The sequence below is a fragment of the Arachis stenosperma genome, chromosome 6 (assembly GCF_014773155.1).
Source record: "Arachis stenosperma cultivar V10309 chromosome 6, arast.V10309.gnm1.PFL2, whole genome shotgun sequence".
Classification (NCBI taxonomy): Eukaryota; Viridiplantae; Streptophyta; class Magnoliopsida; order Fabales; family Fabaceae; genus Arachis; species Arachis stenosperma.
Window position 1 is genome coordinate 110,670,179 of NC_080382.1, and position 72,089 is coordinate 110,742,267.

Sequence of the window (72,089 nt, forward strand, 5' to 3'; positions counted from 1 at the left end):
ATATGACTTTCCAGATGCATACAGTGTGCTTATAAGTCGTACGGCTAGACCGCATACAGTGCGACTTTAAGTCGTACGGCTAGGCCGCATACAGTGTGACTTTCCAAATCAATAAGCGTACATCTGGAAAACAGTTCTCGGTGTGTGGGCGTCCCCACTATACATTTGGCACTAAAGCCCAAACAATGTCACATCTGCTCTCCTGTGGCAGACATTCTCTTAAAGTTTTTCTTTATCTTTACTCTCTGCTCTCCTGTGGCAGAGGTCCTTCTAATTAATATATTCCTTTAATATTTGTTCTCAACTCTCCTATGACAGAGATTCCTTGAAGTTAATATATTTTTTAAATCCTTGTTCTCTGCTCTCTTGTGGCAGAGATTCATTTTCTTAAAAAAAAAGAGCTCAAAACGATACTTTAACAAAATATCTCTTTACAAAATTGGATTTAAAAACATTATGTTTTTCTTAATAAACCGAGTTTAAAAAAATAGAATACACCTTTTCTCAACTAAATAAATCTTAAATAATTTAATTTTCCAAAACCAAATCTTTTAAAATAACTTTTCAAATAAAACCTCATATTTTATAAAATTTCAGCATCATCTCCACTAAAACTCGGACTTTGCCACACTTTTCGAGTCCCAACCGAACCATTCTCAACCTCTTTTTAAACATTTCCAAAATTAGAAATCATTTTCAAATCTCAGTTTGATACCAACAAATCAAATCGAAATCAATCTCACCAGTTAATCACTCACAACAACGAAACCAGTCATAATCACGGCCATAACCCAAACTCAATTCATCAATTAATCAAACGAGACATTTATGAATTATTTGTATTTATTCACTAAACTTCAATGGCATTCGTAAATTAGAACAGCTAATTTTAAAATAAATCCTCTACTTTTGTATGAAATCAAAATCATCGAAGGTTTCGGAGAAGCTTTCTGACTGAGCTGTTGAAGGAGAAAGCGTCAGAAATCGTCTGTACTTCCTAGAACTCTAGTTAGCTGAACTCAAGGGAAAGAGGAGCTACATCACCATCAACTTCTACCGGATCAAAGTAATACCAACGTATAGAGAAAAAAGATACGAACATTTTTACCGGATTAAATTTTTTATTGGAGTTACGGATTTAAAGAAATCGGAGCCAAAAGCTCATGGAAGGTCACGGTTCTTCGAGAGACACTCTCGGCCTCTCTCACTTCATTCCCTTTCCCAGTTTTGATTTCGGTGGTGATATTGAATATAATGAAAGCAGGCATGATGATGGTTAATGAATAAGATTATGTGTCATGATAATATATATATGTATATAAGCATTGCAAGCCACGTTGCCAATTCTTTCTTTTCTTTTGGCTTAATGACTTTGGCCAAGTAAATGAATCCAAGTTAAAAAAAATATGATTATATATATGTATAAGGCATATGAGCCATGTTTCAAATTTTCTTTCTTTACTCCCTTAAAGGCTTCGGCCAAATTTCTTTCTTTTTTTTTTAACTTTAATAATAATAATAATAATAATAATAATAATAATAATAATAATAATAATAATAATAATAATAATAATAATAGTAGTAGTAGTAGTTTAATATTAAGAATAATAAAAATTATGTCTCAATATAATATATTTGCTCATAAATAGTTAATTATTTAATTTTCAAAAATTAGGGATTTTACACGAGACCATGTGGAGATATTTTTAAAAATTTTTTCAGCAGTCGGTTAGACCGATTTGCACCGATTCTTATCGGTTCACACCGATTTTATTTCTTAAACGGTCTAAGAAATAAACTGAACCGGACTAGGGTCCAGTTCTAGTTCAGTTCATTAATTAAGTTATTTTAATGGTAATTAATATCTAATAATGGTTTATAATAAAAGAAGCATTCTTTTGCAACAATGAACCTATAATAGTAGTTAGGGGTGTTCATAGATTATATCATATCCATATAAATCCACATTATTTGTCCGTATCTGATCTGTAATTTGAGGATATGATCTGATCTGTAAGATGATCGAATTGCATCGAATCAGATCCACACTCTAATCAGATAGAAGTAAATATATTTAAAAAAGTAAACAAAAAAAGTATTGACTTTTTTTATAAAAATAAAATTTTTTAATATTTTTTATTTTATGAATATATTTGATATCTGATCCAAACATAAAAAGTGCGAATATCGAATTTGATCTAATGAGTTTAGTGCGGATTTGATCGAAATTTCAACCATATCCCATCTGTAAACACCCCTAGCAATAATAACTAAAAAATTATAATGATTATATTTTTAACTAAGAGAAAGTGCAAAAAAAAAGTACTAAATATAAGAATATTTAATCAAATATTAAAAAAAATTTTATATATCACACAAATATAAACGTTTTTTTCTATGATCTTAAGAAAGGTTTTGTAAGTCCCTAACCTTGTTATCGATTTTTGTAGTGTTAGCCCTCATATTATCAATTTGATTCATATATAATTCGGATGATAAATTATTTGGTGACGTGCTTCCTTTTCTACTGTGATATACTTGTTATTATTATTATTATTATTATTATTATGTACATTAAAAAATAACAGGCCAAATTATTGCCATAACATAATAGAAGTATGGAAGTTTATCATTTTTCTCTAATGGAGGAAACAAAATTCTTTTCAATAGTTTATTTATCGTTTAGTAAAATAAAAATAAATTTTAGTACGAGTTTAATTTTTTTATTCATCATAAAATATTTATAGAATTACTCGTAGATAAATTTTGGAAAAAGAAAAAACCATGATTTTTAATTTTATTTTTAAATAAACTTTATTTTTAATTTTAAAATAAATTTTATTTTTATTTTTTAATAATATTAATTTTTTACCGTATATAATTATTCAATTATTTTTTAATCATATATAAATAAATTATTCTTAATAAGACTTTTTTGTGTTATTCAATTATCTTTTTTAAAAAATAATTAATTATTAAAATAATTAAACTTTTCACAACAAAAATAATAAAAAATTATGAACGAAAAAAATTAACCATCATGATAATTTTTTGTATTTTTATTTATATTTTAATTATAAACATAAATATAATTTAATTATATTATTTATGAAATGTGACTATAGATGTAGATAAAATTTAGTTATATTACTTATATATAGTTTCATTGTATTGTATTGCTTATAAAGTTAGATTGTAAATATGACAATAGAATTGTTCTTGTATTTTTATATGTGTGACTAATTAGTGGTGTTAAAACATTACTTTTAATTATAAATAAGGTTTATAATTAAAAAAAATCAAAGACTCAATTAAAAAAATACGAAAAAAATAATGTTAAAATATTCTAACTCTTTAAAATAAAAATATTCAAAATTCAATTAAAAATTATTTAAAATTTAATTTATATTCAATGTGTTTTGTATTAAATATATTTAATAACTTATTATATCATATTGGTTGAAATTAGTTTTTATAATGTTAATTTTTTAATAACACTTTATTAAAAAAAATTATTTTTTCAGAATTTTTTTAAAAACTAATTAATATTATATATATTTTGTTACATTACATCTTGTTAAAAATTTATTTATTTTTAATGCTTATATTAAAAATAAAAACTTTAATCTATAATATAATAATAATATAGTAATTGTTTTATATATTATACGAATAAAAATTAATTATTTTTTTATTTATAAAAATTTTAAGAGCTAGTTATATATATATATATTTTGATGAATGTGATATATTTTTTTATGTAAATAATTTTTTAAAAAATATCTAATAGTTAATCTATTATTTTTTTGTTTTAGTCTAAATTAAATGTTTTTCATTGTTTTTGGAAAGAAAATCTTTTGAGAAATTTAATAATATGTGATGAAAAATACCGAATAAATTATACAAAAACTAATTAAAACACAACATAAAAATATTTTTTAAAAAAATATTTTAAACGTGTTTATCTAAATGGCCTCTAACATAATTTTTTTGGTTTGTCACTGTCCTCGTGTCTCTGGCATTCCTACTCACTACAGTATCACCTAAAGCTCTAACGTCCCTGCTCGAGTCCGTATCTGGAGTATCTTCTTTCAGTGCGACTAGAGTCAGATTGAAAATTTTTTTACTATAGTGGCTACGCGGTACTTTAAAAAAAGTATTGCCAAAAATTAAAGTAATACTTTTTATTATTTAATAGTGTTTTTTAATTTAAAAAATAAAAAAAATTATTATCAAAATATAAAAATGTGACTTTAATTTTAACAATATTTGTATAGTCCCTATAATTACCAAAATATCTTTATACTATAATCCACCATTTATATATATTTTATAGATATAATTTAAAAATATTTTTTGACTAAATTGCCATGTCTATAAGTTATATAAAAAATTTTCTATGAATAAATAAAAGTAATATTGTACTCCAAAAAATAATAAATATTATTTTTATCTATAAAAATTCAGAATAAGGAAAAAATTATCCACAAATAAATTTAATGATTAGATATGTTTGTCACACAAATATTTTTTTTTGACAAGTACAAAACTAGTTTGCTTTCTTCATGAATTAATTTTTTTGACAAGTAAAATTATAGTTTACTTGATATTTTTTTAAGATTTAGCTTGATAAGTTTCATATAAAATACGATTTACAAATCAATAGAGATAATTTAAGTTATTTTCCAATTCTATGTATGTTATTTGAAAAAATCCAATGAAATCACCTAAATACATATATCAAGATGAAGATGCCCATGTATGCTCTAGACTATTTGCAAATTCCTTCTCTCTGCCAAAAAGTACTGTCTTGTGGTTTGCATTTGGAATTATGTTAATTTCAGCATTTGGAGCCTTCTTCTTTAAGTTAATGCAGCATTCTATTGGTACAACCTCATCCTTGTTACCTTGTATTATATTAATAATAACCCCAGCTTCGGTCGATATTCTGAGATAAGTGTCCATAAATTTCGCCCCACCACATATCACATTGTGCATGGAACTCCAAGCTGAGTGATGAGTGTGCCTAGGCAAGTCTATGATCAAGAAATGAAGCTCCCTGAGAACAGAAAAAACACATGCTTAGTTATCATCATTATTGTTGATAATTAGCAAGTAATAGAGACTAGAAATATGTAATGTCTTCTATACATTTTAATTTAGAGTAAATTACAATGATTCACCTAAGGTTAGGTGGTATTCCAAATAAGGTTAGGTGATATACATTGACGTTCCTAAAGATAATGAAAAGGTCAAATGTTATGCTTATGCCATTTTATGAAATACATGAATGTTGAATGTCCTATTATTTAAGTTGTGTTTTTATATATTCTGTTTTCAGATAAAAAAAATATAAAGATAAAAGATACAAATAAATATTTTCTGTCTTCAGATTTAAGAAGTATAAAAAATGTGTTTCTAACATAGAAATATTTTGTGTCTTTATCTTTGTCTTCAAAACCAAAAAGTTTTTTATTTCAGGTTTAGAAATATTATCCTAAAAAATTCTTAAATATAAAATGAGATTAGTATATAATATAAAAAATATGAATAATGTCATCTAATTTTATAGAAAATCAATATAATTATGTTATAATTTACTAATGTCTTGTCAATAAACACAAATATATATAAACAAAAAATTCAAATCAAATTATTCTAATTCACTTTATTATAGAGAGGTATAGATACAAAAATATTATGACGTGCACACAAAAAATCAGTTACTAAATTAATTATTATGTATTTGTATATAAATACATGTTGTGTTTAATTCATTTTTAATGTATATGAAACATATGGATAATAATGGAAAGAAACGTTTGGTACCTCTTGAGAGTAATGAATTTGAGAATGGACTCCCATATCCTGTGGTTTCTGCAGTAGAGAAAGCAAATGCATCTACCCAAGTGCTCATACCATGACATAAATGAAGAACCAAATGCTAATGGAGGCCACAATTTCTTTCCAGCCATATTTGCCAGCGCTTTTAAACAAGCATCGTTGCCTTCAGAAGGAGAGTATGGCTGCTACCAGAGAACCATAAGGAGAGTAATGGAGAAAAGTAAGAATACATTACTAGGCAATAAGTCATAACAGTAAAAGTATGTAACTCTTATTATAACTAGATAATGCAATGACATTAATTATAAATAAATATGCTTAAATGACATTGACCTCAATTTTTTTGTTTTATTATTATATTAGAAGATACAAAAATGGTATATGCACGCTAAAAATCAATCCGTATATATTTGTATATATTTGTATAGAAATATATATAGTTTAACTTATTTTTAATATGTATTTTATATTTTAAAATATATTATATATAGATGACTATTTTGGTGACTAATTTTTTGTGCATGTAGCATATATTACAGTCACATCTTTTCTTTATTAAAATATACTAACTGGATATTTTTGTATTTTGTAAAATGTGTAAATTAAGGAGTATTTATGTAATGGTGTCTAGATTTTATACAAAGAATTCAAAAATAAAATGATGAATCCCACCATTTTTTATCTCTACTTTTAGGTAATTTAAGAAAAAAAAAATTATAGGCACCAAAGAATCTCTTTTATGTAATATTGTCTAAAAGAAGAAAAAATCAAGGTAATTTACACAACCAAAAAAGGAAAAAAAAGTACTAATCAGTTATGAGCCTTTAATATTAGTATATTACACAAACACCTTTTCTATTTGTAAAAAGCATATACTATTGTTAACACACTTGCGTTTTCTAAAATATGACATTGACATGATACTAATACACAAATTAAGGTGTATTTGTTTAATATTTTTGAAGATTAGTATCCTGTTTGGGTGTAAGGCACTTACAGGTGCAACAAGAGTGATTGATTTTACACAAGTGGGGTACTTTGCAGCAATTGCCAATGCAATTATGCATCCCATGGAATGTGCAACCAAATGGAAAGTGTCTAACTTCAATGGCTGAATCACTGATTTCTCAATCATTTCCACATGTTCCTTCAATGTGTACATGCAATCCCTTGGCTTTGGACTCTTTCCAAATCCCAAAAGGTCTATGGCAATCAATCTGTAATCTTGATTCACTTTCTCAGAAAAACATGGAAACACTGTCTCTGTCCAGAATGAGCAAGAACAGATAAATCCATGCAAGAATATCACATTCTCTGAAGGCCTTCTTCCCCTGCAATTCTCACCATCTGTCAAAAAGTCATAGAATCATCTTTCAATATACAATTTGTGTCTAGATGCATTGAGTGTAACAAATGGATGGAACAGCAAAGATTCATTAGTAGGATTATGATACCGTTTAAAGGTTCCTTCACAACAAAATGAAGCCTATAGTCACCATCATCATTCATCCATGAAAGGCAAGACTCACATCCACAATCAGACCAGCTTTTTTTCATTAACCTTCCACCGATTTTCTCACATTCTTCATTGGAATCTTCCTTTTTACACCTAATTTTCAAGAACCTCGTCATTTCTCTAAAAATGTTCTTCCTCTCGTTTAGGCTCTCTGACAAGCCATAATCTTCATCTTCCTTCACATTCTTTTCTTTCCGGCAGCAACAAGGGGAAGCCTCCCCTTCAATGTACTCATCAAGGAATCTAAAGATAACGCAGAAAATGGCGTCAAGAAGATCGAAGACGAGGAACACAACAAAACATATGATTGAGTTGAGAACCTGAGCAGCATTGCTCAACCATTTTTGTAAAGAAACTGCAGCAGGAGACATGGTGATGCCAAAGCTAAAAGCCTAAAACCATATCCTTATCTTTCTTTTCTATTGATGCAATCAGCAACAAGTCCTTATGAAAAATGTCACCTGATTCTGTTTCTGAGGGAGAACTAGTTACACTACTTGACAAAGAAATTTAACAGCTATATACATTTACTTCACTTATATCATAAAAAAATGTAAAATTTAATAAATCTTTCATATTAGGCTAAGAATAGAGTATCTAGACAGAGTGGAGTGCTTGAGAAGGTGGCTGGCATCTTCTGGAGATTGGACTAATAGTTCAGATTTGGTGCTTGCTAGAATATATAAAATCGTGATAGAGGTTTGGCCACGTCTTCAAGAATATTTAGCCACATTCAGGGTCCCCTATCATGTCTTTGACAGTTTGACCTGTAAAATTTCACCGGAGTTATTATTATTATTATTATTATTATTATTAAGTTTAATTACTCATTTAGTTTCTATAGTTTTATTAAATTTTCAATTAGATCTCTATATTTTTTTTCTTTTCAATTAAGTCCTTATACTCTATTAGATTTTGTAACTAAGTCTCTACCGTGACAAAAACATTGAAATTAACAAAGTATTCTATTAAACTATACAAAATATTCAATCAATTATTAAGTATATTCGTTTTGTTTAATCGTTAATTCGAACATTTTGTTATGACAGAGACTTAATTATAAAATAGCAGTGACTCAACCGAAAAAAAATGTATAAAGCCTTAATTGAAAATTCAGTAAAACTATTAAAGATCGACATAATAATTAAACCTTATTATTAGGTGCATTTGTTTTTTTCATTTGATTTCACATCCAACGATTGCCAATTGTCATCTCATTAGCAAAATATGCACACATACTAATAAGAACGCGAGATGTGATACGATACGAGATACGAGATATGCTGACACACGAATTTTAAAATTTTATAAGACATGAAGACACGTATATATATAAAATATAAAGTATTTCTTAGATAAATCATAATGATATTTTAATATTTTATTAATATTAAAACATAAATTAATTTTTTGTCTTATTTTAATTATATAAAATATTTAAAAATATTTTATTTTAATAAATAATAATATATATTATTTCTAAATTTATGTCAAGAATACATTTAAGAATAAAGTTAGATACATGATGGTATATAAGTATCTTAAAACATGTTAAGAAATAATATTTTTTTATTTTTTATTAAAATACGGTTGAATACAATATCGAACAAGTGTTGATAAGTATTATGTTTAAAATGTGTCTGATGCGTAGATACAACAATTGGGCGAAATGTTTGTACTTGATAGACAAAATTCTATATACAAGTGTGTCTCCAATTTTTTTGTTATTATTTTATTTTATTTTTACAACTTTGTCTATGTTATGTACAAATATGGATAAAGGAGGAAGCTTACATTATGCTCTCGAAAACTAATATAAAATTTTGTCAAATCTTTATGAAGTTGCAACCTGCAAGGGTAAATAAGTTGGGAAGAATTTTAAATGTATCTAGAACACCAATATTTCAATTATTTTAATCTTTGATCACAATTATAAAAAAAAATATATAATATATATTAATTAAAATTAATTATTAAAATTATTGAAATACCGATATTTTTTGTATACTTGAAATTTTTCCAATAAGTTAATCTATGCTAAAACAGTAGAAATGTAAAATATCGTCTTAAGTTGTTTAAATATGTAGAAAAAAGTCTGACAGAATATTTATTTAAGAAGGTGGATCAAATAAAAATAGACAAATAACAAAGAATAGAAAAAATTCTAGACAGATCATATATAAGGTAGTTAAGAGAAATTTATCTGTGAACAAGCCATTTTATAAACTCCAATTTCAATCCTATTTCTACATTCCATATAGTAAAACAGCCTGAAAATATTGGTTTTACTGCATCACTAATTTCTGAAATTTGACAGACTAAGATGGTAAGTAACTCAAACACATGCATAGATAATTCATCAAAAATTTCTTACAATAATACAAAGTAATAGTTACTAGTAAGGTTAAAACACCATTATATTTCTTTCTGCACTCGCGAATAAATGGGATACAAATATTTGCCGATAAAATTTTAATCTCATTCAAAAAATAAAATAAGAACAACTGGAAAACTAATTAGTGCTCTTCAGCTACCTTCATTTTCCTTTTTAAGAGGATCTGAACTCACAACAGGAAGGTTTCTTCGGTACTGCTGAGATGTCAACCTCCTTTCCAACGGCGTTTTCCTCTTGCTCACAACGAATCTATTCACGCCTTTACGCATAGGCATTATCGAAGGAAAATCTTCATCTGGAATCTGACTGAGCTCAGAGATATCCTTGATCTGTGCAACACGACGGAACCACCTCTCTGCCTTTGCCTCCTCTGACATGTCCAAAGGATCTGGTTCCTTGACAGCTGACCCCTCCAAACTCTTTCCTGTCCACTGTGTTCTGTTATTCTGGTTTTCCAAACTGCCTGTCAAATTTGGCTCTTGATTGCTATTCTTGTTCCCGAAATTCTCTTGATTGAAACTGGAATTTCCACTAGTTAATGCCCCAGAAATGGAACCAATATCATTTTTAGTCGAGTGCTGTCCGGAAGGTTCCAGACTACTGTTCTTCATGTTTTCATCTTGTCTTCTAATCTCTCTGACATTTTCTTTTCTTTCCCGGCCAAGTGTAGCATTATCTAACATCTCTGGAACCCCAGACATTGTTTCAGCATTGGTCATACCTGGGGAATAGTTTGCACCTCGTAACTCAGCTCTAGCTCTAGCATCATCTGGCATCTTTGGAGGATTCTCTGCCGCCTCAGATATTGAAGATGATTCAGCATTCGAAGAAATATCTACTGAATCTACTCCATTTTCCGGTTGCTTCTCCTTTTTGGCAAAGTAATCTGGAGGGAAGGGAACAAAGGGGACAAAGTTGGTATTGTTGCCAGATTGTTCCATGGCCAATTGTCTCTTGTATGCAGGTGAAGTCAAAGATCGATCCTTTTTCTTGCTAACAACAAATCGGTTTTCTCCTGTGCGCATAGGCATTACTTCAGGGAAGTTCTCATCAGATACCCTGCTTGATGAATCTGAAATATCATGCAACTCAGCAACCTTTCTAAACCACCGCTCAGATTTTTCAGCTTGCCCTTTCTCCTTATCTATGATGCCATTTTGGTTTGTAGAATTATTATAAAGTTGTGAATTGTTACCTGTACTAGTACCTGCATACTGAGCATCAGTTTCGCTCTTTTCTGTTGTCATGTTCTCAATTTTTTGGGCAGCCAGATCTGAAGACAATCGAGGATCATTTATCCTGGTTGATTCCACAGATTTAAAATCCTCAACCCCGGGAATGCCATTATTGTCCAAGTTTCTCCTGTATCGAGCGTCAGCCAATCTCCTCTCCAACGGAGTTTTCCTTGTGCTCACAACAAATCTATTTACTCCTTTCCTTAATGGCATTATCTCGGGAAAATCTTCATCCCCAATCAAGCTGTTAATATCCGCACTGCTATCTAGTTGAGAAACCTTACTAAACCAACGCCGTGCTTTCTCTTCATTAGCAGCTAGTCTGCTATCAATCTCTGAAGTATTAGTATTGTCTCCATTTCCATACCCCATATTTGACAGGGTATTGGCAGGACCCAAAGATATCTGTCCCGGTCGCTTGCAATCACACCTTAAGCAAGTCATATTCCTCCCATAATTATAGAAATCGCACCTTGAAAAACAAAATTTCATTAATTGGTTGTGTACATCAAAATTAGAGGGAACAAAAAATAGACGGGTACACATACTGAGGACATTCCCATTCTCCTCCTGTCAATTGTCTTTTTGGCCTTGCTTCCTCACACTCGCGGCATTTAACATTTCTTGCGAAATTCATGAAATTACACCTGCTCAATATTTGAAAGGGAGTGCACTGATTTATCAGAATACTCTTCACAATACTTGAGGAAACAAAATTAACCAATTGTAATTCAAAGTGAAAAGATAAACGATAATGTCCTGCCTACCTTGGGCAAATCCAATCACCCCTTTTCATTTCAATGTTTCGACCAGGAGGCATTGTCTGTCCATATCCACTAGATATTTGATTTTGCATCGAATCAGAAGAGTTGGGCCCAGGTGCACTGTAACTCAGCTTGTAAAGTTCACCAAACAGATTTCTCACTGATGATTCAACAATATCTCTGTTAGATAGATTATTGCTTTCAGATGTAACCAATGGGTTACTTGCATAACTAAGCATAAACTTCATTAGATCAACCGTTGTTGCTCTGTCAGTGTCCAATACCTATAAAGGGCATAACATGTGCAACTAGATCAATGGCTGCTAACTGCTTTAACACACATGACAATGTGAATTAACTGTTCTCACATCACATATTTTCGAATATCGGAATGAAATGGAAAAGATGCAACTATGCAGAACAGAAGTTTAGGATTTTGGGAAATCTCCATTTTTTCACTTTTCTTAGGAGTTAGAACACCAAAAGAGAAATGTACTTGAGCAATCCTTATATGTCAACTTCCAACCACTCAAAAGCAAACTTCTTTCGATTGCTTTCTAGTTTCTAGTTATACACACCAATATTAGTTCGAAAGAGGTGTTGAGAGTGATTGATTAACTGGTTAAGCATGACTATTATATCCCAAAGAAAACTAGAATGCAGCAGCATTTAGGACAAAGCACATCTTATCATCCATTCAAGAAGGAAAACAAATTTAGCATGAAACTTTTTTGGTTTTTCTAGACAAACTTATGAAATAATCTCAAGGCATGAAATGAAAAAGCACCCCCAAAAACCCAGAAAAAAAATTGTCAATTTTTCTTATGAAGAAGTGGGAACTTAACAAGAGAAAGGTAAGCATATATTAGGTTGCTAAAGCAACAAGAGTATCTAATTAACCCAACATTGAGAATAATGGATTGATATATAACTATTTCAATGTCACAAACTAGTCAACTTCGATATCCCTATCCATTCAAGAAAAGAAACAACGACAAAAAAAAAAAATAATAATAACTGGGCACTTACGGCGGCATCATTGGTTGACACGAAAGCTTTCATCTTTGCGATGGATTCCTTTGCATCTCGGAACAGAAAGGGGACACCATTTTCAGCCACAACCCCGATGTCTCTCTTCGAAAGCAACCTACATAAATGCAAGCATACAGCCATTCAATTCAATTCATCACTTGTCAATAATTGGAGTAGATAGTTGGATTGGGAACGGAAGAAAAAACGAACCGCAAGAGGTTGGGTCTATCGGCGGCGAAGGCGTAGCAAGCGGCAGCCTCGGCAACGAATTGGCGCGACAACTCAGGGGGCGGCGCGAAGGTTCCGAGGTCAGGGGGCGTGCGGTGGAGGTACCCGGCGGAGGTGAGGTGGGAGAGGAAGCGGGACCACTCGGGCCATGGGTGTGAAACTGAGGAAGGAAAGGTGTCGGAAGAAGGAGAGAAAGCTGCTACGGTTTGAAAGCGTTGCTGCTGCTGGTGCTGCTGTTGTGGTTGTGGATGGTGATGGTGCTGGGAGGGTTTGAGTTTCAGAGGAGAGGGTGCAAAAGTTGAAAAGGGAGTGGAGAGGCGGCGGAAGTTTGCGGAGAGGAGGAGGAGGTGGCGGCGGTGGCGGAGGAGAGGGGAGGGAGCTGTGGTGAGGAGAGAGAGGAACCGTGGGGCGGCCCCAACCATGTTTTTTGCGAGTGTGTATCCTTGCTTTTCTTCACCCCAATGCAAATAAATAAGTCAGTCACTGCACTTAACTCGGGCACTGAGCTCAATTCTTTTAGTCCCACTCAGTCATTGGCTATTTGGCTTTCTTTTTTAAATAATTTTTTTTTATTTACCTATTTAAATCGGAATATAGAAAATGTTATGGTGCGTTAGTTTGTATTTTTATTTTTTAAAAGAAAAAATAAAAACAAAAGATGAAAGAAAATTTTTATTATTTTTTTTTATAAAATTCAAAAAATAAAATATACAAAAAATAAAAAAAAATATAAATACAAATCAAATACGTACTTATCCATTTATATCTTTATTCTTTAGTTTCATTTTCACCATTAAAGACAACAAAAATTATATTTATATTACTTTTAGTATTAGCAAAATTAAAAAAGATTTAATTTTTCAATTTTGCGTATTACTAACAAAAATAAATCAATTTTTTTTTCACATTCACTCAATCACTGCAAACAAAAATGGTTAAAAAGAAGAGAGAATCTTTTTTTTATTTTTTTATTCTAAATTTATTTTCACACTTTTTTTGGTAATTTTTACTGTAGTAATTGAGAAAATATGAAAAAAAATTAATCTATTTGACTATCAATATATATAAAAATAAAAAATTAGATCTTTTTTATTATTAATGTCACAGTTATAAAAAAACTATATGATTTTTATAGTATTTGACTGCAAAAATAAAATTAAATGCACAAATTGATAAATTTATGTATCACAATTTAAATTGATAAATAAATAATTTTTTATTAAAATAAAATTTTTTTAATTTCATTTGTGTCAGTATATTCTTTTTATTTAATAATAACATTAAATTTTAAAGTGTTTGAATATAATTGAAAAAAAATTATTCGCTAAAAAAAATCACCAAATCTTTGTTTTTAAAAGGAATAAAAAACAAAAAGAGTTTAAAATATTTCAAAACATATAAATAAATAAAGAATATATGTGAAGTGATATTAGAAAAAATAAGAGTGGTATTATCATTTTTCATTAAGGTTAAAAATTTTATATTCCGTATAAATATGTATAAATATGGAGTATAATACTTTATCATTCAATTATTGTTTTATGATTAGATTTAAATTTCTAATATAATTCTTAACATTATTTTTAAAAAGTATTGTTTCTATTAGGATTTAATAATGAAAGATCTAAAACTTCTCATGATTTACTATTTTATATCCATATCATACCGCGAAGAGTTTCCAAGTAGAAAGGCCCCATAAAAGTCCAAAAAACGTCTTAATCGACTTAGGTATAAACTGTTCTGGTTGCTCAGTCTACACAAATCAAGTCTTATCTTAAAGCAACTGATTTGTATCTCATCCAATTTAGAGAACACATTAAAAGTTTTCTACCAACAAGCGAATCTTGCGTACCAAGTGACCTAATCTTCTCATATAGGTAATTATCGCACGATTTATTATAAAAGACATCTCTTTACTCAATCATCAACTTTTGATTCACCTATAAATACTTAGATAAGTCTTAAAACTAAGTTCCTCACACTTGGTCATACCGTTAGCCTTTGATTCACCTATAAATATCTATAGATAAGGTCTAAAACTAAGTTACATACACCATACTCATACATCTACCGACTATAGACCCTTAACTGTCGGTTAGTGCAAAAAAAAAAAAGAGCTACAAGTACTTTCCGCTCCATGCATAAGGTTATACTTTAGAAAAGTTATCTGGTGTACCAGTCAAAAATAGCAAAACACGTTATTCTTGGTACAAATAAGTAGGTTGGGTTAAATTTGTCATGTAGCGATAAAGAAAATGGCAAAAAAAACCTTATACATCTATCTAACGGAGATTTTCAATGGATGTGCTGTGGTTGTTCCCGCTCCCTTTGACTCTTCTTTAACAACCTTCACCTCTTGACAAACTTTTTCGATTTCCATCTCTTATTCACCGACTTCTTCCAAATCATCTTCATTGCTCAAAATATGTTTCGGAGGTTGTGCACGACCCTCCTCAACTTCAATTTCAAATACAATGGAAGAAGACTCAACAAGACCACCAATGTCACTAATTGGTGTGAAAGTGTCCTCAATAATGAAGCTTTTTCCTTGCTCAACTTCTCCTAACTCTTCGACCACTCCTTTCAATTTATTGATCTCAACCTCCTTCACTTGTTACAAATCATGCTTCAACTCCTTTTCTTTTTCTTGAGATTCCAAGCTTTCTTCCACTCCATATTCTTCAATCGAAGTTGATTCTTCGCATTCAACTGTGGACGTGCTAGGATTGTTGCAAGAGTGTATTAAAGTCAAACAGATTAAAGCTTCGGCTAAGGTAGTCATGATATTTTTTGTCTCTTTCGGTATTCTTCTTGTCCTTAAAAAAATACTTGGAGTGCTTCTTCTGTTGAGAGTTGTGGAGAAAACGAGGGTTCATCATTTGGGAGGGGATTTACATATATGGAAGGTGGTTCATGATGGTGAAAATATTGAGGTGGTGTGTATGGAGGTAATGATTCAAGAGATTCATGAGAGTATTAATGTTGGATGATGGTGGTTCTAAGTATGATTCATATGGTTGTTCTTGAAGCACATAAGGTTAGTGATGTGGTGGTGGATATGGATTAGGATCATATGAAGGTGTTTGGTGGTAAGATAGAGCTTGTGAGTATGGTGGTTGAGGACAATGTTGAGGAGGTGGTTGATAAGCGTATAGTGCTTGAGGTTTATAACCATAACGAGGGCCACCATATCCATTGGATTGGTATGTACTATCGGGTGGATTGTTACCATAGTAGACCGGAGGAGGATGTTGCCATGAACGTTGTCCATGAGAACGTGGTTCCTCTCGTGATTGATTTTCCGATCCATAATGCGAACCATCATTGAAGTTTTCATTTCCTACAACATAGTTACAACCAAATGCAAAGTCAAAAGGGTAAGAATTCATAGAGAAAAGAGAAAATAAAAATAGAAGCTATCACGAAACAAAGAAAAACACACTCCTAACTACTAACAAAAACAAGTAAACAAACAAAAAGTAAGCTATTCACAATATTAACATATTCACAATAACCAATAACAAGCACACTTTGTAAATCTCCGTCAACGGCGCCAAAAATTTGACCACGGGTTGGTTCAGACTTTCTCTAAAAAAGATCTCGTCGCAAGTATAATTCCAAACCAACAAATAACTCGTGTCAGAGTTTAAAAGATTGTAATAATATAAATCAATAAAAACCGAGAGTTTTAAATCCTGGATTCTCTCTCAAAGGAATTGCAGTAAGATGTGTGTATTGGTTATGAGAATAAAGGATTTTTAAAAGCAATTAATAAGAAATTAAATTGAAAGAAAACAAAGAACAAACAAAAAATCTAATTACTAAAAGGTATCTGGCAAGGATTGAGAGTCAAGAAATTCCTATCCAAGTCATTAACTACAAATATGGTAATTAAGAAGAGTTAATCCAATTTCGTCATTCCCAAACATAAAAAAAAGTCAAATAGGCATACTTGATCTTAATCCACAAGTCCTTGCCAACTCACTAATTAGACTTAGTGAAAGACTAGTGTTAGTGGAAATAAAATCAACTAGCAACCCTAAAATACTAATCAATATTGGACATCAATGACTCAAGGTCACCTAAGTCTTCAATTTCAAGTCAAGAATACAAAAATCTACTCTAAAATTAAGGAAGGCATTTTATCAAACACTTGAAATACATAAAAGGAAAAGCATGATAAATTATACGAAAGGGTTAAGTACGATTTTGGACACTAAGGTAGGGGCAGAAAAAATTTATTTCGTCCCCAACCTTTTTTTCACTACAAAATGGTCCCGAAGATTTAACTAAGTTTTAAAATCGTCTTTTTTACTAAATTTTTTATTTTTATTCCAAAAATACCCTTAACTAAAAAAAATAAAAAAGAAAAAAAGAAAAGAAAAGAAACACGGGTTAAGGAAAGGGGGGAGGGTATCAGCTGGAGGGGGGTTGGATTTTAGTTCAGGGAGAAGAGAGGCAAGGGAAGGGAAGGGAAGGGCCACCACCACTGCTCCTTGTTGTTCAATCCCCGCCGCTGGATCTCACCGTGAGGGTGGACGTCGCTGCTCCTCACTCTCGCCGACATTATCGCCTCGACCTCGCTGCCATCGTCGCCTCGCCATCGCCCTCGTCTCACTACACCTCCTCCTCGCCGTCGCACCTCGTCTCGCCACACTTCTTCTTCACCGTCGCACCTTGTCTCGTCGTTTGTTTTGGTAATTATATTTATGAATTTTTGGTTTTTGTAATTGAAGATGAATTTGGAAATTTTTTTATTATTGTAATTGCATATGATTTCTGTTAATGAATGAGGAAGAATTTTAGTTTTAATTTTTTTTTATGATTCTGAGTTTTGATTGTTCTGATTTTCTGAGTTCTAATTTTATGAGTTCTGGGTGGGGGTGGGGGTGGTGGGTTTTGAGTTTTGTTGTTCTTATTATGATTCCATTATCATTGTTGTTGTTGTTCTTCTTTTTCTTCTTCTTATATTTCTTCTTATGATTCCATTATTGTTCTTCTGATGATGATGATGACCATGATGATAATGGTGGTGGTAGTGGGTTTTGGTTCAGCTTGGGTTTCTGTTCTGTTTCTGGTTGATTTTGGTTGATTTTGGAGAAGTTCTGATGATGATGATGATGACCATGATGATAATGGTGGTGGTGGTGGTAGGTTCTGGTTTAGCTTGGACTTCTGTTCTGTTTCTGGTTGACGTTGGTTGATTTTGGGGAAGAAGGGGGAAGGGTATTTTCGTTTGAAGGATGATTTTAAAACTTAGTTAAACCTTTGGGACCATTTTGTAGCGAAAAAAGGTTAGGGACGAAATAAATTTTCAGCCCTTACGTTAGGGACCAAAATCATACTTAACCCTTACAAGAAATAATAAAATCTATAACAACCAAAACAAGAAAGCACTAATAACAACTAAAAGGAAAATCAATAAATATAAAAACATCAAATTACATTAAAGAAAAATTAAAATCAACAAATGTTCATAAACTAAAATTAACAAAATAAAGAAATTAACAAGTGAAACTAAACAAACTAAGATGCTAGAAGTCTAGAACATGAAAATATAAAGGAAACTACACTAAAACAATAATTAAAACCTGAATCTAAGAAAAAGCTAGACTAAAAACCCTAAATTCTAGAATCTTCTCTCTCTAGAATTGATCTAAAACATGATTCTATCCTACTCTAAGACTATTCTTTTCCTTGGTTGATTTCCTTTGAGTCTTGCCTTCAAATGCTTTAGAAATGAGTTGCATTGGGCTAAAATTGGGATAGAAATCGCGAGTCACGTGCCATTTTAAGTGAGGCATGAGATTGCGGTCATGTGTATGCATGAATTGTGAATGATACATACGCATGACCCATGTGATGCATACGCATGACCTATGCGTACTCACAACTATGAAAATCTCCAATCTTCATTTCTTCATGAATTCTCCACTTTTGCATGCTTTTTCTCCAATTCTTCAAGTCAGTCTTGTCTTGTAAACCTTCTCACTTAAACAAATACATCAAGACATCGAATGGGATAAACATGAATTAAATTTAGTAATTTTCAAGCATGAAATGTATGTTTCCATCATTAAGAACAATTAGGAGAAAATTACAAAAACATGCAATTTCAATGAATAAATGCAAGATAAGTTGAAAATTCCACTCTTTTTAACCCAAAATTCATCATAAAATATAAATTTATTAGTTTTTCACTCACAGGGCTTTGCTTAAGCAAACTCATTATTTTGGTTTATTGAGGTATTAATTCGGTTTAGAGATAACTTTGTTAAACAACTGGTGCCAACATTGTTGTGAAAATCGGTTCCACAATTACAAGTAAGACAAAAATGTTATTCTATATTTTTATTATTTTTCTTTTAGTTTAAGTTTGGAAATATTGATACATACTACAAAGGGGTTAGATCTTAGAAATAATGGAGTAGTCTAAGACCAGACTGTAGACCTCACTAATCTTAATTATTTTAGTTAGCTATTAATTGTTTTGTTTCAAGACTTCAATATAACGAGGACATTGTCTATTGCTTTCTTGTATTAACAGATAGTGTTGCTCACTCCTATTTCATATTTTTAGTGATTTTGATAATTAAGTGTGTGACAGGACTAATTGAGGAGTGGTTAGCTATTAAATAGTTTGTATTTAGACTACTTGATACTAAACCTATTTATATACTATTTTTTAATATTGTTCTAATTTTTTACTACTCTCATAAGTACAATAGCCTATTTAACAATAGCATCTAAAAGTAGAAGATCTACAAGTGGCTCCTACGGCAACGTGGTGTGGTATTTTACAACTCACACTACTAACCGGCAAGTGCACCGAGTCATACCAAGTAATACCTTACGTAAGTAAGGGGTCGATCCCATGAGAATTGATGGATCAAGCAACAATAGCGTTTAATAGGATTAGTTAGGCAAGCAGAAAAGAGTGTTTTGATATTCAAAGAGCATTAAACACAGACAAGTAAATAAGTTGGGGATAAAATATTAAGAAGGCAGTTAAGGTTTCGGAGTTATCTATTTTTCCGGATTAACTTTTATTACTAATTAATTTAATCATGCAAGATTTAATTTCATGGCAAACTATACGTGACTAGACCCTAATTCCTTAGACCTTCTTAGTCTCCTCTAAAATTCATCAATTGCCAATTCCTTGGTCAATTAATTCCAATTAGAGGGTGATGATCAAATTCCAGTTTACATGCCACAAAAACTTTAATTACCCAAAAATAAAAGGATTATATGTCATGTATCCCGTTAAATCCAGATAATTAAAATTTAGGAGAATATATTTTCAAGCTGTTGTTCTAGTAAAGAGCTTTTCCAAGTTTTACAAGAACTTAAATAGAAAGAGGGTCATACTTCCGTTCCACCCAAATTCATAAAATAAAGAGCGAAAATAATTCTTAAATTATAAATCCATACATAAATTAAAATAGAAAAAGTAATAAAATCAATCCATACAAATAGACAGAGCTCCTAACCTTAACAATGGAGGATTAGTTGCTCATGGTTCAGAGTAAAAAACTAGGATTTAGGTAAACTGTTTCTGATCTGAATGTTCCTCTATAGAAGAGAAGTCTCCCCTTTTTATAACTAATCCTAATTAATTTAAAATCTAATATCTAAAACTAAAAATAATATCTTTTCCTAAAAGATAAGATTTGAATTTAAATTTGAATTAATTAACAGATCTTCAGTTGATGGGTGTGGACCACTTGATTTGTCCATTCTGCAGCTTTTAATCTGTGTTTTCTGGGTTGGAAACTGGGTTAAAACAGCCCAGAATTCGCCCCCAGCGTCATTTGTATTTTTGCAGATCGCGCATGTGACGCGTCCGCGTCGTTCACGCGTTCGCGTCATTTGTGCATATTCCAGTCCACGCGTTCACGTCAAGCACGCGATCGCGTCATTGCGATTTCTCCATTCCGCGCGGTCGTGTGAGCTACGCGTCCGCGTCAGTCTTTGCTGGTCATCTCTTTGGTTTCTTCTTTTTCTCTGCAGAAACTTCATCAAATCCATCCGAATGCTACCTAAAATGAATAAAATTGCACAAAACTCAAATAGCATCCATAGTGGCTAAAATATAATTTATTCTAAATTAAACTCAATAATTTAGATGCAAATTCACTATGAAAAGATAGACAAGATGCTCACGCATCACAACACCAAACTTAAACTGTTGCTTGTCCTCAAGCAACCAAAACTAATATAAGCTTAGGATGTGAATTTGCATGAGAATGAGAATTCGATTAAGCTCGTGTCTCTTTTTATAGTGAGGTTTATAACTGTAATCCTGAATAGGTTTGGCATCTCACTCTCCTTTAAATCAGAAGGATGTCACTGTCATCTGGAATTAGAATCCGGATAATATTATGAATTCTCTGATCTTTTATATTTCAGTTTAATCCTTGAACACAGCAAAATTTACTTTAATTTATTTTCTTTGGTGCTTTGCACCTTGAGCCTAGCCGTGACTTTAAATATTTTGTCTCAAGGGTTACTTGACACAGAAATACCACAAGCACTTAACTGGGGAACTCTCTTTGAGTTCTGGTTTTTCTTTCAGTTACTCCCAGACAGTGGTGCTTAAAGCCTTTGGCATACTCTGTTAAGCGCACTTGGTCTCGACTCTATGTGTTCTGTCTCAAGGATTACTTGACACAATCACACCACAAGCATGTGACTAGGAAAACAACTCTTTGAGCTTATAATCATGTCTGACCTCCCTAGTCATTGATGCTCAGAGCCTTGGACCTTGCTTTTATTATTATTATTATTATTTTTCTTTTTTTTTTGCTGTTTCTTTTGCTTCAAGGATTAAATTTTTGTTTATTTCAGAGAAGTCATAATAATTCTCTAAATTCCTATTCCTTATACATCAACATCTCTTGATTCAAATTCAAATATGCACTGTTTATATCATGCATTCAAAAATTACAGAAAATACCACCACATTTAAGTAAATAAGACTATTCTTAGAATTAACTCAATTTCTCATGCAATACATCACTTTTTTCTTTTCTTTTTGGATTCAAGTTCAGTGAGTGGTATATGAAACATCTTTTCAGCATAAAAAAGGAAACTAAACTAATCCTAGGATTCTAACTAATAAAGGATCATGCAACAAACAAAACAAAATAACAGAAGACCGAAACATAACATAGAAAAAGATGGGAGGAATAAAAATGAAAGGAACTCAACCACCTTAATTATCCTAGCGGTCACTTTATTCTTCAGGTTGTGCTCCTCCGTGAAGATGATTCGCCTCCCTTTTTTGACGATTGGATACCTATAAGCGTAGCGTCAACACCAAACTTAAAGGTTTGCTTGTCCTCAAGCAAAGAAGAACTGAAAATAGAAGAGACAAATATTATGAGGAAAAAAATAAAAGGATAAAAGAATAAGAGAGAATTAGGATTGGGAGAGAGAGAGGAAGAAAAACTGGGCGGCACAAAACGACGCGTACGCGTACGGCACGCGTACGCGTGGGTCGCGCATTCTTCATAATGACACGTTAGCGTTAGGCACGCGTCCGCGTGCCCTGGATTTTGTGCGATTCGCCTGAAGCCAGCCGCATGCCCGCGCGACTCTCTGTTCATAGTGCTTGAGAATTAATTATTCATACGTCAGTCACGCGTTCGCGTGATCTAATTTGTGCTTTTAGCACACTTCCTGCCCCAAGCCAGCACAACTCTCTGCCCAATACTCTTTTACATCGAATTCGCCGGTCACGCGTTCGCGTCAGGGACGCGCCCGCGTGAATGGCAAAAATCATAAATGACGCAAATGCGTGAGGTACGCGTTCACGTGGGATTGTTTGTGTGAAAGGCAGGAGTCTAGCGCCATTCCCGCGCAACTCTCTGTTCGAATTTATTTTTCACGCACACCTATCTGACGCGTCCACGTCGGTGACTCTTGCGCATCGGGTGCTCTTCTCTCTCTCTTTCTCTCTTTTTTGAAATATAGAGCTTGAGGTGTTCAGTTCCTGTGATAAAATAGCTGCATGATTAGAAAATTAGTAAGAACTCAGTAGAAATCAAACAAGTAAGAAAACTACTACTACGAAAAATAGCTAAGGATACAAATTTATCGGGTTGTCTCCCGACAAGCGCTTCTTTAACGTCACTAGCTTGACGTTCAGTTCTGCTAGTTCAGCAGATGAGTGGACCTCTAGCGATCAATCTCGCCTCCAAGATAGTGCTTCAACCTCTGGCCATTCACTATAAATTTTTTGTCAGAGTTCTCTCCTTGTATTTCCACATGACCATACGGTGAAGCTCTGGTAACCACAAACGGCCCTGACCATCGAAATTTCAGCTTCCTGGGAAAGAATTTGAGCCTTGAATTATATAGAAGCACTCTTTGTCCTGGCTCAAAGACTCTGATGGCAATCTTTTTGTCATGCAGTAGCTTGGTTCTTTCCTTATAGAGCTTGCCATTCTCATAGGCTGAATATCTGAATTCATCAAGCTCATTTAATTGAAGCATTCGCTTGATTCCTGCAGCTTTCGAATCAAGATTCAGATACCTGATTGCCCAGTAAGCTTTATGCTCCAGCTCAACTGGCAAGTGACAGGCTTTGCCATAGACCAACTGATAGGGGGACATGCCAATGGGAGTCTTGTATGATGTCCGGTAAGCCCAGAGAGCATCATCAAGATTCCTAGACCAGTCCTTTCTGGAAATACTGACGGTCTTCTCTAGAATCCTCTTAAGTTCCCTGTTGGAAACTTTAACCTGTCCACTTGTCTGAGGGTGATAGGGGGTTGCCACTTTATGACGGACTCCATATCTCTGCAGAAGGGAGTCCAACTGTCTGTTGCAGAAATGGCTTCTTCCATCACTAATAAGTGTCCTTCGAACACCAAACCGGCTAAAAATATATCTCTGAAGAAAGCTCATTACCACTTTGGCATCATTGGTGGGCAAAGCCACAGCTTCCACCTATTTGGACACATAGTCAACTGCCACTAGAATATAGTTGTTTGAATGTGAGGGTGGAAAAGGTCCCATGAAATCAATACCCCGCACATCAAACAACTCAACCTCAAGAATTCCCTGCTGTGGCATTTCATGGTTGGCAGGGAGATTTGCAGCTTTTTCACATTTGCCACAGTGCTTCACAAATGCCCTTGAGTCCCTGAAAAGAGTTGGCCAGTAAAACCCGCTCTGAAGGACTTTTGTAGCTGTCCTTTCACCACCAAAGTGGCCTCCATAATCAGACCCATGACAGTGCCAAAGAATCTGCTGCTTTTCCTCATCCGGGACACATCTCCGGATTATTCCATCTGAGCACCTTTTAAAAAGGTATGGTTCTTCCCAAATGTAGTACTTTGCATCAGTTAGTAGCTTCTTCACCTGTTGCCTACTGTACTCCCTTGGGATAAAATTCATGGCCTTATAATTTACAATGTCTGCAAACCATGGTGCCTGCTGAATGAGGAATAATTGCTCATCGGGAACATCTCAGTCACAGTTGTGGGTGGTTGTACTCCTGCTTCCTGCTCAATTCTGGAGAGATGGTCAGCTACTTGATTCTCTAACCCTTTTCTGTCTTTTATCTCAATATCAAACTTCTGAAGGAGCAACACCCATCTGATTAATCTTGGTTTAGAATCCTGTTTGGTTAGAAGGTACTTCAAAGCAGCATGATCAGTATAAATAATAACCTTAGAACCAAGTAAATAGGACCTAAACTTATCAATAGCGTACACAATAGCTAATAATTCCTTTTCTGTAGTTGTGTAATTCTTTTGGGCATCATTTAACACACGACTGGCATAGTAAATGACATGTACAAGCTTACCATGCCTCTGTCCTAAAACAGCTCCTATAGCAAAATCACTAGCATCACACATTAATTCAAATGGTAGATCCCAGTCAGGGGGAGCTATAATGGGGGCAGAGGTAAGGTTCGCTTTCAGAGTTTCAAAAGCATGCAGACAATCAGAATCAAAGACAAAAGGGACATCAGCAACCAAAAGGTTGCTTAGAGGTTTTGCAATTTTAGAAAATTCCTTTATAAATCGTCTCTAAAATCTTGCATGACCCAAGAAACTCCTGATTGCCTTAACATTAGTTGGTGGTGGTAATTTTTCAGTTACCTCTACTTTTGCTCCATCAACCTCAATTCCTTTACTTAAAATCCGGTGTCCAAGAACAATACCTTCTGTAACCATAAAATGGCATTTTTCCCAATTTAAAACAAGGTTTGATTCTTGACACCGTTTCAAGACAAGAGATAAATGTTTAAGGCAGGATTCAAAAGAATTACCAAAAACAGAAAAGTCATCCATAAATACCTCAATAAATTTTTCAACCATATCAGAAAAAATTGACAGCATACACCTCTGAAAAGTTGCTGGAGTATTGCAAAGTCCAAAAGGCATTCTTCTGTAGGCAAATACTCCAAAGGGGCATGTGAATGCTGTCTTCTCCTGATCTTGAGGGTCCACTGCAATTTGATTATATCCAGAATATCCATCTAGAAAACAATAAAATGCATGACCAGCTAACCTCTCAAGCATCTGATCAATGAAAGGCAGGGAGAAATGATCTTTTCTTGTAGCAGTGTTAAGCCTCCTGTAGTCTATACACATTCTCCATCCTGTGACTGTTCTTGTGGGGATAAGCTCATTCTTTTCGTTCTTGATCACTGTCATCCCTCCTTTCTTGGGAACTACCTGCACAGGACTTATCCAAGGACTGTCAGAAATAGGATAAATAATTCCTGCTTCCCATAGTTTTATTACCTCTTTTTGGACCACCTCTTTCATGGTTGGATTGAGTCTCCTTTGTGGTTGCACAACTGGTTTAGCATCATCTTCAAGGAGGATCTTGTGCATACACTTAGTTGGACTAATCCCTTTTAAGTCACTAATGGTCCACCCAAGAGCTGTTTTATGGCTCTTGAGCACTAAAATAAGCGCATCTTCCTCTTCAGGCTTCAGGAAAGAGCTAATAATCACTGGATATGAGTCATTCTCACCCAAGAATACATATTTCAGAGAAGGGGGTAGGGATTTGAGCTCGAGCTTGGGGACTTCCTCCTCTGCTTTAGGCGTGTGGACCATAGCCTTCTGGGGTGGTGAATTATCAATTTCAACTAATTCATACTCAGAGATAGGATCCAGAATGTCATCAAGTACCTCAGCTTTCAGTACCTCTTGAACAAGTGGTTCAATAACATCTATTTTTATACACCCTTCAGAATTATTAGGGTGCTTGAGAGCTTCAAAAACATGAAGGACCACCTATTCTTCATTGACCCTCAGGGTTAATTCACCATTTTGTACATCAATCAGAGCTCTACCTGTAGCTAAAAAGGGTCTACCAAGTATGATAGAGGATTTTACTTTCTCTTCCATGTCTAATACAACAAAATCAACAAGAAAGATGAATGGTCCTATTTTAACAAGTAAATCCTCAACAACACCCACAGGTAATTTAATAGAAAGGTAAGCAAGTTGAAGAGAAATACGAGTGGGTTTTACCTCCTCAATTTGAAGCTTTTTCATTACTGAAAGTTGCATGAGATTGATGTTGGCTCCAAGGTCACATAAAGCTCTCTGAATGGTGACATCTCCAATGGTGCAAGGAATGACAAAGCTCCATGGATCTGGCATCTTCTCAGGAAGGTTGTGTTGAATAATGGCACTGCATTCCTTGGTTAACACCACTATTTCTTGTTCCTTCCAGTTCTTCTTGTGGGTCAACAATTCTTTCATAAATTTAGCATAGAGAGGCATTTACTCCAGAGCCTCTGCAAAGGGAATGTTGATCTGTAGCTTCTTGAAGACATCTAAAAATTTAGAGAACTGCTTTTCTTTGGAAGCCTTCTGAAGCCTCTGAGGGTATGGCATTTTCGGCTTGTATTCAGGAGCCTTTGGCAAGGTAGGATAAGTGTCAAGAGAATCAGGGAAAGGATTGTCTGCATGCTTAGGAGGTGTGTGCTCGACTTCTTCCTTCTTCTCCTCTGGGGCTTCTTTTTCAACTAATTCTTCATTGGCCTTGGTCTCAGAACCAGTTACTTTACCACTTCTCAACTGAATAACCTTGCAGTCTTCTCTTGGGTTCTCCATTGTATCACCTGGAAATGTGCTTGCAAACCTCTCAGGTAATTGCTTGCTTATTTGGCCCATTTGCATTTCTAAGTTTCTAATGGAGGCTCTAGTTTCCTGCACGAAACTCATCATCATCTCCCAATTAGAATCTTCCTTGGATTTAGAGTTTGCCTGATGAGGTGGTTGTTGCTGTTGAGCCTGAAATTGGTGGTTATTGTAATTATTCTATTGGAAGCCGTCCTGAGAATTATTGTTAAAATTCTGAGGTCTCTGAGATTGGTCTCTCCACCCAAAATTTGGGTGATTCCTCCATCCTTGATTGTAGATCTTAGAATAGGGATCATTGTTGGGATTTCTAGTAGCACTCCCCATGTAATTGACCTGTTCAGAAGAAGCTTGAGCATAATCATAGTTATCATTCTGCACAAAATTACCTGTCATGTCATAAGAGGCTTCTTGAGGGGGATTTTGGGTGTTAATAGCTGAGACTTGCATGCCACCCATCTGTTGAGTAAGAAGATTTATTTTCTGAGACATAAGCTTGTTCTAAGCAAGAATAGCATTAAGAGTTTTCACTTCCATGACACCCTTCTTCTGAGGAGCCTCAGAGTTCACAGGATTCCTGTTAGAGGAGTATAAATATTGGTTGCTAGCAACCAATTCAATAAGCTCAATAGTCTCCTCCGGTGTCTTCTTCTTATGCAATGAACTTCCTACAGTATTATCTAAGCACATTTTGGACATTTCACCCAAGCCTTCATAAAATATGTCTATTTGTGTCCATTTGGAGAACATGTATGGAGGGCATTGCCTAGTCAGTAGCTTGTATCTCTCCCAAGCTTCATATAGAGTCTCACCATCCTTCTGTCTGAAGGTCTGAACTTCCATCCTAAGCTTAGTCAGCTTCTTTGGTGGGAAAAATTTTGTGAAAAACTCAGTAACCACCTTGTTCCAAGTATCCAAACTGTCCTTGGGTTGAGAATCTAGCCATAGTTTTGCTCCATCCCTCAGAGCAAACGGGAAGAGCATTAGTTTGTACACATCTGGGTTCACTCCATTTGTTTTCACAGTATCACAAATCTGCAGAAAACTTGAAATGAATTGATTTGGGTCTTCGTGGGGAAGACCATGATACTGGAAGTTTTGTTGCACCAGGGTGACCAGTTGAAGCTTCAACTCAAAGTTGTTCACAGTAATAGGAGGCACCACAATGCTCTTTCCATACAGATCTGCAGTAGGAGCAGAGAAAGAGCCAAGTACTCTCCTTTGTTCATTCCCATTCGGGTTTGCCGCATTGGTATTATCATTATTAGTCGGATCCATAGTGGATTCTGCAGCCTTGTATAGTCTTGCTTGTTGTAAACGCCGCCTGAAAGTCCTTTCAGGTTCAGGATCAAAGTCTAAGAGATGTTCTTTGTCTCTGTTCCTGCGCATAAACAAACAGAAAACAAGAAAGATTAGGAATATCTACGTCAGAGTGCAGAGAATTCCCAGTGAGGTAACTCTGTGTAAAGAGATAAAAATATTGAATAAAATAAATAGAAGAAAAATAATAAATAGTCAACACCAAACTTAATTTCAGAAATTAAGAAAAATATTGGTCCTATATATTTATTAAAATTTTTTTAAAAATTTAATTAAAATATTTGTTTTTTTTTTTGAAAATCAAGTAATAAAAAAATTTTAAAAACGAAACAGGGGGAGAGGGGGTTCACGGAAAATAAGAAAAAAATATTATTTATTTATTTATTTATATATATTTTTTATTTATTTTTTTTAAAACAAGATAAAAAAAGGAAACGAGAAAGAAAGAACAGGGGAGGGGGGTAAACGAAAAGGAAAGGAAAAGAAAAAAAATTAACGTAAAGGAAAAAAAAAAAAGAAAAATACCGTAAAATTTTTTTTCTTTTTTTTTGAAAATTCAAAGCAAAATTTTTAAATAAAATTAAAACTAAAACGCCTAATCTAAGCAATCAAACAACTGGTAGTTGTTAATCACAGTCAATCACCAGCAACGGCGCCAAAAACTTGGTGTGGTATTTTACAACCCACATTACTAACCGGCAAGTGCACCGGGTCGTACCAAGTAATACCTTACGTGAATAAGGGTCGATCCCACGAGGATTGATGGATCAAGCAACAATAGCTATTTGATAGGATTAGTTAGGCAAGCAGAAAAGAGTGTTTTGGTATTCAAAGAGCATTAAACACAGACAAGTAAATAAGTTGGGGATAAAATATTAAGAAGACAGTTAAGGTTTTGGAGTTCTCTATTTTTCCGGGTTAACTTTTATTACTAATTAATTTAATCATGCAAGATTTAATTTCATGGCAAACTATATGTGACTAGACCTTAATTCCTTAGACCTTCTTAGTCTCCTCTAAAATTCATCAATTGCCAATTCCTTGGTCAATTAATTCCAATTAGAGGGTGATGATCAAATTCCAGTTTACATGCCACAAAAACTTTAATTACCCAAAAATAAAAGGATTATATGTCACGTATCCCGTTAAATCCAGATAATTAAAATTTAGGAGAATATATTTTCAAGCTGTTGTTCTAGTAAAGAGCTTTTCCAAGTTTTACAAGAACTCAAATAGAAAGAGGGTCATACTTCCGTTCCACCCAAATTCATAAAATAAAGAGCGAAAACAATTCTTAAATTATAAATCCATACATAAATTAAAATAGAAAAAGTAATAAAATCAATTCATACAAATAGACAGAGCTCCTAACTTTTTGCTCATGGTTCAGAGTAGAAAACTAGGATTTAGGTAAACTGTTTCTGATCTGAATGTTCCTCTATAGAAGAGAAGTCTCCCCTTTTTATAACTAATCCTAATTAATTTAAAATCTAATATCTAAAACTAAAAATAATATCTTTTTCTAAAAGATAAGATTTGAATTTAAATTTGAATTAATTAACAGATCTTCAGTTGATGGGTGGGGACCACTTGATTTGTCCATTCTGCAACTTTTAATCTGTGTTTTCTGGGCTGGAAACTGGGTTAAAACAGCCCAGAATTCGCCCCCAGCGTCATTTGTATTTTTGCAGATCGCGCATGTGACGCGTCCGCATCGTTCACGCGTTCGCGTCATTTGTGCATATTCCAGTCCACGCGTTCACGTCAAGCACGTGATCGCGTCATTGCGATTTCTCCATTCCGCGCAGTCGCGTGAGCTATGCGTCTGCGTCGGTCTTCGCTGGTCATCTCTTTGGTTTCTTCTTTTTCTCTGCAGAAACTTCATCAAATCCATCCGAATGCTACCTAAAATGAATAAAATTGCACAAAACTCAAAATAGCATCCATAGTGGCTAAAATATAACTAATTCTAAATTAAACTCAACAATTTAGATGCAAATTCACTAGAAAAAGATAGACAAGATGCTCACGCATCACAGCGGTAGTTCTAATATAATGGTCGAACGTTTTTGTGAGTGTGGTTTGAGAGCTCCGTTACAAGTCTCAAATAGTATTGCCAACCCGGGTAGAGAGTATTATACATGTCCTGTAAAACGATGTGGATGATTTAGATGGACAAGTCCGTCTAATCAATGTCCAAGTATTCAACATTCTGAAAAAGTTGCCAAATATCACTCTCGTGATGTTAGTTCTAATTTGAAGTTGAACGAATGAGTTGGAAAACTAGAGAATGAAATTATATTTCTGAAATTATTTACGTGTTTTCATGTTTTTGGTTTTGTAGTTTGTATTCTTCTAATTATAGTCTTGTTTTTAAAATTTTAGTATGAATTTTGGATTGTAATAGGCATATGTACATATTGTAGAAACTAGTTTGCTGCAATGAAATAAGTTTGTTTCTGGTCTATTAAGGTTATGTTGAATAATTCTATGTTGATACCAACCACATTGCTAATAGAAAGTAGATACGTAAAACCTTATTGCTAGCAATTTCTTCTTACACTATGAAATGATAGAAAGCAGCCGACCTTCACAAAACATTCACAAGAAATATTAAACATTATTTTTAGATATAAAGTAATACCATAATATTGTATGTAGCATTAATTCACCCATTCAATTTCACCGAAAGACAAGTAATATCGTTTTTACTATCTAATTAATACCAAAACATTGTTAGTCCTAAATTATTCTAACCAAGTTCCAAAATAATATACTAAACCACATAACAAGTTTCATAAACATATCACAATTTCATATAATAAGCACTCATCCTAAAAGATAATGGATCGCACAAGACTACTCTTCTAAAAATTGTCAAGCCCCAAAAGCGAGTACACAGATGTAGATTTTCGGAAAATTTCAATACGACCTGCACCACCGTATCCTCACAGAACCCAAGAAGTTCAAGTTTCTCACCGAACATAAACTTTCCGTTCACACTGACGAGAGCATTAGCAAGTACTTGGGCATTCTTTGCTTGGGCAATGCTGGATTGCTGGATATGCTTAGCCATCCTCTTTAAAACATCAGTTTGCTTCCTCTTCCTACCAAAATGCCTTGTGCTACTGGTGCGGAAAGTATAACCCATAAACTAACCGGCAAGTGCACCAGGTCGTAGCAAGTAGTACCTCAGATGAATGAAGGTCGATCCCACGAGGATTGATGGTCTAAGCAACAGTGGTTGATAAATTTACTTAGTCAGGCAAACAGAAAATGATGTTTGGGAGTTCAATTGCATTAATCAGTAAATTCAGTAAATCAAAAAACAAGCAGTAAATAAGTTGTGAAATGTATATGGAGAAATAGTTAAGACTTCAGAGATATCTATTTTCCGGATTGACTTTTCTCACTAACTATTTTAATCATGCAAGATTTAATTCATGGCAAACTATATATGACTAAACCCTAATTCCTTAGACCTTTTTAGTCTCCTAAAATTCATGAACCGCCAATTCCTTGGTCACTTAATTCCAATTAGAGGGTGAAGTTCAATTCTAGTTATATGCCACAGAAATCCTAATTACCCAAATATAAGAGGATTATATGTCACGTATCCCGTTAAGTCCAGATAATAGAGATTTAGGAGAATATGTTTTCAAGCTGTTGTTCAAGTAAAGAACTTTCCCAAGTTATACAAGAACGCAATTAGAATAAGGGTCATACTTCCGTTCCACCCAAATTCATAAAATAAAGAACGAAAATAATTCTTGAATTAAATTAGTACATGAATTAAAATAGAAAAATAATAGTATCAATCCATACAATAGACAGAGCTCCTAACCTTAACAGTGGAGGTTTAGTTGCTCATGGTTCAGAGACAAAACTAGGATTTGTAAAGATTGTAAATTGCAGAATGAGATCAAAGAAAAGAGAAGAGCCCGAAGGGCTGATTCTTTTTCCTTTTATATCTAATCCTAATTAATGTAAAATATATTTTCTAAACTAAATAACATCTTTTCCTAATTATAAATAAAATAAAAATTTAATAAGAAATTAATTAAATTCTGCGTGCAGCCTATGGACGTACATGGGGACCACTTAATTCATAAAGGTCCACGCTGAACTTGGATATTCTCAAGTTCAGCATGGATGAGGCAGTATGTCTCTTTTGGCGTTCCTTGAGTCCACGCTGACCTTGGATTAACCCAAGTTCAGCGTGGAGTGATGCATGATTCTTCCCTTGGAGTCTTCAAGCTGGCGCTGAACTTGACCATTGTCAAGTTCGGCGTGGAGTTTTCACACAAAGTGGAAGAAAAGGGTATATTATTATATATCGTTGGAAAGCTCTGAAAGTTAGCTTTCTAATGCCGCTGAAATCACATCAATTGAACCTTTGTAGCTCAATTTATTCTTGTTTAAGTGCAAGAAGGTCGGGGTTGACAACATCATTCGCTTTCTTCTTTTTCTGCTATAAAACTCCGTCAAATCCATCTGAATGCTACCTAAAATAAATGGAAATACACACAACTCAAAGTAGTATCCATAGTGGCTAAAATATATTTAAATCTTGATTAAACTCAACAATTTGAATACAAATTTACTTGGAAAAGATAGAGAAGATGCTCACGCATCAGCTACCTGCACCTGCACCAGCTTAAGAGTGTGAAGCTTGTCCTTGCCCTCCGTCAATATTTGGATTTGCAAACATTTTAGAGTTGTCCAATCCTTGAGTCTGGTCTTTAATTTCTTCATTAACTTATTCCTCTGCGTCAAAACCACTTACTGCACCTACCTCTGTGGCTCTGTCCTTTTCGAATATACCCTCAAGCTGGTGAAACAAAGTGAATAGCTTCCCAGGAGTATAAAATTTAGTCGGGTGTGCCTGCAACAAAAAAAAGATGTAGTGAGCTTACACTTTACAGTGACAAATCATTCAACTTGAGTTAAATTCACACACGACCTTCATCCATGCATCTAGTACATCTTTGCTGTCAACTTTGACACATTATTTTTCAAAATTCTAGTCAAATCCACTGTATGCAAGCATTTCAGAGGCGTACTGATACTTCTCCTTCAGCCAGTTATGCTTATTCTTGTAATGTTTGCTGGTTAGGGTACAAGTTGGGAAGGCCTCTAGGCCTCCAGCATCTTCAAAACTAGTTTTTCAAAAGTTTTGGATTTGAATAAACCACAATCAGCTTTCTAACCATCAACAACGAACTCCTCTATGAAGCCAACAAATGCTTCAGTTTCTTTATCATGCCATATGCATTTGTTTATTAACACATAAGAAGAAGTTTAACATAAAGAAGATGTACAATCCAATACTATTACAACCATCAACAATAACCATCAACAATAATTCTCATAAATACCAAATAAATGTCAAATATAATAACCATGTTTTAATTCACAACAAGTCTTACAATACCATTAATAAGTTTCAATGACAATGGGTTTTACAATACAATAGAAAGTCTTTCAAACACAAATTAATCTATTAAAACACAAATTCGATGCCAACATAAAAAACAGGAATTCAAACTAGGCCTAGAAGCTACTCCTATTCCATACGACTAGCTCGCCACTCTTCATATATCTCAATTGATATGTTATCACGCCATTGTTTCCACTCATTCATATTTTCAACTACATCAATCATCCCATTCGGTGCTTCCTCTGCATCAGGCAAAAACTCATCTAATAGGCTAGTTTGCTCTTCCATATCACTATCCATATTCTTCCGAATAAAATCTTGCAACAAACAACAAGCAATTATAATCTGACTTTGTATTTTTAAAGGGTAAAAGTTAGGACTTCTTAAGATTTATGGTGCACGAAATTGGCTCTGCACGTTTCGCATAGATAGACTAGCAAGTATACCAGGTCGTCCAAGTAATACCTCAGGTGAATGAGGGTCGATCCCACAGAGATTGTTGGTTTGAGTAAGCAAATGATACCTTACAGGTCTTAGTTAGGCGGATAGAAAATATAGTTGTCACGAAAAAATGCATAAAACAGATAAATATGTAAAATATTACTAGATAGGTGTAAAATCAATGGTATGAGAGCGGTTGAGGCTTCGGAGATGCTTCTTCTTTTTGGATCAACTTTTCTCACCATCTACTCCAACTTCTAATTGATTTATTCTACGGAAGGCTATATATGATTAATGCCGGGTCAGTGGTCATTAATTTCCTCTGGTTCAAATCAAACGCCGGGTCAGTGGTCATCCAATCTGAACGGGGTGAAGCTCTAGCAGTCCATTCCCTTAGTGATCCTACTCAAAATGCCACAGACAAGGTCAGATCTTCCAGATCAGAGAATGATACTCCTTTGGTTCTAGCCTATACTACAAAGGCCCTAATCTCCTCGCACTTCGGCTGAATTGATGCCTCGAGAAGTCCCCAACAAAGCCGTAGATTAGCCGTCTAAGAGATGTACAATCAAGCTTGTGGTTCAGTACTATCCCGTCAAGGACTCACAAGAACCCATGTAGAATGAGAATGATTATCGCGGGTCATCCGATTCATAAGTTTGAAGAACGAAGATACATCTTAGAATAGAATCAAGCATAGATTGGAATAGAATAGTGATATTATTAATTCATAAGAATCAGCAGAGCTCCAAATCTTAACCTTAGGAGGTTAATGACTCATACTGTACATAGAACAATAAAAAAATGTGTAAAGTGGGCGAGAGCCTCTAACAAGGGTGAACTCTTGTCTATATATACTAATATGCTAACTAAGAATTACAGAAATCAGATAAACTAGTCTTGTAGTACAAAAATCCACTTCTGGGGCCCACTTGGTGAATGTTTAGGCTGATATTTGAGTGTCTCCACATGCTAGGACTCCTTAGGGGCGTTGAACTCTGGCTTGGGACTCCCTTTTGGGCGTTGGATGCCAGCTGCTCCCTTTTGGGCGTCCAAAGCTAGGAATAGGGTAAGTGGCTGGCGTTGAAAGCCAATTTTGGGCCTTCATTTCCAAAGCTAAGTATAAACTATTATATATTTATGGAAAGCCCTGAATGTTAGCTTTCCATATCCATTTAGAGCGTGCCATTTGGACTCCTGTAGCTCCAGAAAAGCTCCTTCGAGTGCACGAAGGTCAGATCCTAACAACATTTGTAGTCCTTTCTCTGTATCTGAATAGATTTTTGCTCAAACTCCTCAATTTTATCCAGAAAATACCTGAAATCACCATAAAACACACAAACTCAAAGTGGAATCCAAAAATGTGAATTTTTCACTAAAACTTATGAAAACATAATAAAACTTAAACAAAACATACTAAAAACTATATGAAAATGATGCCAAAAAGCGTATAAAATATCTGTTCATCAGAATACCAAACTTAAACTATTGATTGTCCTCAAGCAACCAAAAACAAAGTAGGATAAAAAGAAGAGAATAATATAATAAATCTCAGAGTTTTTGATGAAGCTCAGTTTCAATTAGATGAGCGGGACTAGTAGCTTTTTGCTTCTAAATAGTTTTGGCATCTCACTTTTCATTGAAGCTCAGAATAATTGGCATCTTTAGGAACTCAGAATCCAGATGATACTATTAATTCTCGTAGTTTAGTTCTTTTTGAATCTTGAACACAGCTTATTTAAAGTCTTGGTTGTGACCCTAAGCGCTTTATTTTCCAGTATTACCACCGGATACATAAATGCCATAGACACTTAACTGGGTGAACCCTTTAGGATTATGATTTAGCTTTGCTAGAATCCCCAGGTAGTGGTATCCAAAGTTCTTAAGCACACTCTTTTGCTTTGGATTACAACTTTAACTGCTTAGTCTCAATCTTTTCACTTAACACCTTCACACCATAAGCATATAGTTAGGGGGAGGAGTTCAATTTAACTTTTTAGGCCAAGATTTTGTTTCTTTTAGGCCCTCCTAACCATTGATACCCAATGCATTGGATCCTTACTCTTGCCTTTTTGTTTAAAGAGCTAATGGATTTTTGCTCTTGCCTTTTGGTTTAAAGAGCTATTGGTTTTTTCTCTTTTTTTTCTCGCTTTTTTTTCTCATATACCTTTTTTCTTTTATTACTTTTTGCTACTTTTTATTGCTTCAAAAATCAAACTTTAGATTTTTCAGATTACCAATAATACTTTACTTTTATCATCATTCTTTCAAGAGCCAACATTCTTAACTCCAACATCAAATATGCACTGTTCATTCATGCATTTAGAAAATAAAAGCAATGCCACCACATCAAATAATTGAACTATATATAACTCGAAATTTATGCATCTTACTTTTCTTTTTCAATTAAAATTTTCTTTTAAGTAAGGTGATTGATGCATGGAAGATTTCATAGTTTTTAGACATAAAGATTATCATGCACTAGAAACAGACAATACGATAAAATACATGGAAAATAGAAAAATAACATAGGCAAAGGGAAGTATGGAACGAATCCACCTTAGTGATGGCCGCTACTACTCCTTATGGAGGATCCAATGGAGTGCTTGATTTCTTCTATATCATGCCCCTGCCTCTGTTGTTCTTCCCTCATAACTCTTTGATCTTCCCTCATGGCCCTTTGATCTTCTCTTATTTCATAGAGGATAGTGGAATGCTCTTGATGTCCCATCCTTAACTGATGGTGGAATGCTCTTGATGTCCGATTTTGGGTGCCACAAGTGTGAATGAAAAGCAAAAAACAAGGCTTTTCCAACACCAAAATTAAAATCTTTGCTCGTCCTCGAGCAAAATAAGAACAAAAGGGAAGATAAGAGTAGAAGAAGAAGAGAATAGAGGAGATGGAGGGAGAGAGTTGGATTCGGCCAAGTGGGGCTTTAGTGTATGAATGGTGTGTGTATGAAGGGTAGGAAGAAGGGGTATTTATAGGAGTGAGATAGGTTAGGGTTCGAATGAATGGGAGAGAATTGGGTAGAAAATTTTGAATGTGAAGTAGGTGGGGGTTGGTGGTAGTTATGATTGTTTTGGGAAGAGATATAGATATGATTGGGTTAGGGTTTATAGGGAAGAGGATATCAGGAAGAGTGAAAGTAAGAGAGAGAAGAAGATGGGATAAATGGAGATTCTGTGGGACCCACTGATCTTGAGAAGCTAGGGAATTTGAATTCCCTGCCCCTTGTGGGTGTTGAACGCCGAGCTCCTGCTCCTGGCTAGCGTTCAACGCCAGCAATGTGTTCCCCTTAGGGTGTTGAACGCCCATTGGGGTGCTCCTTCCTGGCGTTCAATGCTAGGTCTGTGCCCCCTGGCTGGCGTTCAACACCAACTTCATGCTCCCAGGCTAGCGTTCAACGCCAGAAATGCTGCTCCTTATGGGCGTTGAACACCCACTCTGGCCTCCTTGGTTGGCGTTTAATGCTAGCAAGGTACCTGCTCTAAGGTGTTCTGTTTCCAACTCTGACTGTTTCTATTTCTATTCTAACTACTGCACATAATCACAAATTTAAAAAAAATATGAAAATTAACTAATATAACTGAAATAAACTTAATGAAAAACAGAAATAACTTTATTTATGGTTGGGTTGCCTCCCAACAAGCGCTTCTTTAACGTCACTAGCTTGACGATTAGCTTCTTACGGATATAGATATGGGCTTATAATTTCGCCCCTTACAGTGAACTTCTTGCTTGTGCTCTCATGGATAAGTTCCACATGTTCTAGAGACAGGATCCTGTTCACAATGTATGGAATGACTGGATTGTCAGTAAAGATAACTCTCATGCTAGGTGAGAGGCCTTCAGTAGGGATTTTCTTATCCCTCTAGCCCTTTGGCACTTTCTTCCTGCCATTCCTCTCAGAGCTTGATGATGGTTGCCCCACACTAAACTTAGAATTGGTGTTTGGGGGCTCTATTAGGCTCTGTATTGAGAGTAGTGGTTGAAGCACTTCATGTTTGTTAATGGTGTTTCCTTCAACTGAGGTAGAATGAGGTTTATGAATCTTGAACACAAGATAGTCCTCATTTAGTTGCAGGACTAGTTCTCCTCTGTTTACATCAATCACAGCCTTTGCTGTAGCTAGGAAATGTCTTCCAAGGATGATGAACTCATCCTCTTCCTTCTCAATGTCTAGGATTATGAAATCGGCAGGGATGTAAAGGTCTTCAACCTTCACCAAGACATCTTCTGCCAGTCCATAAACCTTTTTCATGGACTTGTCTGCCATCTCTAGAAAGATTCTTGCAGCTTGTACCTCAAATATTTCCAGCCTCTCCATTATAGAGAGAGGCGTGAAGTTTATGCTTGAGCTTAGGTCACACAGAGCCTTATCAAAGGTCATAGTACCTTTGGTGCAAGGAATTAAGAAGCGTCCGAGATCCGGCTTTTTCTGAGGTAACTTCTGCTGAACCAAGCCATTGAGTTCCTTGGTTAGCACTAGAGGTTCTTCCTTCAAAGTCCCTGTTCCAAATAACTTGGCATTCAGCTTCATCAGAATTCCTAGGTACTGAGCAACTTGCTCCTCCTTAGTTTCCTCTTCCTCATCAGAGGAAGAGTACTCTTCAGATTCTATGATCTTCAACTAAGTATTCAGGGGAACTTCAATGGGCTCCTCATGAATCTTGGGTTTTATCAGTTCTTCAATAGGGCAGTTCTTAGTGGGCTTAGGGTTTCCAACTACCCCTATTGTGCCACTCAATGCCAGGACTTGTGTCTCTTTAGGAGTTGAACACCCAGCTTGCATCCCTTTACTGGCATTCAACGCCAGCTTTTGTGTTGCCTTGGGCGTTGAACGCCCAGTAAGGACCTCCTTATTGGCGTTCAATGCCAGAGTATCCCTTCAGATTTGGTCTCAGCTTCTACAGTGATGGTCTTGCACTCTTTCCTTGGGTTTACTTCAGTGTTACTAGGAAGAGTATTAGGAGGAGTCTCGGGGATTCTCTTGCTCAGCTGACCAACTTGCACCTCCAGATTTCTGATGAAGGACCTAGTTTCTGTTATGAAATTGTGAATGGTCTTAGAGAGTTCAGAGACTATGGTTGCTAAGTCAGAAAGGCTTTGCTTAGAAGTCTCCATCTGTTGCTAAGAAGGTGGGAATGGTGGTCTGTTGTTGAGCCTATTTTGGTTTCTTCCACTTTGATTATTGTTGAAGCCTTGCTGAGGCTTCTGTTGATCCTTCCATGAAAGGTTAGGATGCTTTTTCCATGAGGAGTTGTAGGTGTTTTCATAGGGTTCTCCCATCTAATTCACCTCTTCCATCATGGGTTGATCTGGATCATAGGCATCTTCATCATAGGAGGTGTCTTGAGTGCTGCCAGTTGCAACTTACATTCTAGTCAAATGCTGAGAGAGATCATATTGACCTGTTGGGTCAATGATCTTGTTCTGAGCCAATATGGCATTCAGAGTGCTAACTTCCAAGACTCCTTTCTTCTGAGCTACCCATTGTTCACAGGGTTTCTCTCAGAAGTATACATGAACTGGTTGTTCGTAACCATTTCAATGAGTTCCTGTGCCTCTTCAGGCGTTTTCTTCAAGTGGAGTGATCCATGATGACATATCATCATGTCATGTTTTTCTACGCTTTTTCATACAAGAAATTGATGATTAGTGCTTAAATATTTAATTTTCTTGTGCTTAAATGGTATATTTCTTTGATCTTTTGATTTGATAAACTTTGTAGGAAATAAGTAGAAAAAGAAGCAAAGAAGCACAAATTAAGCTCAATTAAGCTCAAAAGGAGCAAAGAGGATTTGCAACCCTAACCTCATCACACTCCAACAAGAATAACTTGAGCTACAAAACTCCAAATGAAGTGATTTTAGTGGCATTGGAAAGTAGGAATCTAGAGCTTTCCAAGCATATATGGCATTGCATGATGGACACTAAATCCGAAGGAAAAAACTTACCCCGAAAGTACAAAGATGAACATAGTATCAACCTGCAGTAAGGCCAGCTGACCTCTTCATCTTCCAAGGAGGATAACTTGAGCTGTAGAGCTTAAAATGATGTGCTCTCAAATGCATTGGAAAGTAGTCATCTAGAGCTTTCCAACGATATATAATAGTATGGGATGAACATCAAGTTTAGGCCTCAAAAGCTGGTGCTAAACTTTGGCCTCCAAACAGCCAGCGTTCAAACAAGTGAACGCCACGTTCACTTTAATGAACGTTTTCGGCCTCCAAAACAGCGCGATCATGCCTTCTTCAAAGGACCATAACTTGAGCTACAGATATCCAATTGATGTGCTTTCAGTTACGTTGGAAAGTTTACATTCAGAGCTTTCCAACGATATATAACAATCTATATTTGGCACAAAATTGAAGCACAAGTGATTGACATCTTTAAGGCCCAAAAACCATACTCAATAGCCAAGCAAAGGGCAGCGTTCAAAATGTGAGCGCCACGTTCACTCTTCTATCTTTTTCGTGGGTTTCAAATTTTGGGAGAAAAGCTTGTGCCAGCACCAACAAAGGGTAATGCTCAAAAGTTTGAACGTAGCGTTCACTTTTGTGAACTTTATCGTGACTTTTGCCAAGGAAAGCAAAGCGCGCACCAAGCAATCATCAAGGAGCCACGTTCAAAGAGTGAACGTAGCGTTCACTAAAGCAACGCTGAGCAACAAGGCATGCACACAAGGAGAACCAAATTGGCACGCCACAAAAGTGAACGTGGAGTTTACTTTCCCAACGGAGCGCTCCACTGGAGCTACAATGCAACCTTGATCCACTTGAACCAAGCCATCCGGATCCACTCTTCTTCAAGTCCACAGTAAGCAAAGCCCATTAACATGACTCAAAGGCACACAGAGAAGCTAGATTAGGAATTTTATTTGTAATTTATTTTCAATTTCAATTTCATTTTCATTTTGTAAAGCCTATATAAAGGCATCAATTTCATTTCATAAAAAAGGAGGCTAGCTCTGCTAGAGAGCAATAGGAGTAGGAGTAGGATAGAATAGAAAGCTCTCTTTGATACACATTTATTTTTCTATTTTTCAAGGATTGAATTCAATTTCACATTTTCATTTTCATTGAGCTTGATTTACTCTTCTGCACTTATACTTCTCTGTAACTTTACATTTCTGTTCATGATTCAATCTGATTTACTCTTCCTGCAATTAAATTTTCTGTAATTAATCTGAGTTCTAATTTACTGCCTTCATTTAATTTTCCAGCACCCAGCCTCCTTTACATTTGCAGCAATCTACAATTTTTTGTTCTTTAAGTTTCTATCTAATTTACTTTCGGCACTTTAAATTTCTTCTCATTTACTTTCTGCTGCATCAATTATCACTCAATATTGTTAGCTTGACTAAACTAATCACTCACTAAAGTTGCTTGATCCATCAATCCCTGTGGGATCGACCTCACTCTTGTAAGTTATTACTACTTGATGCGACCCGGTATACTTGCCGGTGAGTTTGTGTGGAATTCTAATTTCCCACCCATCAAGTTTTTGGCACCATTGCTGGGGATTGATTTAGATCGACAATGATTAAGTGGGTGAGAAGTTTAGATTAAGCATTTTCTTTATTTTTGCTTTCTGTTTCAAGTTGACACCAAGGTGTTTGAGTTATTGCCTCACTAAGAAATTCTTCTCTGTGACATGAATTTCAATTTTTATTGGTGATGTGTTTTAAAAAATTCAAATGGAGTTCAACTCATCTTGTGATCAAATAAATTTTATGGAATATTACCCACCATCACAAATCTCTAATGGTGGCTGGAAATATCACCAAGAAATTACAGATCCTGAGCACTCAAATCCATGGAGATATGCTTCAAAATCACAAGATGAGCCAGAGAATCATATGGGATACTTCCCACCATCATAAAGTGATTCAAGTTATTATTCTAATGGTGACTGAGAGTATCACCAAGAAATTGCAAATTCTGAACACTCTAATCCATGGAGACATGCTCTAGAGCCACAAATTAATCTAACAAAGCACATGAGATACTGTCCAGAACCACAAAATGACTTATATCATTATTCTCATGGTGTTTGTGCATATAAACAAGAGTGTGAACAATCAAGTGAAAGGAATTTCCTCCCAGAGCCACAAAGTGAATCATACTGTTATGACACTAACACAAACTATGGCTGGGAAGGGAATTCTAATGCTCCACATGATATTCGGCAAGAGACATCATCTTTTGATTGTGCTTTCAATAAATTCATGCAAAATTGTCCACCAATGCTACAAGAAGATCCATACTGTGATGAATTCAACAATTCTTCAAGTTGTACTTGGGAGGATAAAAATCAGAGAGCACCCAATGTGTCATACTCCATTAATCAAGAGCCATCATCACTTGAACAAACCTTCAATTCATTCATGCTAAATTGTCCAACCTCATCTCCTAGTTTTTCACTTGAAAATTTTTCATCACTTGATGCCTCAACACAAAGCCTCATTCAAGATCAATTCAACTCATCTCACCAACCACAAAATCCATTCCACTACACAGAAAATTCATCTCAACAGTCACAAAACTCATTTCATAACTCACAAGATTCATTCCACAACACTCAAAATAACCTCACTACAACACATCTATATCCACAAAATTTCTCTCAACCTTCATCTTTTGAGCTAGTAGCTGAGGATCTCCTTCAAAAGTCCAGAGAAAAGTTTGGTTGAGGGATAACCCCAATTTTAATTGTGGATCCAGAATTGCTCTTAAGAAGGGTTAAATGTAGTCTCTAACTATATTATATTGAGCAGCTGCATCTCTATATACTATGTGCCTTGCATCTCCTAAAGCCCTTGTAAGAGAAGATTTATTAAGATCTAAGTCACATTTGTTTTTAAAGTAGGCAAGAGTTTTAGAAAGCTTTAGATTAGGAAACTTCCTTTGTTAAACATAGGAAATACCTCATCAGATTTCACCTCAGATAGCTCGTCTTCAGAGGCTGGAGGTGTCTTCATTTCCTCGAAATGTCGTGAATCTCCTCCATCTGAATAATCATGATACCCATCATGAGCATCGTACACTACGATTACATCATGCATTGCATCAGATCTACCAAAAAGTAATTATCATCCTCACTGAAATCAGACTCTCCCACCACTAAACCATCATACTCTAACAATATTTTTCTCTTCTCTTTACTCAGATGGCCCTATGAAACATGCTTTGATTTGAATTTATTTATTTTAGTAGCTGAAATCTTCAATGAATCTTCATCTCCACTTGAGCTTTCCTCACTCCTAGGCTTATAAAGACTATCTTCCATGCTATCATAGCTATCATGGCTGTTCGATGAGAAATCTACTCTATATGAATTGCCTTTCCTTTAGATGATGATCTTGTTAGAGTCCCCTTGCTTGCTTGCCTTGTCACAGGCCTTTTAACATATCCTCCACCCTTGTTCAAATTCTTTTTTGCTCTACTATCTTTGGATTCAGTCAATTTCTTGGGCTGGTTTGATTTGTTGTGTTGGGTTGATTTATTGGATTGGATTGGTTTTTTGGGTTCAGTTGATTTCTTGGGTTATAACTTTGGGTTTCAATTAGGCTTGTATTTGGACTTAACTTCAGTTACTAAGTTTGGAGTTTCAATTCGGGTAGAGGTGGATATTGGGATAGAAATTAATTTTGGGTAAGAGGTAAGCGTTGGAATTTGGGCAGGGGTAGGTATTGGGGTGGGAGTTGGTTTTGGAGTAGAGGTGGATATTTGTGTGGGAGTTAGATTTGGTGCAGGGGTGGGTATTGGGGTGGATATTTGGGGTAGGGGTGGGTACTTCGCTGGATGGGTCGATTCATCTGAATACATCTAATGAGCGGATATTTTATACGCTTTTTGGCATCATTTTTATATAGTTTTTAACATGTTTTGTTTAAGTTTTACTATATTTTCATAGGTTTTAGTGTAAAATTCACATTTTTAGATTCTACTATGAGTTTATGTGTTTTTGTGCAATTTCAGGTATTTTTTGGTTGAAATTGAGGAGTTGGAAAAAAAGTCTGATTCAGAGACAGAGAAAGCACTGCAGATGTTGTCCAGATCTGACCCCCTTGCACTCGAAAGAGCTTTTCTAAAGTTACAGAGATCCAAATGAAGCGTTCTTAATGGCTATGGAAAGCTGACTTTCAGAGTTTTCCAGCAATGTATAATAGTTTATACTTTGATTCAGATTAGAAGGCCCAAAACTGGTATCCAACGCTAGCCTCCTGTCCCATTCCAGGCGTCCAGTGCCCAAAGGAGGAAACCAAGCGCCCAAACGCCCAGAGAGGATCCCCTAGCCAACGTTCAATACCCTAGAGGCCTCATAGCACATGGATCTTATCAAAGCTCAGTCCAAACACTCACCAAGTGTGCTCCAAAAGTGGATTTTAACATTAAAATACTGTTTTACCCTTTCTTATGTAATCCTTAGTCATTAGCTTAGTATTAAAGAACTTTTACACCTCTCATCGAGAGAGGCCTGCCATATTTTCATTTACCATCATGTTTCCTTTCAGTATGAGTTTCTAAACCTCCTAGGTTGAGAGGAGGAACCCTGCTGAGTCCTATGAATTAATAAAAGTATTATTGTTTCTCTTCAATCCGTGTTTGATTCAATTCTAAGATGTATATTCGTTCTTCAACATGATGAATAGGATGATCTATGACAATCAACTCCGTTCTTTATACTAAGACCGCGTGCCTAACAACCACTCGTGTCTACTTGGGTACGTGTGAATACGAGCCAGGAAAGCATCTCTTAGATGGTTAATCCACGATTTTGTTGGGGACTTCTCGAGACACCAGTTCAGCCGAAGTATGGGAGATTAAGGTCTTTGTGGTAGAGGCTAGAACCCAATGATGCAGGATTCTCTGATTTGAAAAATCAGACCTTGTTTGTGGCATTTTGAGTAGGATCATTAAGGAAAATGGACTGTAGGAGCTTCACCCTCAATCAGGCTGGATGCACACTAACCCTGGTGTTTAGATCTGAAGGAGATTGGTGACTGCTGCCGTACGGCGTTGATCACATACAGCCTGCCATAGAAGAAATTATTCACAATTGAAGAAGACAGTAAGACCAGAGTTAATCCAGAAGGACAAAGCAATTCCAAACCTTAACCAATTTCTTATCCCTGTTTATATTTCAATTAACAAAGTATTTTATACACTTTTCTTTATTCCTTTTATGCATTTAACCAAATTCAAACCAATAACCTTTCTATCCACCAAACTAAGACCTGCAAGATAACCATAGCTTGCTTCAAACCACTATCTTCGTGGGATCGACCCTAACTCGCTTAGGTCTTACTTAGATGACCTAGTGTACTTGCTAGTTAATCCATGAGAGCACAGGAAGAAAGCTCTTAATAAGGAGTAAGGATTTATTCCTCTATGACTATCTTCCTCCTTGAAAAGGAGCTGTCCGTCAAGCTAATGACAATTAAAAAAGCACTTGTTGGGAGGCAACCTAACCCCAATTAATTGTTTTTATTTCTTTTAATTCCTTAATATTGTTTTTCTTTAAGTTATTTCATTAGGTTCATGATCATGTGCAACAGTTAGAGCAGAGACAGAAATGTTCAGCAGTAAAAACAAAACACTCTGGATGGAGTGTTGCTGGTGTTGAACGCCAGCCAGGGAGCATTGGCTGGGCATTCAATGCCCCCAATGGGTAGCATAGCTGGCGTTCAGACCCTGGGAATTCAAATGCCAGTACAGAGGGCAGGGAATTTAAATTCCCTAGCCTCTCAAGACCAATGGGTCCCATAGAAGCTCCACCAACCGCACCCTATTCTACTCTATTTTTTTCCCATTGTTCATATTTGCTCGAGGACGAGCAAAACTCTTAAGTTTGGTGTTACAAAAGCTTTGCTTTATGACTTCTACCATTCGTAAGTATGGCACCAAAGACTGGTGAAACCTCAGAAAGGAGCAACAAAGACAAATGAATGACATTGAAGAGATCAAGTACTACATTGGATCCTCAAGGAGGAGTACTAGCCGCCACCATTAAAGGTGGATTCGTTCTCTTAATCCCCTCTCCATATGTGAATTTTTTTTCTATTTTCTGTTATGTTTTATTATCAGTTCTTTTGTTCTTACTGCATTATCATTTACATTTATGTCTTAAAGTTATGAATTATTCCACGCATCTATCACCTTGCTTAAAAGAAAAGATTTTTTAATTGAAAAATAAAATTAAGATACATGAATTTCGAGTTTTATAATAGGAAAAGTCAATTATTTTGATGTGGTGGCATTGCTTTTGTTTTTTAAATGTATGAATGAACAGTGCATATTTAAAATTGAAATTAAGAATGTTGGCTCTTGAAAAAATGATGATGATAGTGAAGTATTATTGGTAATTTGAAAATTCCAAAAATTGATTCTTGAAGTAAGAAAAAGCAACAAAAAGAAAAAGAAAAAACACGTTGCAAAAGAAAAAGAAGAAAAAATATATATATGCATACGAAAAAACAAAAAAAAAAGGCAAAGCAGAAAAAGCCAATAACCCTTTAAATCAAAAGGCAAGGGTAAAAGGATCCAAGGCTTTGAGTATCAATGAATAGGAGGGCCTACAAGGAATAAAATTCTGGCCTAAACGGCTCAACCAAGTTGTCCCTAACCATGTGCTTATGGTGTGAAGGTGTCAAGTAAAAAGCTTGAGACTGAGCAGTTAAAGTCGTGATCCAAAGTAAAAAGAGTGTGCTTAAGAATTTTGGACACCTCTATCTGGGGATTCTAGCAAAGTTGAATCACAATCCGAAAGGGTTCACCAGTTAAAGTGTCTGTGCCATTTATGTATCCGGTGGTAATACTGGAAAACAAAGTGCTTAGGGTCACGACTAAGACTCTAAAAGCTATGTTTAAGAATAAAAAAGAACTGAATTAGGAGAGTCAATAATATCATCTGGATTCTAAGTTCCTAAAGAGACCAACATTTTTGAGTTTCAATGGATAGTGAGATGCCAAAACTATTCAGAAGCAAAAAGCTACTAAGTCCTGCTCATCTAATTGAAACTGAGCTTCATTGGAAACTCTGAGATTTTTTATATCTTACTCTTTTTTATTCTACTGTGTTTTTAGTTGCTTGGGGACAAGTAACAGTTTAAGTTTGGTGTTGTGATGAGCGGATATTTTATACACTTTTTGGCATCATTTTCATATGGTTTTTAGCATGTTTTGTTTAAGTTTTACTATATCTTCATAGGTTTTAGTGTAAAATTCACATTTTTGGATTTTACTACGAGTTTGTGTGTTTTTGTACAATTTCAGGTATTTTTTGGCTGAAATTAAGGAGCTAGAGCAAAAGTCTACAGAGAAAGCACTGCAGATACTGTCCGAATCTGACCCCCTTGCACTCGAAAGAGCTTTTCTGGAGCTACAGAGGTCCAAATAGAGAGTTCTTAATGGCTATGGAAAGCTTACTTCCAGAGCTTTTCCAGCAATGTATAATAGTTCATACTTTGCTTTAGATTAGAAGGTCAACAACTAGCGTCCAACGCCAGCCTCCTGCCCCATTCCAGGCGTCCAGCGCCCAAAGGAGGAAACAGGCGTCCAAATGCCCAGAGATAACCCCCTAGCCAGCGTTCAACGCCCTAGAGGCCTCATAGCACGTGGATCTCATCAAAGCTTAGCACAATTACTCACCAAGTGGGGCTCAGAAGTGGATTTTAGCACTAAAAGACTGTTTTACCCTTTTATGTAATAATTAGTTATTGCCTTAGTATTTAAAGAACTTTTACACCTCTCATTGAGAGGGGTCTGCCATATTTTTGTTTACCATCATGTTTCCTTTCAATATGAGTTTCTAAACCTCCTAAGTTGAGGAGAGGAGCCCTGTTGAGTCCTATGAATTAATAAAAGTATTACTGTTTCTCTTCAATCCGTATTTGATTCAATTCTAAGATGTATATTCGTTCTTCAACATGATGAATGGGATGATATGTGACAATCAGCTCCGTTCTTCATACTAAGATCGCGTGCCTGACAACCACCCGTGTCTACTTGGATTCGTGCGAATACGAGCTAGGAAAGCATCGAACCGCCAGCTTGATTATATATCTCTCAGACAGTTAATCCACGACTTCGTTGGAGATTTTTCGAGACATCAGTTCAGCCGAAGTATGTGGAGATTAAGGTTTCTATGGTAAAGGCTATAACCCAAAGATCCAACATTCTCTGATCCGGAAGATCCGACGTTATCTGTGGCGTTTTGAGTAGGATCATTAAGGAGAATGGGCTGTAGGAGCTTCACCCTCAATCAGACTGGATGCGCACTAACCCTGGTGTTCAGATCAGGAGGAGATTGGCGACCGCAGCCATTCGGCGTTGATCACATACAGCCCGCCATAGAAGAAATCATTCACAATTGAAGAAAACAGTAAGACAGAGTTAATCCAGAAGGATAAAGCAACTCCAAACCTTAACCAATTTCTTATCCCTGTTTATATTTCAATTCACAAAGTATTTTATACACTTTTCTTTATTTCTTTTATGAGTTTAACCAAATTCAAACCAATAACCCTTCTATCCGCTTGACTAAGACCTGCAAGATAACCATAATTTGCTTCAAACCACTATCCTCGTGGGATCAATCCTGATTCGCTAAGGTATTACTTGGACGACCCAGTGCACTTGCTGGTACAGTTGTACGAAGTGTTGGGATTCGTTTACCAACATCAATTCTTTTTCCTTAGCTGACTTAGATGATTGTTATTCCTCAACATAATCCGGTTCAAAAATTCCATGCTCATAATACACATGAGCAACTCTGTTGTTTCTCTTAACATAGAAGCACATTTTTAGCATCTCATTGTCATTAGTCAGGATCCTCAAACCAATTATCAAGGGCATGTTGGGAACCAACCACCTACACTGCTCGACCTTATCAGAGCCAAGGTGGTTGTAGCAATTCCTGAATGCAAAAACATCTAATGTGTTTGTATCTAACTCAGATAACTCTGAAATTTGCTGCTTGTAGTATGTGAAGCTTCCATCTTCATTTCTGATGAATGATTCTCCATGGTAATATATAATTTTAATGAATTGATCTCCCATCTATACACAGAAAATTTAAAAAATGATTAACAACAACAACAAGTAGAACTAGTGTGCTTTATATATATATATATATATATATATATACCACTACAATTTCAATAGTAAATATAAGAAACCAACAAAATTCACCTCAATGTTTATTCAATGATTTAATTGAATTAAAGAAAGAGAAATGCAATATAGCAAAAGAATATAATTTAACTATTCTTTATCATGTTTTGACAAGGTTAGATTTGGTAAAACATAAATTGCATTATTATTATGAGACAACAACAGACCAAAAAGAGTTCATTTAAAAAATCAGATCAACTACTCCATATACAATTAATAATTAACTCTTCTGAATCAATTACTCTATGTTACAAGATACAAGAAGCAATTGACTTAATTAACTTAACTACATATAGAGATTAAGACTTTGATAAAATTGTACCTCTCTTATAAATAAAACAGAGGAAGAATCAAATGTAACATATCGCATATGACAATATGATTTTATCTTTTTATTTTTTATTCCATTGATTATCAGACAAACATACCAATGTTAAAACCCTAATAAAAAAAATTCCTAGAATACTTAAAATCAATTAATGATACAGAAACAGGAAATGATCAAACATCTAACTAATAAGTCAAGAAATTAAATGGTAGTCACTGAAAACATAAACCTTAATAGAGAATAAGCACAAAATTAACATATACTAACATGCAAAGCAAAATGCATTTAGTTAGAATGCATAAAAAAAGAAGAGGAACCAAAAGTGAAGAAAAAAATAAAGCATCATCTTGGATATAGAAGTTTTTTTTTTTACTATTTTCTTACTTCAAATTTAGTCAACATAGGTGAAGAGAAGTCGGTCATACAATGCGAAGTGGTTGAAGAGAAGAGAATCGTGACTTCAATGAATCTGATAAGTCAAACTCAGAACAACATCATTAAAGAGAAGAGAAAGAAGATTAGTCCTATTAGGGGGAGAATATGGTATAGTGCTAGTTTAACTAAAACGTTTGCTGTCTCAAAATATGATATGATGTTGTTTACTTGTTTTGGGCTTTACTAAAACAGCGTTCCAGTGGAGTCTAGCATAATATTCTGTTTTGTTATACACCTTATTTCTCCAATAATGATTCTGTGATAGAAATATCCGAAAACTAACGTAATTAAAATTTAAAAAATCTATAATAAAGACAATTAAAATTTTAAAGACTAAATTAAAGTTCGGGTATAACTTATGATACCAAATCCAATAATTTCTCTAAAGATCTAACTTTTTTTTTTCAATAACTAATTTTAATTCAAAATTAAAATCACTAAGGAACAAATTTTCACGAGGTTGTGCTTAACGACAACCCCAACCTCAACCTCAAGTCACGCTCTCCCAAGAATCCCAAGGTTCACTCAGACACTCACTCTCACCTCTCTACTTCACTCACCGCACGGTCACTGCCGAACACAACGACAGCCAACAACGGAGGTCGTCACTCGTCACTCTCCTCGCCGGCTCCTCTGTTTCTCCCCCGCGCCGTCAGTGTTTGCTCGCCTCTGCTTCCTCCGCTCCTCTGCTCGTCTCTGCCTCCTCCGTCTGTGTCATCCCGGCCTCCTTGGCTCCGCCGTACCTCGCCTGTCTCTGCCTCCGCCTCGTGCCTCGTCTGCCTCTGCTTTCCCGTCGTCATCGTGTTGGCAACTCTTCGAAGCTCAGCTCGTGCCGAAGCTCTGCTCTCTCTCGCCGGTGGCTTGCTCTGCAACGGTGAACACTGCAACGACCCCAAGTTGGAAAATCGTCCCTGACTCTGTTTCTGGCTTTCTGCTTCTGCTGTAGGTGAGATTATTTATTTAGTTATTCTTAATTGATTTTTATACTTTTTTTTGGCTGTTTTAATGTATTGATGCTAATTGTATTTGTATCATTGTATGTACAACTGATTGGTTTAATTTGTAGTAGGTCTAGCTGAATTGCATTTGTAATTTTGTATGTAATATTGATGCTAATAGGTTCTGTGAATCAAGAGATTGGAACTGGAAGAAGTTTTCATTGATATTTGATAGTTTTATTAGATAATAGGTGCTGTGCTTGTGGTTCTTTTATTTACTTTTTATTTTTTTATAAGTTTTTCTTCCCTCTGTGTTTAGGCTTCGGAGGCTTTTGGTGGAAAGCCTGAAAAAGGGTTTAGGGTTTTGTGCTGTTGGAATAAGATAGGTGTTTTAGGAGAAAACCCAACTAAAAAAAAAATTGCCATACATGTAAAGCAGTCTTGTGTGTTGTGTGTCATCTGATCATCTCCTCAAACGCCAAACGCCACCGTTTTTGGCCTTCCCACCTGACTCCAACAAAAGCTCCTCCTCACACATACACAGAATTGTAACATTATCCTATTTTTTCCTTTCCTTTTCGGAACATACAATTCCCATGGAAGCTCAACAAATCCTCTCTAGGTTTTGCCCCAAACCCTCGTCACTCCTGCTACCTTCTCATAAAAAGCTTCATACTTTACCTTGTGTTGGGCCCAAGAACCTTGGGATTCAGAGATTGGGGTGCAGTTACACTGAGGGAAAGAAGAAGAGGGTCTTTTGTGTAAGGAGGACGATAGAAGAAGAAGCAGCGGAGGTGAAAGTTGGGGCCACTATGCCGGCGAGGAGGAAGAAGCTGGCAGTGTTCGTGTCCGGTGGAGGGTCCAACTTCAAGTCCATTCACGAGGCTTCGTTGAAGGGTTTACTCCATGGTGATGTTCTTGTTTTGGTCACAAATAAACATGGTATGCTTCAAATCCTTGAACTTTTTCATTGCTTCTTATGTTTTAATTTTTATATTTCTTGTATTCTTCAATGATAGTTTTTTAAATGAGACTACTTGGATTAAGGGTTCGAATGTTTTAGCTTATTTTGGTAAAAGTAAATTACTTTTTGTTAACTAAATAAAATTCTTTTATTTATATGAACTTTTAAAAGAGTTAGAGAGTTTAGTACTTTATTAATTTATTTTATATATTACGGATGAATGAGCTGAACTCAATATTTCTATTAGATGCTGCAATCTGAGAATACGTTCACCAATCATTAGAAACTATGTGAATCTATTCATGTACTGATGTACATACTGAGCTTAGTTTAGAGGACAACTACCAAAGATAAATAAGCTGAACTGAACCTGTCTTACATGATGTGTTATTGTATTTGTGCCATCATTTTCAGAGTGAAATGTTGAAGAAATTTGATAAGGGACGAAATCATTGCCATCTTTTTCCTTCATTTAAAACAAAAAGGAAACACTTTTTTTCTCTTTTTTTTTGGTGGATTAGAACATTTGCTCTTCCAAAGTGCACTTTATCTGCGAAAGTTGGAAGTATGTTATTTACTTAACCTTTTGTGTCTTGGTGTACTGAAAGTTTCTTTTGTTCATTTGTTTTATTCCAGATTGTGGAGGTGCTGAGTATGCAAGAAATAATGGTATCCCAGTTGTTTTGTTCCCTAAAGTAAAGGATGGATCTGATGGGCTATCTCCAAGTGAGCTTGTTGACACACTAAGGTGTGGTGCAGTGCAGTGCTTCTTTGTTTCATTTACTGCAATTGCTTTTTTTGGTTTACTCTTCAATGTGTTAATCTGTCTCTTTATTATAATTTTATGAAATACTTTCACATTCCTTACGTGCAAGATCAACCATGTTGTAAAAAAATGTCCTTTTCTATAAAAATAGAGGATAAATATACCAGAATTTCTCAGAAGCAACAAAATTTAACTCAATAGCTCCTTTGGACCTCTTGGACGGAGCCATCAAATCTTCCAAGTGAATATGCCCTTGCAGAAAGTATGATTATTGCTTTGATTGCTTTCCACCTTCTCAATCTGAAATTGTTAAGTGCAAAAATAATAGCTTTATCAACATAGATAAGAACATCTTTTTAGCTAATTTTTCATCCTCATATTTGCATGTGTTGATCTCAAGCGTCATTTGCACCTTTTTTGGATATCACTTATCATATGAAGAAACACGAGTTGTGATTTATGGGAAATTTCTACATGATGTGTCCAAGAACATATGCTATAAATTATAAACTTGTTATTTTGTTATCTTTTATGATTGTTGTGCATCTGTTCTATTGGTTTGTAACCTTGTATCTACTAGTAAAAATCTAGTAGACTAGTTGGTTTTCATGAAACACAAGGCAGTCTGTCACAGGATTTGGAACACTCTTCCTAATCAGTACATCGGAAGTGCCTAAGTAACCTAAGTAACAAAGGGCATGGTATACTCCGTGAAATTCTTTACCGATATGAATTGATTAAACAATATTCAGTGCAAATTCTTTTTCCTCTTTTCTTTTTTCGGTTCGTTTCTGGTACTTTAAGTTGTGTCGTAAGGCGGATGTGTTACTTTTAGATTGAAAGGTATCTGCATTATTAGTATAGAAGAGATGGCAAAAAAGCTGCAACTTTGCATAAGCAATAATTTTGATATTCCACGTAGATGTGGTTATACCATACTATTGAGTATTAACGTAGTACTTTTTCTCTTTATCAGGAGTTTCCAAGTTGATTTTATTCTTTTAGCTGGATTCCTCAAACTTATACCTGTTGAATTGATTCGGGCTTATGAAAAGTCCATATTAAACATTCATCCATCACTTCTTCCAGCTTTTGGAGGCAAAGGATACTATGGTCTGAAGGTGCACAAAGCAGTAATTGCTTCGGGCGCAAGGTACACTTCTCGCCAAACTTCTCATGCTGTTTCACTTGAATTGTCACACTTTGTATGGGAGACAGGTGTCTGTGCTTCATTTTTTCTGGGTTGGTTTTAGATATTCAGGTCCTACAATTCATTTCGTTGACGAACATTATGACACGGGGCGTATCCTTGCTCAACGTGCCGTCCCTGTACTGGCTAATGACACTGCAGAGGAGTTGGCTTCCAGGGTTCTCAAGGAGGTAATAGCATTTTATATATCTTTAAACAAGTTCAATCCTAAATGAAAGTTCTAGCAAATTTATTTGCCACAAGAGGCATGCATGAACCTTTACATTGATGTAATCAAAAGCCTAGCGATTCATTGTTGTCTTATGTTTTAATTTTTGAACTTAGGAACACCGGTTATATGTGGAGGTGGTCGAAGCTTTGTGCGAAGAGCGTATAGTTTGGAGGGAAGACGGTGTCCCTCTCATTCGAAGCAAAGATAACCCCAATGAGTTCTGCTAATTATGGTGTAAATTTAATTTGCCTTTCAATTACACTTTTGTTTCATAGCACTAGGGATAAATGACATTGATCTCCCATGAGGTTAAGTGATATTACGTATGACACTTCTTAATATGGTAGCTATCAAGGGGGTCTGTGTATTGAGAGCCATATAATCTAAATCTTAAGGAGACTAGTTTATACTTTTGCCAATAGTGAAGTGCTGTGTATAATATCACTTAATCTCAATTCTCAAGGGTGGTTGATATCATTTACCTTAATATTAAGAGTAAGGATTGAATAACATTAAGTGTAACCTTGAGTAATTAGACTTTTGTTTCTGCTGCAGGGGATTTTGCTAGCTATGGAACTTCACAAATACATAAATAATTAGGTAATAAAAGAATTAATAAATGAGCAATTAGGGGGGCGATCCTTCAAGAGGTCCACAAACCCTTGAAAAATAATCTAATAATCTAATTAGGAAGCCACAAACATCTCTTTTATTGTATATATAAACTTGTTATAATTTTTCTTTCCCAATAGATGATGAGGGCTGATGACTTCATAATTTTGGACCCCTTTTACCCCATACAAACTAGAAACTTGGCATCTCATTATTGTTATTTTTTTGGGTGAGCTCTATGACATCCAAATTCAGTTATATATATTTGTATCACATTCGTAGTTTGTTCATCATTTGATTGTTTAAGTCTCTCTATCTCTGACTCTCCTCCCCGTCGGGGCCAATTTTTTGGGGCATATTTATCCTTTTGAGTTTTGATTCACTTGTGTGGGTCAACAAGGATGTGTTTGGTGGATATGACATTGAAAATAAAATATAAATGATAGCCATAAAAATTAGTGTTCTTGTATCTTGTTTGATGATAAATTAAGTATAAGAAAGAATAAATTATGAAAGTCTAATTTATTTTAATTTTTTTCCATACAAAAAATGTAAAAAGAAAAATATAATAATAAAAAATATAATTATGAAAAATGAATAAGAATAATAAAAAAATAAAAAAAAATTATTTTTTATTAGTGTCTTTGTGTTCTTTCTATCTTTCTGTTAGGAAAGATATAAAATATAATAATTTAGTATCTTGTCAATGTTTATGTCTAGTCAAATATGATTTTGTATCTATGTCCGTAAACACATACAGTTTAATAGATGAGAAAAAGTTGGCCTTTTTTATTTTTTATTTAAATAAAAATTTCATTATTTTCCCATGTTTTGTTGGATTTATACAAGATTTTTTTTTAAACAAAAAAAAGTTGATATGTACCAATTTGTCCAAAAACTTAGCTTGTCTGACATAGGTTGGATATTTTTTGTCATTTTTTGGATTTGAAGAGCTGGTTCTTGTATTATAGCAGAGAACATCCGTTCAAGTTTTTTTCGGGACTTTGGTGGATATGGCAAGCAAGGAATAATGACATCTTTAATCCCCATGAAACTTGGCTTCCGAAAAAAGTGATTTGTCTGACATTAACTTCAGAAAAGGAGTTTAGGAATATTTTTGAATTACAACGTATGTCCATTCCGTTTACTCTAAATGGTTTTGGAATCCCCCATCCATTGGTACTTTTAAGATTACTTGTGATGTTAGTTATTTTGGTTCGGGTGATAGTATTGGTTTTGCTTGTGTTATTAGAGATTGTAATGGGAGTTGGCAAAGGAGGTGTTTGGGAATGATTGAGAGTAATAGTATTCTTCAAGGAGAATTGTTTGCTATTTGGAGAGGATATCTCTTAGCTTGGGATGTGGGTCAACAAGATGTTATTTGTGAGACGGATTGTGTGGAAGCATTTAATCTTGTTACTCAAGATGGTTTTGGGTTTATTGATCCATGGTGCTCAAAATAAGAGATATCATGCGTTGGAATTGGCGTGTTGACTTTCGTTTGATTATGAGAGATGCAAACACGGTGGCAGATACTATGGCAAAGATGGCGATGAAGTTACAACTTTCGCATGTGGAGCTTCTTTCACCTTGGGAGGAGTTTAAGAGTAGTCTTAAACGGGACTGTCCCTCTATTTAAGCAGTTCCTTATCTTGTTTGTTTTATTTTTCTTTATTTAATTTATTTCAGTCACCCAAAAAAAACTTATCTCTATATTCCATTATTTCATAAGTTAGGTAGAAATAACCAGAAACAAAAATACCTATCTCCTATTTATATGTGTGCAAAATGTCAACAATTAATCATATTTTGCTACTATAAGCTGTGAAATAATAATATTTGAGTTAAGTCGCAAAGTAGTCCCTAAAGTTATATTCGAGACTTAAAGTAGTCCGTAGAGTTAATAATTACCCATTTTTGTTCTTGAAGTTGTACTCCGGGACGCAGAGTCGTCTTTCAGGCACATTTCATCCATCTTGCGCCACCAAAAAGCTAATCTGGACTCTTCTGTAACACGTACGTAACGACTAGTTGATGTGGATTAGTAAATTTTTTTGGTGCAATTTGGTACCTAAATCAAAATTAAAAACCCTATTCCCCAAATTTAAAAATCATTCTCTGTAGTACCCCTCTTCCCTTCTCTTCTCTTTTCTTTACTAGGAGATTGTTCAATAAGGTTCTGGACGAGGCGAAAAACACGTGACATGGATTGTGATTTGATGGGTATGTTAGGAATGGGAATATGGAAGCTGTCAGGGAGATCTTTGAACAGATGCCAATGAGAAACCGCTTTGTGTGGTCATCTATGATTTGTGGTTATTGCAAGAAGGGCCATGTCGAGGAGGCTATGGTGATTTTCGAGCGCGTTCCAAAATGCAAGGTGGAGATTTAGAATCAATGATTGTTAGGCATGTTCAGAATAGATTTGGTGAAAAAGCACTCAGCATTTTGAGGAAATGAAGGGTGAAGGATTTTGGCAGATTGGAGGAATCAAATATAAAGTCTGATTCAATAACCTGTCTCATTGTGCTCTCTGCTTGTGCTCATCATGGTTTGATAAATGAGGCTTTAGAAATAGCAGCTAAAATGGAAAGATATGAAATTGAAATAGGAATCAAACATTATGGATGCATGGTTGATCTATTGGGAAGAGCATGGAGGTTAAAGAAGGCTTATGACTTGGTAGAGTTAAGTTTCAAAGTGGTCCCTGAACTTGTACTCGAGACTCAAAGTAATCCCTGAAATTAATGATTACTCAAATTCGTCTCCGAAATTGTCCTCCAAGACTCATAGTAGTCCCTAAGACATTTTCCGTTCATCGGAATACTAAAAACAACGTCGTTTTATATTTATTAAAAAAAAAACCCTCACCCCTCACCCCTCGCCTCCCCTTTTCCCTTTTCCTTCCACGCTCCCCTTTCCCTTCCCCATTCCCAGTTCCCTTTTCCCTTTCCCTTTCCCCTTCCCCAACCCTTCCCCAGTTTCCCTCTCCCTTCCCTTTCACGCTTCCCTTCCCCTTTTCCATTCCTAGTTCCCCTTTTCCTTTTCCTTCTACGGTCCCTTTTCTCTTTCCCAATCCTTCTTCATTTTCCTCTCTCTTTCCCTTCTACGCTTCCCTTCCTCTTCTCTAACCCATCCTTAGTTTTCCTTCTCCAACCCATCCCTAGTTCCCCTTTCCTTTTCCTTTCTGTAATCACTGTCAATAAAAAAATAACATCAAAACACAAAAAATATGACATTAGAACACTAAAAAAATAACATCAAAATACAAAAATATAATATTAAAAATATTTATCATATAAATAAAAAACTACAATAAAAGATATAAAAATTAAAATATGAAAGAGAGTACTAAAAGTAATAAAAAAAATTAAAATAATTATCTTTGATTGAAACAAATCTGAAAGATTTTAATGAAAAAGAAATTTGGAACGAAGAACATATACAAAGAACTACTATGAAAGTTATATGGTTACTTGCATCCTTTTTATAGAAGAAAATGAAGGGGTAGAATTGGTAGAAAAGTAATAAATTTTTCACCTAATTTAATTTAGCATTTTCCAATGTGAACGCAGAAGTTAAAATTTTTAGCTTGTTCAGAGGTGAAAGCACTTATGGATTCAGAGTTTCAAACAATTGCCAAATATAAAAATGGGACATTCAAGACACTTAAATGGGCTTCTCTCTTAACGCAAAAGTGATTTCACCTCTCAATGCACGTTCACGTGAAGCTAAAAGTTGTAGCTTCACTTTCATAGTGATTGGTTGCTATTGAAAAAATTAGGTGAGAAATTTATTTCTTTTCTACCAACCCTATCCTTCATTTTCTTCTATAAAAAGGATACAAGTAACTATCTACTTTCATAATAGTTCTTTGTGGTTTTTCGTTCCAAATTTTTTTTCATCAAGATCTTTCAAATTTGTTTCAATCACTGTCAAGATAAATATTTTAATTTTTTATTACTTTTAATACTTTTTTCATATTTTGATTTTTATGTTTTTATTGTATTTTTATTTATATGATAAATGTGTTTTATATTTTTTTTAGTGTTCTGATGCTATATTTTTAGAGTTCATGTTACTTCCTAATTCATATGAGTTTTTTTATCATTCATTATACTCTTTTTTATATCTATATTTTTTATGAAGTCTTTTTTTATTTTTATTTAGATTTGTTCATATGATTTTTGTAAGACCCAGAATCTTTGAAAAGTCTTTTTATGATCAAGTCTCAAATCATATAGTTATTTATAGCCTTAATTTCAAAGATTATTTTATTAAGGATAATTAAGGCAAGTTTTGATTTATTGGATTTGAGATGAGTTATAATTATTATCCAATTTTATAATTATTAGATTATTTTCTATATTTAAAGTATAAGGTTGATAGTTTTGAAATAATAAGGATTTTATAAGATTTGAATTAGATAAGTAATATTTTAAATATTATTACTACTATTTTGAAAAATGAAGAAATTAAGTATATTACTTCTAATTATTTTGATTTGGGCATTTTACGAAAAATAATTTGTATGATTGATGGGCAAATAGTATTTCTATACATTAATTTTTGTTGGATTAGAATTTATTTCTAATTACTATATTATCCCTATTTTTAAGTAAAATTACCAAAATGCCCCTAACCCTAATTTTTACTCAAAAACCCTAACCCACTCATCCCTCACTCCAGCGCCGTTTCACCCGTCACCACACAGAACTCACAGTTTTCCCCATACCCACGGAGAAGGAAGAAATCGTGAGCCAGCGGGAGGGAGAGAGAGGGAGGCGCGTCTCGTCGCCGTTGAGCTGGAGGGGAGCTGTCTGCAGTGCCGCGGTGTAGCCGTTCAGTTCGCCACCATGCCGCGCCGTCATCCAACCGGTCGCATCTCACTGCCATCGCTGAGTAGACCGCACGCTTCCGAAGTCCTTGCCGCCGCCTAGGAGTCCGCCGTCAGGTCGAGTCGAAGAAGGAGGGAGGCATGTGGTCAGCGTCGCGGCCAGAAGAGAGATCTGAGAGAGGAAGAAGAGAGCGGAGGGGGCCTTGCCGCCGTGCTCAGCCCTTAGCGTGCCCCGTCGCGCCTCGCCGCCAGTGCCAACGTTGTCCCCATCGATGGGGGAGAGAGGGGAGAGTGGTGGACGAAATTGTGATCATCATTATATGTTTCTTGGATTTTGAATAAATATACTCTTAGGGCACTGTTTATTTTCACAACTCCGTTCAACTAACCAGCAAGTGTACTGGGTCGTCCAAGTAATAACCTTACGTGAGTAAGGGTCGAATCCACAGAGATTGTTGGTATGAAGCAAGCTATGGTCACCTTGTAAATCTCAGTCAGGCGGATTTAAACATGATATTTAATTAGATTCCAATAAAATAGAAAATAAATAATGAAAAGGATAGAGATACTTATGCAGATTCATTGGTGGGAATTTCAGATAAGCGCATGGAGATGCTGCATGGCTCACGGACGCCTGCTCTCCTACTGCTTCTACTCAATCCTTCTTACTCCTTTCCATGGCAAGCTTTGTATAGGGGTTCACCATCAACTGTGGCTACTTTCAATCCTCTCGGGGAAATATCCTATGCGGCTGTCACTCGCACAGCTAACCAGTCTGGAGGCATCACCCATGGTTGATGGCTACATCCCATCCTCGCAGTGAAAACTAATGCTCACGCACTCTGTCACAGTACGGCTAATCACCGGTTGGTTCCCTCCCCTACTGGAATAGAATCCCTCTTTTGCGTCTGTCACTAACGCCCAGCAGGTTACAAGTTTGAAGCACGTCACAGTCATTCATTACCGGAATCCTACTCGGAATACCACAGACAAGGTGAGACTTTCCGGATTCCCAGGATCCTACTCGGAACACCACAGACAAGGTTGGACTTTCCGGATCCTCATAAATGCCGCCATCCATCTAGCTTATACCACGAAGATTCTGTTGGGGAATCTAAGAGATACACATTCAAGCTCTGTTGCATGTAGAACGAAAGTGGTTGTCAATCACGTGCGCTCATAAGTGAGAATAATAATGAGGGTTATTTACTCATCACATTCATCATGTTCTTGAGTACGAATGAATATCTTGGAATAAGAATAGAAGATATTTGAATAAAAGAAAATAGAACTTCATTAATCTTTGAGGTACAGCAGAGCTCCACACCCTTAATCTATGGTGTGCAGAAACTCCACCGTTGAAAATACATAAGTGAAAGAGGTCCAGGCATGGCCGAATGGCCAGCCCCCAAAACGTGATCAATGATCTCCTAAGATGAAGAATAAAATAAGACTGAGACCAAAGATGTCTAATACAATAGATAAATGTCCTATATATACTAGACTAGCTACTAGGGTTTACATGAGTAAGTAATTGATGCATAAATTCACTTTCGGGGCCCACTTGGTGTGTGCTTGGGCTGAGCTTGATCAATTCACGAGCTGAGGCATTTCTTGGCGTTGAACTTTGAGTTATGACGTGTTTTGGGCGTTCAACTCCGGATCATGACGTTTTTCTGGCGTTTAACTCCAGACAGCAGCATGAACTTGGCGTTTAACGCCAAGTTACGTCGTCATTCTTCGAATAAAGTATGGACTATTATATATTGCTGGAAAGCCCTAGATGTCTACTTTCCAACGCCGTTGAGAGCGCGCCAATTGGAGTTCTGTAGCTCCAGAAAATCCATTTCGAGTGAAGGGAGGTCAGAATCCAACAGCATCAGCAGTCCTTTTGTCAGCCTTCTTCAGAGTTTTGCTCAAATCCCTCAATTTCAGTCAGAATTTACCTGAAATCACAGAAAAACACACAAACTCATAGTAAAGTCCAGAAATGTGAATTTAACATAAAAACTAATGAAAACATCCCTAAAAGTAGCTTAAACTTACTAAAAACTATATAAAAACAATGCCAAAAAGCGTATAAATTATCCGCTCATCACAACACCAAACTTAAATTGTTGCTTGTCCCCAAGCAACTGAAAATCAAATAGGATAAAAAGAAGAGAATATACTATAAAGTCCAAAATATCAATGAATATTAATTTAATTACATGAGCGGGACTTGTAGCTTTTTGCTTCTGAACAGTTTTGGCATCTCACTTTTTCCTTTGAAGTTTATGAATGATTGGCTTCTCTAGGAACTTAGAATTTCGGATAGTGTTATTGACTTTCCTAGTTAAGCATGTTGATTCTTGAACACAGCTACTTATGAGTCTTGGCTGTGGCCCTAAGCACTTTGTCTTCCAGTATTACCACCGGATACACAAATGCCACAGACACATAACTGGGTGAACCTTTTCAGATTGTGACTCAGCTTTGCTAGAGTCCCCAGTTAGTGGTGTCCAGAGCTCTTAAGCACACTCTTTTGCTTTGGATCACGACTTTAACCACTCAGTCTCAAGCTTTTCACTTGGACCTTCATGACACAAGCACATGGTTAGGGACAGCTTGATTTAGCCGCTTAGGCCTGGATTTAATTTCCTTGGGCCCTCCTATCCATTGATGCTCAAAGCCTTGGATCCTTGCTTTAAAATTTTCGCCCCCCCCCTTTTTTTTTTTCACTGCTTTTTCTTGCTTCAAGAATCAATTTCATGATGTTTTTCAGATCATCAATAACATTTCTCTTTGTTCATCATTCTTTCAAGAGCCAACAATTTTAACACTCATAAACAACAAGATCCAAAGACATATGCACTGTTCATTCATTCATTCAGAAAATAAAAAGCATTGTCACCACATCAATATAATCAAACTAAATTCAATAATAATTTCGAAAATTATGTACTTCTTGTTCTTTTGAATTAAAACATTTTTCTTTTTAAGAGAGGTGAAGGACTAATGGAATTTATTCATAGCTTTAAGGCATGGTTACACACTAATGATCATGAAATAAAGACACAAAACATAGATAAACACAACAATTAAAAACCGAAAACAGAAAGAAATAAAGAACAAGGAATGAATCCACCTTTAGTGGCGTCTTCTTCTTGAAGGTCCAACAATGTCCTTAAGCTCTTCTATGTCCCTTCCTTGCCTTTGTTGCTCCTCCCTCATTACTCTTTGATCTTCTCTTATTTCTTGGAGAATGATGGAGTGCTCATGATGTTCCACCCTTAATTGCTCCACATTATGGCTCAAATCTTCTAAGGAGGTGTTAAGTTGCTCCCAATAGTTGTTGGGAGGAAAGTGCATTCCTTGAGGCATTTGTTGATGATGAACTTCCTCATGTTCTCCTTGAGGGCCGTGAGGAACTTCTCTTGTTTGCTCCATTTTTTTCTTGGTGATGGGCTTGTCTTCTTCAATGGAGACATCTCCTTCTATGATAACTCCAGCTGAGTAACATAGATGGCATATAAGGTGGGGGAAGGCTAGCCGTGCCATGTACGAAGGCTTGTCAGCTATTTTGTAGAGTTCATTGGAGATGACTTCATGAACTTCCACCTCCTCTCCAATCATGATGCTATGAACCATGATGGCCCGATCCACAGTAACTTCAGATCGGTTGCTTGTAGGGATGATGGATCTTTGAATGAACTCCAACCATCCTCTAGCTACAGGCTTGAGGTCCAGTCTTCTTAGTTGGACTGGCTTGCCTTTGGAGTCTATTCTCCATTGGGCGCCTTCCACACAAATGTCCCTAAGGACTTGGTCCAACCTTTGATTAAAGTTGACCCTTCTTATGTAGGGGCGTTCATCACCTTGCATCATGGGTAAGTGAAACGCCAACCTCACATTTTCCGGACTAAAATCCAAGTATTTCCCCCTAACCATTGTGAGATAATTCTTCGGGCTTGGGTTCATACTTTGATCATGGTTCCTAGTGATCCATGCATTGGCATAGAACTCTTGAACCATCAATATTCCAACTTGTTGCATGGGGTTGGTTATGACTTCCCACCCTCTTCTTTGAATTTCATGTCGGATTTTCGGATACTCATTCTTTTTGAGCTTGAAAGGGACCTCAGGGATCACCTTCTTCTTTACCACAACATCATAGAAGTGGTCTTGATGGCTCTTGGAGATGAATCTTTCCATCTCCCATGACTCGGAGGAAGAAGCTTTTGCTTTCCCTTTTCCTTTTCTTGAGGAAACTCCGGTCTTAGGTGCCATTGATGGTGAATGAAAAATAAAAAGCTTAGGCTTTTTACCACACCAAACTTAAAATTTGCTCGTCCTCGAGCAAGAAAGAAAAGAAGAGTAGAAGAAGAAGAAGAGAATATTGGAAGAGAGGGAGAAGAGTGGTTCGGCTATATGAGAGAAGAAGGGGTTAGTGTTGTGTGAAAATGAAGAAGAAAGGAGAGGTATTTATAGGGAGAGGGAGGGTGGGAGTTCGGCCATTTTGGGTGGGAAAGGGTGGGAAATTGAATTTGAATTTGATGGAGGTAGGTGGGGTTTATGGGGAAGAGGAGGTTGATGTGAATGGTGAATGGGGTAATTGGGAAGAGGAATTGAGGTGATTGATGAAGAAGATGTTGGGAATTGTGACATGGGGAATCACATCACAAAAACTAGGATTGGGAAGTAAGGTGGGAATATGTTAGGTGGGGATCCTGTGGGGTCCACAGATCCTGTAGTGGGGATCCTGTGGGGTCCACAGATCCTGAGGTGAAAAGAAATACCATTCCTTCACCCTATAGGCATGTAAAATGCTTTCGTGTATCATTCTGGCGTTCAAACGCCCTTTGATGCACGTTCTGGGCGTTAAACGCCCATGTAATGCATGTTTCTGGCGTTGAACACCAGTTTCATGCTTGTTTCTGGCGTTCAGCGCCAGATTGTCCTCTGTGTGCGCATCCTGGCGTTTAACGCCAGGTTGTTGCTTGTTTTGGGCGTTCAGCGCCAGAATGGTGCTCTGTTCTGGCGTTGAACGCCGGCCAGATGCACCTTCTGGGCGTTGAACGCCAGCCCGTGCGTCCTCCAGGGTGAAAAATTTTTTCTTCTGTTTTTGACTCTGTTATTAATTTTTTTTGATTTTTTCGTGACTCCTCATGATCATGTACCTAATTAAACACAAAAATAACAAGGAAACAAAATAAAATAAAATTAGATAAATAAAATTGGGTTGCCTCCCAACAAGCGCTTCTTTAATGTCAATAGCTTGACAGTGGCTCACATGGAGCCACAAGGTGATCAGGTCAACTTAAGTGTGGTATTCCCAACACCAAACTTAGAGTTTGGATATGGGGTTTGGACACCAAACTTAGAGTTTGGTTGTGGCTTCACAACACCAAACTTAGAGTTTGACTGTGTGGGCTCTTCTTGACTCTGAACTGAGAGAAGCTCTTCATGCTTACTCTCTTTTGTCACAGAGGGATGGCCATGTGCCTGAAACACAAGGTAATCCCCATTCAATTGAAGGACTAACTCACCTCTGTTGACATCTATCACAGCTCCTGCTGTGGCTAGGAAAGGTCTTCCTAGGATGATGCATTCATCATCTTCCTTCCTAGTGTCTAGGATTATGAAATCAGTAGGGATGTAAAGGCCTTCAACCCTTACTAGCACGTCCTCTACCATTCCATAAGCTTGTCTTATGGACTTATCTGCCAATTGTAATGAGAACAAGGCAGGTTGTACCTCAATGATTCCCAACTTCTCCATTACAGAGAGTGGCATTAGATTTATCCCTGACCCAAGATCACATAGAGCTTTTTCAAAACTCATGGTGCCAATGGTGCAAGGTATTAAGAACTTGCCAGGATCTTGTTTCTTTTGAGGTAGAGTTCTCTGAATCCAAGTATCTAGTTCACTAATGAGCAAGGGAGGTTCACTTTCCCAAGTCTCATTACCAAACAGCTTGGCATTCAGCTTCATGATAGCTCCTAAGTATTGAGCAACTTGCTCTCCAGTCACATCTTCATCCTCTTCAGAGGATGAATATTCTTCAGAGCTCATGAATGGCAGAAGGAGATTTAAAGGAGTTTCTATGGTCTCTAGATGAGCCTCATATTCCTCAGGATCCTTAATAGGAGACTCCTTCTTGCTTGAGGAACGTCCCAGGAGGTCTTCCTCACTAGGATTTTCGTCCTCCTCCTCCCTTGTGCATTCGGCCATATTGATCAAATCAATGGCCTTGCACTCTCCTTTTGGATTCTCTTCTGTATTGCTTGGGAGAATATTGGGAGGAGTTTCAATAACTTTCTTACTCAGCTGGCCTACTTGTGCCTCCAAATTTCTAATGGAGGATCTTGTTTCATTCATGAAACTGAAAGTGGCCTTTGACAGATCAGAGACTATATTGGCTAAATTAGAATTGTTTTGTTCAGAATTCTCTGTCTGTTGCTGAGAAGATGATGGATATGGCTTGCTATTGCCCAGCCTAGTACGTCCACCATTGTTAAAACCTTGTTGAGGTTTTTGTTGATCCTTCCATGAGAAATTTGGATGATTTCTCCATGATGAGTTATAGGTGTTTCCATAAGGTTCACCTAAGTAATTAACCTCTGCCATGGCAGGGTTCTCAGGATCATAAGCTTCTTCAGAAGCTGCCTCTCTAGTACTATTGGATGCATGTTGCAATCCATTCAGATTTTGAGAGATCATGTTGACCTGTTGAGTCAACACTTTGTTCTGAGCCAATATGGCATTCAGAGCATCAATTTCAAGAACTCCTTTCTTCTGAGGTACCCCATTGTTCACGGAATTCCTCTCAGAGGTGTACATAAACTGGTTGTTTGCAACCATGTCAATGAGTTCTTGAGCCTCTTCAGGCGTTTTCTTCAGGTGAATAGATCCACCTGCAGAATGGTCTAGTGACATTTTCGAAAACTCAGAGAGACCATAATAGAATATATCTAATATGGTCCATTCTGAAAACATGTCAGATGGACATCTCTTGGTCAGCTGCTTGTATCTTTCCCAAGCTTCATAGAGGGATTCACCATCTTTTTGTTTGAAGGTTTGAACATCCACTCTCAGCTTGCTCAGCTTTTGAGGAGGAAAGAACTTATCTAAGAATGCAGTGACAAGCTTATCCCATGAGTCCAGGCTATCCTTGGGTTGTGAATCCAACCATACTCTAGCTCTGTCTCTTACAGCAAAAGGGAAAAGCAAGAGTCTGTAGACTTCAGGATTAACTCCATTTGTCTTTACAGTGTCACAGATCTGCAAGAACTCAGTTAAAAACTGGTAAGGATCTTCAGATGGAAGTCCATAAAACTTGCAGTTTTGTTGCATTAAAGCAACTAGTTGAGGCTTAAGCTCAAAGTTATTGGCTCCAATGGCAGGAATGGAGATGCTTCTTCCATCAAACTTGGACGTTGGCTTTGTGAAGTCTCCAAGCATTCTCCTTGCATTATTATTATTATTTTCTTCTGCCATCTCTTTCTCTTGTTCGAAAATTTCTAGAAGGTCTCTTCTGGATTGTTGCAATTTAGCTTCTCTTAATTTTCTCTTCAGAGTCCTTTCAGGTTCTGGATCAACTTCAACAAGAGTGCCCTTTTTCCTGTTCCTGCTCATATGAAAGAGAAGAAAACAAGAAAAGAAAAAGGAATCCTCTATGTCACAGTATAGAGATTCCTTTATGTTAGTAGAAGAAGAAGGGGGTAGAAGAAGATTGGAAAAAAGAAACACAACTGTGAGGATGGCAGAGATGTGAGATGAGATGTTAGGAAATGAATGAAGAGAGGTGAAGAGAAGTGTTAGTAATTAAATAATTAAATAGAAGAAGAAGAGAGAAGAGAGAGGATTTTCGAAAATAATTTTTTTTTTTGAAAAAGAGTTAGTGATTTTCGAAAATTAAAATGAATTGTAATTAAAATTAAAACATGAAACAATTAATTAATTAAAAAGAATTTTTGAAAAAGAGAGAGATATTTTCGAAAATAGAAGAGGGAAAAGTAGTTAGGTGGTTTTGAAAAAGATAAGAAACAAACAACAAGTTAGTTAGTTGATTGAAAAAGATTTGAAATCAAATTTTGAAAAAGATAAGAAGATAAGAAGTTAGATAAGATATTTTGAAATCAAATATTGAAAAAGATAAAATTTTTTGAAAAAGATAAAATAAAAGATAAAAAGATTTAATTCAAAAAAAAATTTTGAAATTATTTACTTCACTAACAAGAAACTACAAGATAAGATTCTAGAACTTTAAAGATTGAACCTTTCTTAACAAGAAAGTAACAAACTTCAAATTTTTGAACCAATCACATTAATTATTAGTGAATTTTCGAAAATTAGATATAAAGATAAGAAAAATATTTTGAAAATAATTTGAAAAAGATTTTTGAAATTTTCGAAAAATAAAAAAAAAATGAAAAAGATATGATTTTTGAAAAAGATTTTGAAAAGATAAGATTTTTAAAATTGAAATTTTGACTTGACTTGTAAGAAACAACTAATTTTAAAAATTTTTGACCAAGTCAATCCCAAAATTTCGAAATTTTGGAGGGAAATAAGGAAAAGATATTTTTTGATTTTTGAATTTTTAATTATGAAAGAGAAAAACAACAAAAATACTTTATGCATGAAATTTTTGGATCAAAACAATGAATGCATGCAAGAATGCTATGAATGTCAAGATGAACACCAAGAACACTTTGAAGATCATGATGAACATCAAGAACATAATTTTGAAAAATTTTTGATGCAAAGAAAACATGCAAGAAACCAAACTTAGAAATCTTTAATGCATGGAAAATATGAATGCAAAAATGCACATGAAAAACAACAAACAACACAAAACAAAAAATCATCAAGATCAAACAAGAGGACTTATCAAGAACAACTTGAAGATCATGAAGAACACTATGAATGCATGGATTTTCGAAAAACACAAGAAAATTTTTTTAAAAGCATGCAATTGACACCAAACTTAAAAATTAACATAAGATTCAAACAAGAAACACAAAATATTTTTGATTTTTATGATTTTCTAATTTTTTTGTATTTTTACTAATTATTTTCGAAAATAAAGTTTTGAAAAACGAAAAATAAAAGAAAAATTTTTGAAAAAGATTTTTGAAAAGAAAAGTACCTAATCTGAGCAACAAGATGAACCGTCAGTTGTCCATACTCGAACAATCCCCGGAAACGGCGCCAAAAACTTGGTGGACGAAATTGTGATCATCATTATATGTTTCTTGGATTTTGAATAAATATACTCTTAGGGCACTGTTTATTTTCACAACTCCGTTCAACTAACCAGCAAGTGTACTGGGTCGTCCAAGTAATAACCTTACGTGAGTAAGGGTCGAATCTACAGAGATTGTTGGTATGAAGCAAGCTATGGTCACCTTGTAAATCTCAGTCAGGCGGATTTAAACATGATATTTAATTAGATTCCAATAAAATAGAAAATAAATAATGAAAAGGATAGAGATACTTATGCAGATTCATTGGTGGGAATTTCAGATAAGCGCATGGAGATGCTGCATGGCTCACGGACGCCTGCTCTCCTACTGCTTCTACTCAATCCTTCTTACTCCTTTCCATGGCAAGCTTTGTATAGGGGTTCACCATCAACTGTGGCTACTTTCAATCCTCTCGGGGAAATATCATATGCGGCTGTCACTCGCACAGCTAACCAGTCTGGAGGCATCACCCATGGTTGATGGGTACATCCCATCCTCGCAGTGAAAACTAATGCTCACGCACTCTGTCACAGTACGGCTAATCACCGGTTGGTTCCCTCCCCTACTGGAATAGAATCCCTCTTTTGCGTCTGTCACTAACGCCCAGCAGGTTACAAGTTTGAAGCACGTCACAGTCATTCATTACCGGAATCCTACTCGGAATACCACAGACAAGGTGAGACTTTCCGGATTCCCAGGATCCTACTCGGAACACCACAGACAAGGTTGGACTTTCCGGATCCTCATAAATGCCGCCATCCATCTAGCTTATACCACGAAGATTCTGTTGGGGAATCTAAGAGATACACATTCAAGCTCTGTTGCATGTAGAACGAAAGTGGTTGTCAATCACGTGCGCTCATAAGTGAGAATAATAATGAGGGTTATTTACTCATCACATTCATCATGTTCTTGAGTACGAATGAATATCTTGGAATAAGAATAGAAGAGATTTGAATAAAAGAAAATAGAACTTCATTAATCTTTGAGGTACAGCAGAGCTCCACACCCTTAATCTATGGTGTGCAGAAACTCCACCGTTGAAAATACATAAGTGAAAGAGGTCCAGGCATGGCCGAATGGCCAGCCCCCAAAACGTGATCAATGATCTCCTAAGATGAAGAATAAAACAAGACTGAGACCAAAGATGTCTAATACAATAGATAAATGTCCTATATATACTAGACTAGCTACTAGGGTTTACATGAGTAAGTAATTGATGCATAAATTCACTTCCGGGGCCCACTTGGTGTGTGCTTGGGCTGAGCTTGATCAATTCACGAGCTGAGGCATTTTTTGGCGTTGAACTTTGAGTTATGCCGTGTTTTGGGCGTTCAACTCCGGATCATGACGTTTTTCTGGCGTTTAACTCCAGACAGCAGCATGAACTTGGCGTTTAACGCCAAGTTACGTCATCATTCTTCGAATAAAGTACGAACTATTATATATTGCTGGAAAGCCTTGGATGTCTACTTTCCAACGCCGTTGAGAGCGCGCCAATTGGAGTTCTGTAGCTCCAGAAAATCTATTTCGAGTGCAGAGAGGTCAGAATCCAACAGCATCAGCAGTCCTTTTGTCAGCCTTCTTCAGAGTTTTGCTCAAATCCCTCAATTTCAGTCAGAATTTACCTGAAATCACAGAAAAACACACAAACTCATAGTAAAGTCCAGAAATGTGAATTTAACATAAAAACTAATGAAAACATCCCTAAAAGTAGCTTAAACTTACTAAAAACTATATAAAAACAATGCCAAAAAGCGTATAAATTATCCGCTCATCAGAGAGCGCTCGCGAGGGGCTGCTGCAGAAGCCAGCGCTGCCATTGTCCGCACCGCCGAGGATGTTGCTGCCGCTGACGAGTGCCGCCGCTCTGTCTGGTTCCGTGTTGACTCGCTCCACCGTGCCTAGCCGCCGGGAAATGCCATTACCGTCGCCGAAAAACACTGCCGGAGAAAGGGAGCTGCGTCTCTGTGATTTTGACCGCTGGGAGTGGTTATGTGATTTTCGGGAGCACCGCCGGAGCTTCTGGCTGCCCTTGCCGTCGCCGGAAAAGTCTATCGATAAGGGCCTTAAGTTGGTTCCCCTTTTCGTTGAGCTTCTGGAAACCTCACTGTCACTGCTTATGGTTCAGGTCATTGCTGCCGCTTGAGGTGGCTGCCAGACTGCCGCCGAGCTGGTTCGGAGACTGCCGCTGTGTCGGTTCAGTCGTTCCTCCTTCGGTTCGGTAAGCGTTTTGATTTGAAAGCCCTTTCGTTATTATTCTATTATCTCACGCTGAGGTTTGTGGCGTTAATTGCTATAAGATTGAGTTCGGTTGTTGTATGTTGCGATTAGAGTTGTTGAGATGGTTGCAAAAGTGGCTTGGAACCGAGGTTTTGGCTGCCGGGATTTTGATTGTTGATTTTGGGTCGAGGCAGAAAGGATTCTGTGACGTGTTTGGGCTATAGTTTTGCGTTTTGAGGTAGGGGCGCTTTCCAAAAACTATGTTTTATGTATTGGAATTATTACATATGGATACTGATGTGAGATATTGTGTATTTAGTGATTGTATCTGCCTTATGTATTATTTGATTGACTTGAATGATTATGGATGTTGGTTTGGCTGAGTTGTTGTGCGGCTTTGTGAAATATAATGTTTTGAAGTGGATTCTTTAAAGATTTGAAATCTGAGTTTAAACCGTTGAGGATTGGTTTGAATTGAGTCAATTATTTCAATGATGTGAAAAGTCGAATGCACTTTTGAATTCAGCCTGGTTTATTTTAATTGATTTGGTTTTGGACAAATGATTTGTTATTGAACCGTTTCTTTAAAGCTTTGGAAATGAGTTATATCGATCGATATTGAGTTGATTTTGAAATGGTATCCTTGAGATACGCCACTGAGGCAATTGTTGGATTTAGCTTGCTTTAAATTGATTTCTGGTTTTGAGCTGTTGAAAAGGAATGAGAAATGGTTTAGTTGGGACCCGAACCGGGTGGCAAAAGTCCAAGTTTTAGGGGAGGTGCTGCCGAAATTTCTACAAAATCCTACAATTATTTG

The 72,089-nt window shown here is 35.8% G+C and overlaps 3 protein-coding genes and 1 non-coding gene across 6 annotated transcripts; 2 read left to right on the forward strand and 2 right to left on the reverse strand.

Annotated features, from left to right (window-relative positions):
- Positions 1-4,649: 4,649 nt before the first annotated feature.
- Positions 4,650-7,993, reverse strand: LOC130936489 (probable lysophospholipase BODYGUARD 4). Of its 3 annotated transcripts, XM_057866565.1 has the most exons (5): positions 7,681-7,993; positions 7,299-7,603; positions 6,842-7,191; positions 5,830-6,029; positions 4,650-5,059 (listed from the first exon to the last, which is right to left on the reverse strand). In XM_057866565.1, exons 1-5 carry the CDS (start codon positions 7,689-7,691, stop codon positions 4,741-4,743), a joined length of 1,185 nt encoding a protein of 394 aa, XP_057722548.1. In that variant the 5' UTR covers positions 7,692-7,993; the 3' UTR covers positions 4,650-4,740. The 3 variants fall into 3 exon arrangements, with proteins under 3 accessions (XP_057722548.1, XP_057722546.1, XP_057722547.1); XM_057866563.1 differs by having other exon boundaries at positions 4,651-5,059; positions 7,299-7,993; XM_057866564.1 differs by having other exon boundaries at positions 4,656-5,059; positions 5,830-6,026; positions 7,299-7,993.
- A 1,716-nt stretch (positions 7,994-9,709) lies between these two features.
- LOC130936251 (zinc finger protein VAR3, chloroplastic) lies at positions 9,710-13,461 on the reverse strand. Its single transcript, XM_057866298.1, has 5 exons — positions 12,997-13,461; positions 12,784-12,901; positions 11,758-12,038; positions 11,539-11,637; positions 9,710-11,462 (listed from the first exon to the last, which is right to left on the reverse strand). Exons 1-5 carry the CDS (start codon positions 13,434-13,436, stop codon positions 9,887-9,889), a joined length of 2,514 nt encoding a protein of 837 aa, XP_057722281.1. The 5' UTR covers positions 13,437-13,461; the 3' UTR covers positions 9,710-9,886.
- Positions 13,462-27,879: 14,418 nt separating this feature from the next.
- LOC130938304 (small nucleolar RNA R71) lies at positions 27,880-27,985 on the forward strand. Its single transcript, XR_009069475.1, has one exon. It is a non-coding gene; the product is annotated as a small nucleolar RNA R71 (small nucleolar RNA).
- Positions 27,986-50,752: 22,767 nt separating this feature from the next.
- LOC130932791 (phosphoribosylglycinamide formyltransferase, chloroplastic-like) lies at positions 50,753-55,265 on the forward strand. The gene is made up of 7 exons (XM_057862207.1): positions 50,753-51,227; positions 51,539-52,161; positions 52,820-52,931; positions 53,926-54,102; positions 54,203-54,329; positions 54,484-54,602; positions 54,926-55,265. The coding sequence occupies exons 2-6, from the start codon at positions 51,816-51,818 to the stop codon at positions 54,595-54,597; spliced, it is 876 nt and encodes a 291-aa protein (XP_057718190.1). The 5' UTR covers positions 50,753-51,227; positions 51,539-51,815; the 3' UTR covers positions 54,598-54,602; positions 54,926-55,265.
- Positions 55,266-72,089: the final 16,824 nt, after the last annotated feature.

Coding starts and splice junctions, on each gene's coding strand:
- LOC130936489 (XM_057866563.1), bottom strand. CDS start 7,731: ATGTCTCCTGCTGCAGTTTCTTTACAAAAATGGTTGAGCAATGCTGCT. Junction 6,030..6,841: donor CAATCACTCTTGTTGCACCT/GTAAGTGCCTTA, acceptor GTTCTCTGGTAG/CAGCCATACTCTCCTTCTGA. Junction 5,060..5,829: donor AAATTCATTACTCTCAAGAG/GTACCAAACGTT, acceptor TTCTGTTCTCAG/GGAGCTTCATTTCTTGATCA.
- LOC130936251 (XM_057866298.1), bottom strand. CDS start 13,436: ATGGTTGGGGCCGCCCCACGGTTCCTCTCTCTCCTCACCACAGCTCCC. Junction 12,902..12,996: donor GATAGACCCAACCTCTTGCG/GTTCGTTTTTTC, acceptor GCATTTATGTAG/GTTGCTTTCGAAGAGAGACA. Junction 11,638..11,757: donor GGTGATTGGATTTGCCCAAG/GTAGGCAGGACA, acceptor AATATTGAGCAG/GTGTAATTTCATGAATTTCG.
- LOC130932791 (XM_057862207.1), top strand. CDS start 51,816: ATGGAAGCTCAACAAATCCTCTCTAGGTTTTGCCCCAAACCCTCGTCA. Junction 52,162..52,819: donor TTTGGTCACAAATAAACATG/GTATGCTTCAAA, acceptor GTTTTATTCCAG/ATTGTGGAGGTGCTGAGTAT. Junction 54,103..54,202: donor GTAATTGCTTCGGGCGCAAG/GTACACTTCTCG, acceptor GGTTGGTTTTAG/ATATTCAGGTCCTACAATTC.